Source organism: Brachionichthys hirsutus, chromosome 2 (genome assembly GCF_040956055.1).
Source record: "Brachionichthys hirsutus isolate HB-005 chromosome 2, CSIRO-AGI_Bhir_v1, whole genome shotgun sequence".
Classification (NCBI taxonomy): Eukaryota; Metazoa; Chordata; class Actinopteri; order Lophiiformes; family Brachionichthyidae; genus Brachionichthys; species Brachionichthys hirsutus.
The window spans coordinates 26,408-98,264 of NC_090898.1; the positions used below are offsets into that span (position 1 = coordinate 26,408).

General features: G+C 45.4%; 4 protein-coding genes and 1 pseudogene across 4 annotated transcripts in view; 2 read left to right on the plus strand and 3 right to left on the minus strand.

The window, feature by feature from the left end:
- Positions 1–9,689: 9,689 nt before the first annotated feature.
- On the plus strand, positions 9,690–11,439 carry LOC137904398 (craniofacial development protein 2-like; annotated as a pseudogene).
- Positions 11,440–12,649: 1,210 nt separating this feature from the next.
- Positions 12,650–41,925, minus strand: LOC137902220 (DENN domain-containing protein 2D-like). Its single transcript, XM_068746296.1, has 13 exons — positions 41,790–41,925; positions 27,845–27,937; positions 24,278–24,450; positions 24,095–24,207; positions 23,928–23,997; positions 22,547–22,624; positions 18,444–18,584; positions 16,296–16,444; positions 14,872–15,043; positions 14,735–14,785; positions 14,555–14,636; positions 14,235–14,480; positions 12,650–12,893 (listed from the first exon to the last, which is right to left on the minus strand). Exons 1-13 carry the CDS (start codon positions 41,851–41,853, stop codon positions 12,832–12,834), a joined length of 1,494 nt encoding a protein of 497 aa, XP_068602397.1. The 5' UTR covers positions 41,854–41,925; the 3' UTR covers positions 12,650–12,831.
- A 10,737-nt stretch (positions 41,926–52,662) lies between these two features.
- On the plus strand, positions 52,663–57,351 carry igf3 (insulin-like growth factor 3). The gene is made up of 4 exons (XM_068748625.1): positions 52,663–52,704; positions 53,872–54,016; positions 56,804–56,985; positions 57,136–57,351. The coding sequence occupies exons 1-4, from the start codon at positions 52,663–52,665 to the stop codon at positions 57,349–57,351; spliced, it is 585 nt and encodes a 194-aa protein (XP_068604726.1).
- An 8,157-nt stretch (positions 57,352–65,508) lies between these two features.
- si:dkeyp-110g5.4 (uncharacterized protein LOC561637 homolog) lies at positions 65,509–67,910 on the minus strand. The gene is made up of 3 exons (XM_068750748.1): positions 67,864–67,910; positions 66,386–66,896; positions 65,509–66,225 (listed from the first exon to the last, which is right to left on the minus strand). Exons 2-3 carry the CDS (start codon positions 66,878–66,880, stop codon positions 65,953–65,955), a joined length of 768 nt encoding a protein of 255 aa, XP_068606849.1. The 5' UTR covers positions 66,881–66,896; positions 67,864–67,910; the 3' UTR covers positions 65,509–65,952.
- Positions 67,911–70,839: 2,929 nt separating this feature from the next.
- The window catches only part of lrif1 (ligand dependent nuclear receptor interacting factor 1), a 15,066-nt gene continuing 14,048 nt past the window's right edge, over positions 70,840–71,857 (minus strand). The window contains exon 5 of the mRNA XM_068748709.1: positions 70,840–71,857. This exon is cut by the window's right edge and continues 341 nt beyond it. Coding sequence (XP_068604810.1) covers positions 71,326–71,857 — 532 coding nt within the window. The 3' untranslated portion in view covers positions 70,840–71,325.

The window sequence follows — 71,857 nt, forward strand, 5'->3', positions numbered from 1 at the left end:
AGCCACTCTTGCTTTTCCCATGACAAGGGAACAACTGACTTGTCCTGTTTTGCTTATTGCTCGGAGATATGAACATGCACCATATCCCTTGAGACTTGCATCTGAGAAATTGTGAAGCTCATATCGTATGACCTCACCGAAACTTAATGGGATGTAGCTTCTTGGAATCGTGAGGGCTGCTAGGTGGGGCAAGTCACTAAGCCAAGACTCCCATCTTGGCCGAATGTGCTCAGGGAGCTCTTCATCCCATTCTATCTTGTCTCTACATAGTGTCTGAAGAATCTGTTTGCCGACTAGTATAAAGGGGGCTACAAACCCCAATGGATGTTGCAACAGTTGAGAGAACTCCTCTCTGAGTCAATGGATTTTTCTTAACTATGACCCTGAATTGGAATTTGTCTGCTTCGATGCACCATTGAACTCCAAGTGCTCGTTCAATGTGAATTTCTCAGAGTGCCATATCCAGATCCTTAGTTTGGGCTCTTTCTTGAGGTGGTATTACAGCGCACACATCTTTATCATTGGATACAAACTTGTGCAGCCGGAGGTTTCCTTTCTTACATAGTGCTCTTGACTCTTCTACCAAGTGTATGGCTTCGGCAGGTGACTTTACACTTGTCAAACCATCGTCGACGTAGAAACTTCTTTGGATGAACTTGATTGACTCTTCGCTGAACTTTCCGTGGCCCTGCGATGCTAGGTACTTAAGTCCAAAGTTGGAGCATCCAGGGGATGAAGCTGCCCCAAACAAGTGCACCCTCATCCTGTAGACTGAGGGTTTGGAGTTCAGATCTCCTTTGTCCCACCAGAGAAACCGTAAGTAATCTTGGTGTTCTTATTAACACATGAAACTGGTGGAACATTCGTTTAATGTCACACATGATGGCAATTGGACCCTTTCTGAATCGACATAGTACCCCAACTAATGTGTTAGTCAAGTCTGGCCCAGTCAAAAGATGATCATTCAGAGAAGTTTCTTGGAAACGAGCTGAACAATCAAAAACCACACAGATCTTCCCAGGTTTGTGGGGGTGGTAGACTCCGTGGTGAGGAATATACCATGCTGGTTGGTTATCAAGTTCAGACTCTGGCACCTTCTCAGCATCTCCTTGGATGATTATGTAATTCATGAAGTGCACATAAAGAAACTGCACTTTGTTTGTTATTAGGGAGGCAAGGCTTGTCTGTCTTCAAAGGAAGTGGGAGTTCATAGTGACCATTTTTCTTCTGTCTTATGCCCCTTTTTACTTTAGATAAGAACAGGAGGTCTTCTTGGGAAACTGGATTATAATCCGCAGCGTGATCTGCAAAATCAGATTCCAGAGCCTTGATTATGTCTGCAGGATTGATCTCCTTGACTTGAGTTCTGCTCACAAAGTGCACTGCTTTCTTCAGCTCAGCTGGTGGCTGCATGGCAGGTATTACTTCTTGTACTATGATTCTATGGCTGATTCCACTTGCATCGTTATGATCACTCACTAGGTTTGAACAACCAACGATGCTCCAGCCAAGATCTGTTCTTTGTGCATATGGATGATTTTCCTCACCGGATATGATCTCCTTAGGAAGAAGGGCTTGTTGACTGTTATAGCCGATCAGAAGACCACAGATTCCAGCGGCGGTGGAATCTTGTCTGCCATTCTTTCTAGATGGGGCCATTTTTGAGCCGTCTCAGAAGTTGGAATGTGCGATCTATCGGCTGGAATGAACTCTCTCATGTATAATGGTGGCAGTGAGATCCTTTTCTCTGACTCGTAGCCTCTCACTTGTAGATTTGACAGCTTCTGACAATGTATTACAGTTGATTTCGTAGACATTGTGGATAACCGCAAATTGACATTTTCTTTCTTTGTGTTAAGGTCTTGAGCCACCACATCTAGGATAAAGGTTGCATCGCTCTGCGTGTCTAAGAGTGCATCGACTAAAACTTCTTTATCCGGTTGGTTTGTGGATGAGACCCAAACAGGTACGATTGAGGATGTTTGTGCGACCAAGTCCTCTTGTATGACTCTGTTGGCAGTAGCTGTTGCAGTTGCAGTCTCTTGGATGTCTGTTCTGTCCCTTGAATCCTCCTCACCCCTGGAGGTGTCGACCCTTGTTGTGTCTTGAACCGATCGTCATGCAAACATGTTGGGTGTCTCCTCTGACACATTCTACGCATGCTCCTGTTGTTGCACATTCTTGAGAGATGACCAGTATCCATAGGTAGGTAGGTATTTATTTTATTTCAGGCAATGACAAAAAGCACACAAAACAAAACTACCCGTGCCACATCGCACGAGCCACATTTAAACAATAAGTAATAAGTAATATGCCAATTCAGCCTGAAAGGGAGTGGGAAGAAGAAAACTTATTTAATCCCACCCCTATTTCTCATAACATATAAACATAGTAAGCTCCTCTATTTCAAGCTCCAAATCATATTAACAACTATATACACTGTATGATTTCAAAAAATACAACAAAATATCGGATGAAACTAGCGAAATTACAAAATAATATATATATATATATATATTTCCATTATGGTGTTACCACAGGTAACATGACAGTTTAAACAGTCATGCCAACATTAATAATAAACAATACCAGCAATGGTAACAAACATATACCAACAATGGTAATGGAAACAATAAGTACCTTCAAGACCCTCTGTTTGAATATTGCGAGTAAACCAGCTGTCTATATACTAGCTTAAATTGATGAATACCTTGACATTGCTTGTGGTGTGTATCCAGACAGTTCCAAAGTTTAACCCCACGTACAGACAAACAAAAACCTTTGAGCGTGGTTCGAACTTGAGGAAGTTTAAAAACTCAAAATCCTCTCAAATCATGTGCAGCTCTTCGAACAGTAAAAAAACGTTGCAGGTTAATTGGTAATGATTTGTTAAATGCCTTGAACAGAACTACCAGAGTGTTGTATTTCACAAGATCCATAAATTTAAGCAACTTTGACCGAAAAAATAAGTTATGAGTATGATCCCAAAATCCGACCTTATGAATGATCCGTACTGCTCGTTTCTGTAATATGCATAATGGATTTGTTGTGTTCTGATAAGTATTCCCCCACACTTCAATGCAGTCTGTAAAGTATGGAAGTACCAGCGTGCAATACAAGGTACGGAGAGCATTCACGTCTAGGTATGGTTTTACTTTGTTCATTATTGAGAGACTTTTGGAGATCTTAGTTTTTATATGTCCGACGTGAGGTTTCCATGACAATTTATTATCAATAATAACACCCAAAAATGTGATCTTATTTACCCTTTCAATTGGGATACCTTCAATAGTTATTTGCAGTTGTGAATCCATTTTTAGACGACTAAACATCATTACCTTAGTTTTATTAATATTTAAAGATAATTTATTTGTGTCCATCCACTTCTTTATAGCATTTAGTTCCTTGTTCACCGTATTTACAAGCTCTTTATAACTGTCACTACTATAGAATATATTTGTGTCATCCGCATCCCTCTTATCCCATATTTATCCAGCTTACTGAGTAATAATGGGTGATTAATGGTGTCAAATGCTTTTCTTAGATCTATAAAGATACCAGTCGCATACTTTTCAGCTCCATTGCAGTAGTGATTTCTTCAAGGGCCTCAACTATCGCCATAGAAGTCGATCTATTTGTTCGAAATCCATATTGACCTTCATTTATAATGTGATGTTTCTCAAGGAAGTTATCAAGCCGAGAGTTGAAGAGTTTCTCCAGAATTTTCGAGAATTGAGGCAACAAGGAAATCGGTCTATAATTATTAAAACAATGTTTGTTATCATTTTTGAATAGAGGGATTACTTTTGCAGTCTTCATTCCTTTCGGAAAACAACCGGACTGGAATGATAAATTACAGATGTGAGTGAAAGGCTTTACAATATTCAGAATAATGTTTTTGACCAACGTCATGCTGATATCATGACAGTCAGTGGACAGCTTACTCCTACACTTGTGGACAATGTTGATCACTTCCTGCTCAGTTATAGCTGAGAGGAAAAGAGACGATGGATTATGCTTAATTTTCAAATCATATTTATGTTGGCCTTGGTCTGGGATTTGAGCAGCTAATTCAGGGCCGATGTTTACAAAGAAATTGTTGAACTTATTTACAATGCTGCTTATATTCTGACACTTTTCACCATTTTCATCAGTAAAGAAATCCGGATATGTCGGTCTTGAGTAGCCTTGTTTAATTAAACTATTTAATGTTTCCCACGTTCCTTTTATGTTCTTTATTTTCATATAATTTTCTTTTATAATACAGCTGCTTACTGGTTCTTATAATGTCGGTTAATTTATTCCTGTACTTCTTATATCTTTGTTCCATTTCAATTGTATTTACTTTAATAAATAATTTATAAAGAGTATTCTTCTTTTTGCAGGCATTTAATATTCCTTTTGTGAGCCAAGGGCTTTTGATATGTTTCTTCTTTGTACAGTATTCCATAACCGGACAGTATTTATCATACAACTTGGTGAATATATCTGAAAATGTACTATAGGCACCGTCCACATCAGACTTAGTATAAACTGCACCCCAGTCCTGGTGGGCCAAACCGTCGTTTAGTGCACTAATTGTTTCTTCAGTTATAATTTGTTTAAACTGTGTTTTCATAATAACTTTTGGTTTTGCAAAATCACAGTCGTAGAGAATAAAAACAGGTAAATGATCAGTGATGTCACAAATAATTAAACCGCTGGTGCCCTCATTTTCCATAATATTGGTAAAGATGTTGTCAATGATTGTTGCACTATGTGAAGTTATTCTGCTAGGTTTCGTTATCGCTGGATAGTAGTAGTTCATTAATACATTGTATTAATGAAATCATCAATCGTATTCAGTTTAGATGGCCATCCAGAGCAAAGCTTCTCATCTTGCACAAACTTAATACGATCTTGAAGTGTCCTTTCACCAAAGCTTCTGCATTTGGCAAGGTCATGTCCTGTTTCTTTGCAGAAAATGCATGATGGGATATTACTTGGTGCTGTGTTTGTGGACAACGTCTTTGCCTGAATGGTTTGGCTTCGTATGTGCTTTGCATTTTCACTCTCCACGTTCTTAAGTGCGAGAACTAGATGAGTGCAGCTATTGCCTCATCTAAACCGTGCACTTGTCTCCTAGACCCGGTCCCAACTAAGCTACTTAAAGAAGTCTTCCCCTCAATTAGTATTGCTTTGCTAAATATAATTAATCTATCCTTACTCACAGGCTATGTACCAAGTCTTTTGAAACAGCAGTCATTAAACCGCTTCTCAATAAACCAACATTAGATGCTGATGTCTCGGCTAACTATCGGCCAATTTCAAACCTTCCATTCCTGTCAAAGCTTCTAGAGAAAGCAGTTTCCAGTCAGCTGTGTGAATTCTTACAAGACAATCAGTTATTTGAGGTTTTTCAGTCGTGTTTCAGAGCTCATCATAGCACAGAGACAGCATTAGTTAAAGTCACCAATGACCTTTAATAGCGTCTGATAATGGACTTGTCTCTGCTTATTTTATTAGATCTCAGTGCAGCCTTTGACACAATAGATCATCAGATTCTGTTACAGAGGCTGGAACAATCTGTTGGTGTTAGAGGATCTGCATTGAACTGGTTTAGATCATATTTATCTGATAGATTTCAGTTTGTACGTGTTCATGATAAATCTTCTACGTACACTGAAGTTAAATATGGAGTTCCACAGGGTTCAGTGCTTGGACCTATTCTGTTCACGCTGTATACGCTTCCCTTAGGTAACATTATTCAGAAACATAGCATAAATTTCCACTGCTATGCAGACGATACTCAATTGTACCTGTCCGTTCAGCCAGACAAAGTCGATCAGTTGGTTAGACTTCAGACGTGCCTTAAGGACATTAACTCCTGGATGACCGAGAACTTCCTGTTATTAAATCTAAATAAGACTGAGGTTCTGGTTCTTGGGCCAAAGCATCTCAGAAATGTTTGTTCTAGTGTTGTAGTTGAACTAGACGGCGTCTCAGTGTCCACCAGCACCACGTCCAAGAATCTGGGGGTAATCTTTGATCAGGACCTGTCATTTCAGTCGCAGATAAAGCATATTTCAAGGACTGCGTTCTTTCACCTTCGGAATATTTCAAAGGTCAGGCACCTACTAACCCGAAAAGATGCAGAACAAATAGTCCATGCTTTTGTGACTTCCAGACTGGACTACTGCAACTCCTTACTGTCCGGCTGCCCAAAAAGGTCTATTAAACATCTCCAGCTAATCCAGAATGCAGCAGCTCGTGTTCTGACGGGAACCAGACTGAGAGAACACATTTCCCCTGTTCTGGCGTCTCTGCATTGGCTTCCTGTTAGGGAACGGATTGAATATAAAATCCTTCTACTCACTTTTAAAGCCCCCACTGGCCAGGCCCCTCCTTACCTTACAGAGATGATTATCCCGTATTGCCCCACTAGAACCCTGCGGTCCCAAAATGCTGGCCTGCTCGTGGTTCCAGACATTTCCAAGAACAGACAGGGGGGCGGAGCTTTCAGTTATCAAGCTCCTTTATTGTGGAATCAGCTCCCTGATTGGTTCTTGAGACAGACACCATCTCTATGTTCAAGAGTAGATTAAAGACTTTCCTTTTTAACAAAGCTTATAACTAATCGATGCAGTAATCAGTATAATCAATATGCTGTCATTAGGCAGCACTGGTGGCTTAACATCATGACACACTGAGCTCCTCCCCCTTTATCGGGTTATTCATGTTATAAATATATGTGAGTACCGTAATTGCTGAACTATTATGCGCACCTGTGAAAACCGCACCCACTGAATTAAAAAATATATATATTTTGTACTAAAATAAGCCGCACATATTCGTAAGCCACAAGTGCAATCAGATCCGTAACTTCGGGATAAGGATTGGCTCTAGGGGCTGGGTCGGTCGGGCTGGGGTGCGAAGCGGGGCTGGGCTCGAGCCGCGGCTGGGGGAGCAGTCGCCCCGTCGCCCTCCCCTCTCCGCCCGTCGGAGGCTGCGCGGCGCGCGCGCCCGCCTGGCGGGGTGTCCCCGTCCCCCTTGCCCCCGTGCCCCTCATCCTCCGTCCGCGGGAGCGCGGTGCGGCAGGGGTGGGGACGCCCGGGAGGTCGAGGGGGTGGGTTCCTTCCCCGCTACGCGGCGCGTCCGACGCCGCGTAGCGGATGGCGGACAGGCGGCGGGGACCGGGTACGGCGGTCCGGCGGCGGCGACTCTGGACGAGCGCCGGGCGCTTCTCGCGGATCTCCCCAGCTACACGCAAGCGGGGCTTTCCCTCCGGGCGGGCGGGCGTTAATTTTGTAACGAAAATAAATAGGCTTTAACGAAACACGGCTCGTAACGAAAGTGGGAAAATATACGTAAATTTGCCGCGTCGTTGCATAAACCGCAAGGTTCAAAATATTGGAAAAAAGTAGCGGCTTGTACACCGGGAATTACGGTAATCTCTCTCTCTTCCTGTAGTCTTGTTCTCTCTCTCCCTCTGTTTGTCCCTCTCTCTCTTTCAGGTCCTTCTGTCCGTGGTGCTGCAGAACCTGGACCTGTGTCCCTCAACACTGATGTCCACGTCACTAGCATTAGCATTTATAGCTTTATATCGCTAGCATTAGCATTTATAGCTTTATATCGCTAGCATTAGCATTAGCATTTTGTTTTTGTCTGCTCCTGCTCTGTCTCACTATCACTTCTCTATCCATCTCCTTGACTCGTCCGACCTGCCATTCTCTCTCTCTCTCTCTCTCTCTCTCTCTCAACCCAGCCGGTCAGACAGATGGCCGTCCACCATGAGCCTAGGTTCTGTCCAAGGTTTCTGCCCGTTAAAGGGAAGTTTTTCCTTGCCTCTGTTGCTCTTGTGGGTCTAGTTGGGTTCTGTGTTTCCCTGCTAATCCTGTAAAGTCCCTTGAGACGACTTCCTGTTGTGATCTGGCGCTATAGAAATAAAACTGAATTGAATTGAATTGAACTGAAGATATGGGATGGCAAGCAAGATCTGCTTCCTTTGTCAGGAAATCTACAAACTCTTTGAATGCGGGGTACTCAAACCTTTCTTCTGTGTGCTTCATTACTTTGCAGTTCCATTTGGATACCAACCAATCTGGCAATTTCAGCAGAACGTTTTGATTCTCATTACAGTCGTTGAGAACTTCTAATGTCTTAATGTGAGGTTTTGCTGCCTCGCAACTCTTCAGGAAGTCTGTAAAGTCTCTCAATTCCACCCCATCTTTGGAGCTGATTTTTGGCCAGTTTGTCTCTGAATGACTTTCCAATGATAAATGGATCTCCAAAAGCTTTTCCAGCAACTGCCAGGCTGAAATATATGCTACTTCAGTGCCTAGCAGAAAGAATCCTTCAACAGCTTTCTTTGCATTGCCACCTAGGTACTTTCTTAGGTAATATAGTTTCTCATTCTGTGGAATGTTTTTCTTGTCTATCAAAGTTTCAAAGGATAGTTGCCAGTCCTTGAACTTTAAGGGATCTCCAGTAAACACGGAAGGCTCTGGGAGACGATTAGCATTCATAGCTTCTGCCAGCATGTTAACTAGGTCAGCGCTATTCTGCATTGACATTGAAGTTGGCAGAGCTTGACTTGTGGCTGTTATAGATTGAGGAATGAATGGGGGGCTTGAGGGGTTGAGGTTATGAACTCCAAATTCTCTTGCTGGTTTGACATCATGCTGCAAGTTGATCGATTCTGACTTTATTTCCTCTTGATCATAGAACTTTACTTACTTACTTTACTACTTATGTCAGACATATTTGAGGGTGATTGAATGACTAGAATATGTGTAATTATTAATTTTGAATTGTGTTCTTCTCAGGCTATGTGAGGTTTGACTTCAAAACATATAGGTTACTGTTATTTGGCCTAACAGCAAACAAATAAGGAGTACCCTGCTAAGGAAATATTTTCAAACTAAAGACATAGCCCTTTAACCTTGTGACACATGAAATCACCAACACATTTTATTTGTTCCCAGATATACAGGCTAAACACTTATGATATCAGGTCTGTGTAACACATCTTTGTTCTGGACTTGAGAATTGCTCTATAACACAGTCTGTTGTTATTGCATTTAGTCTCTTTGTCTGGCTTTGTGTTGGTCTTCTTGGATCACCGTTGATCGTTATTCGTTACTCACGGTGCTCCCGTCGTCTCTCCTACCGGTGCTGAGCAGGCGAGTTTTCACTGTAGCTCTTTCCATGACAACACAGACACAGGTTGGTTCTCTGAAACGGGCGTTTATTGCTCTTCTCTCTCTCTCCTTCCGTCACACGCCATACGCCGTGAAAACGACATTAAATGTACACACAAAGGAAATATTAATACGGTACATTGCGCAATACATAACAAACAATAATGAGTGCCCAACGTTAGCTGGCACTAGCTAAACAAGGCTACAATTTGAACAAATACCTCGTTGGCCGCTTGTCCTGAAAAGAGTAAAAAATCCAATTCTCTGGGAGTTCGGTGGTCTACTTAGACTCCAGACGATGAATCAAAAATATAAACAAAAAAGGATGTCTTCAATAAAGTAATATCTCCGTGCCGACGTCAAACAGCCACAGCTCCCGCCGTTTAGTGTTGCGCTTCACCTAACTCTGTCATAGCAACACATGCGGCAACAAACATTAGGATGATACTGTGAATCACAACGGCACCGAAGGCGGATGAAGGCTGCAACAGAGGGTGGTCTCCAGTCGTCATGGTTTCCATGCCACTGGATCTAGGCCACTTTCTGCCAAGGACCGTGTGGTGGCTGCAGTCGCATCAGTCTCCCCACGCTAAAGACGTCACGCGCAGGCGTCCTCCCAAAGGGAACCCATCCATTTGACATCCTGGACAAAACAAAGTCCTGTGGCGATCAGGAAGTGGTAACGGGGACAGGACAGTGAAGTCTGGGAGTTCCTAGTCACAACCTGGCACACAGGCGGTGGGTGTTAGATTCAGTCGCTAAGTTTTTGGACTGAGGCAGGAAGAGCTTCTCGGCAGCTGCACCCATGACTGAGCAGCCCTAATCAGGATCCACTCCGCTCAGCCCAGTAGGGGAGGGGGTTAGAAAAGGTACCCCAAACATAGCCTGCCTCACGAAGTCCTGTCTGGAATACCGCATCCAGAGGGATCACCACCACGCGGTCGAAAACAAGAAAAGAAATTACATATTGGAACCTGGCATGTTCGGACCCTCATGGACAACCAGTGATCGACCTGAAAGGCGAACTGCCATCATCTCCAGAGAGCTAAGGAAGTTCCAGATCGACATCGCAGCACTCTCCGAGACCCGACTGGCTGATGAAGGGCAGCTGAAGGAGGAGAAAGGCGGATATACTTTCTTTTGGAAAGGAAAGCCTGCTAATGAGCCATGAATCCATGGTGTGGGTTTAGCTATCAAGAACTGCCTCATCAACCACCTCCATGAACTCCCTGTGGGCATCAGCGAGCGCCTGATGACCGGACGTCTGACCACTGTTATTAGTGCCTACGCCCCAACGCTTGATGCACAGGACGAAGTAAAGGAGGCCTTCTGCGCTGACCTGGACAAAATCCTATCAGAAGTGCCCAAGGAGGACAAGTTAATCCTGCTTGGAGATTTTAACGCCAGAGTGGGTTAAACCACCATCTATGGAGGGGTACGCTGGGGAGAGAAGGGGTTAGAAACACCAACTCCAACGGCTTACGACTGCTAACCAAGTGCTCAGAGCACAACCTGGCCATCACCAACACACGTTTCCATCAGAAACAAAGTTCAAAACATCATGGATGCATCCTCGCTCCAAACTGTGGCATCTGATCGACTCCGTCATTGTCCGCTCCAAAGACCGCCGTGATGTCATCAACACCAGAGCAATGACCGGTGCAGACGACTGCTGGACTGACCACCGCCTCATTCGCTCCATCATGTCTATCCGCTTAATGCGGAAAAGGAGGGTGCAGAAAAGGCAGAGCTTAACCTCGAGCGGCCGGATGACACCGCCTACCGACAACGGCTGCAGGACACTCTCGGCGCTGCCTTGCCCAAACAGTATCCAGAGGATACTGAAACACACTGGTGCACGCTTTCCACTGCCATCATGGACTCCTGTAAAAACATCCTCAGTCACAAAAAGCGGAGACATCAAGACTGGTATGATGAGAACGACACACAAATTCAACAGCTCATTGACATCAAGCGGCAAACGTTCATAACCTGGCAGAATAACATCCACTGCAAGGTTAAAAGAGCAGCCCATGCTAAAGCGAAGGCATCTGCCCAAAAGCTAGTCAGGAAACTGAAGAACCAGTGGTGGACAACGAAGGCTCTGGAGATTCAGCAACTTGCTGACTCTGGAGATACGAGAGGTTTCTTCAACGCCACGCGAGCGGTATATGGCCCCAGCTACCGCTGCCTGACCCCCCTTCGCTCCAAAGATGGGCTTATGCTGCTGGGCCAGACGGCATCCCAGCAGAAGTCCTGAAGAAAGGTGGGCCCGATCTTCTTAAAAACGTCCATGCCCTGCTTCTCAACATATGGCAAGAAGAGAAAATCCCTGCCCAGCTCAGGGATGCCTTAATTGTCTCCATATTCAAGAAGGGAGACCAGGCAGACTGCGGGAATTACCGTGGCATTTCTCTCCTGTCCACCATAGGGAAAGCCCTTGCTCGGGTCTTGGCCGACAGACTCACCCCCCCTGTCAGAAAGCATCCTGAGTGGATTTCGCCCAAGCAGAGGAACCACAGACATGATTTTCATTGCTCGACAACTGCAAGAAAAATGCTGGGAACAAAACCCACCACCACTACATTCCCCTGTCCACACTGCACCAGAATAGGCCTATACGCCCACCTGAAGAGCCACAAGGACCAAGAAGGAGGACAGTCATGCTCGACTACAAGAGACCGCTGTAGTAGTAGTAGTAGTTGTAGTCGTAGTAGTAGTCCTTAAATCTCCACGGGTGAACTTGATGTTACGATCCACCGTATTGATCTGGTCTGTAAAGGCCTCCACTTCTTGGGTCCACATATCTGAACCAATGGATGGGTGTCATCCCTGTAAAAGAAGGCCTTGCTTTCCACCTCTACAAATGAGCTACTACCAGAGATACCGGTGAACCCATGGCACAACCATGTTTCTGCCTGTAGTAGTTTTGGTTCGCAGCTGGCTGTTGTCACCAATTCTGTTAATACATTATATGGACAGACTACCTAGCCGTTTATGTTGTTTCTCTCTGTGTTAGTTATGTCCCTTACACCAATGCATTAACAGAAATAAGAAATGTTAGTTTTTAACTGAGACATACAAATATTTTCCCTCTTTAGCATTTGAAGTGACACAGTCGTGCACCTTCTGGCTGTGAACTGAATGATACAATCTTGAGCCAGTCTCCACAGAGTAGCAGCAGAGTCCCAATGGTGTTCTGTTGAGGTCTGAATCCACATCAGGGTTAGAGTTAAGATGAATTCAGGCAGCAAGTCCAAGTTATTCACCACGGCTGACCCTGGTGTTATTGGACATTCCAAGGGGACCACGGTCCCAAGCAGACTTCAACATCAGCCAAGGGTTGGTTTCAGGAGCCCGTCATTCTAGAGTGGTGCTCACAGCTGTCCGATTTGAATTCCAAAGCAAAACATCTAGAGGCCTGGTTGCCTTAAAAATCACTGCAGAGATGTAAAAATCAAAACGTTTTTATTTGGAATGATTTTCCATTCTCCCTCATCACTCTGCCAGTGTTTCAGAAATTAGAGCAGCTCTATTCATACAATAATTCACACATCACAATTGAAAAGCAAATTGATACGAGATAATCTATGCTACGTTCACATTTACAACCTGTCCTATGTACCCCTTGCTACGAGACCAAGACTTGGAGCTAGCGTTTCTTCGCCATTTTCTTCTTCTGTTGGTATTCAATGATCTTTCTGTGAAATATTCCTGCAAGACACCAAACAGGACAATTTTTCAGTGTCTGTAATAGACATTTTTCAACAAGCAAGATAATTATTATTTTACTTGTTTCTTGTTACTTGAAAATAGAATCACATGAATTCTAGAGAAACACAAAACGTGGAAATGTTGCTCAACCAAATTAGATGAGTCTCTATTACTCTGGCGGCCCCTCGCCCTGCTAAAGTACGGAGAACTGCCACAATTAAAAATAAATATAAATGGGGGGAAAAACGAAATTAATATATATACATAAATAAATAAAAAACAGATAATATAAATACAAAAATATAAAACAAGACTCAAAAATGTCAAATATATATGGAAATAAATACGAAAATAAATATATGAAGATAATTAAATATCAATAAATAAATAAACACTCTACTCTTATTTCTTTTTTCATGCTACAGACTAAAAATGCAGCACAATGAAATGAGGGGGCGGGTCTTAAGTGTGTATTGGGTTGATCGACATGTGGGTGCAGAAATCGACGAGGTAGTCCAGGTAACAGCCACAAGAGGAAATCGCCACGCGACTCTCAAGCAGTAACTATACACCCTCGAGGGGTCTCCACTCGTTATGGGATACTGCTGATAGTTTGCTGAGTCTCTGAGTTTACAGGGACTTGTGTGAAGTTGTTGAGCAACTAAATATTCAAGTCACAAGTTCTGGTGACGGTGGGCAAGTTGTTCGTCCATCGCTGGAGCCCTGCGTGCAAGCCGTGTTGATCAACCAATAGGAGAACAGTTAAACTCAGAGACACACTTAATTTGAATAACTCTCTCCCACCCTGTTATTTTAGTTTCCCCCGCCCCCATTTATTTTTAATTGTGGCAGTTGTGTTCCTCCATTCTGAAGCAGCCTACTAAGCATTAATCAGTAGGAACAGACCCAGGTTTCTATTCAACACTGTAGCAGGCTAACGCAGAGCCAAACCTCGGTTCAACCATATATTCCCATAAACCGAGCTAGTAATGATTTCACGAGCTTTTTAATGACATTTCACTTATTACAAATTGTGTCAGAAGAGGGAATTCTTTGTGTACCCATTGTTGCATCTCCGTGTGACCTCTGACAGCTTCGACCATCAGATCCGTCAAGCATCACATGTTATCGATTCAAACATCAAAGTTCACTCCCGGGTTTCTTCCAGAGAAGAAACCCGGGAGTGAACTTCGATCAGGATCTGTCCTTTCTCACCCACAAAAAGCAAATCTCTAGAGCAACCTTTTCTAATTTACGTAGAATTACAAAAATCAGAGACTTTGTGTCGAGAAGTGTTGCAGATGCTGTTGTCACTTCCGCATAGACCTTGCGTGTCTTCACCTTGCTGTGGTCCAGACTGATGCTGCTCCACTCCCTGGATGAACAGGTCAAACATCTGCGTCTGGATGAATTTCTTGACAAAGTGTCGAGTGGACTTTGACTCAATGGCCTTGTAAAAACGTCTGTTTTCAAACACTCCCTGCTCTCCGGCATCTCCATGTTTCACATAATGGGAATAATGGCCAACAGTTTTGACAAAGAAATGCAGGAATGCCTCGGACACGACCCTGTTCAGCTCCTCCGCCGCTGAAAGAAAGCACAGAACACTGGGGATTGTGGAAGTGGGCTTCTGAACCTGTTGCGGATTGAGGCTTACTTACATGGAGCTTGATGTCTGTGGCTTAGTGCTTCTAATATTTCTGTCTGAAGCTTATGAGGCAAGACAGATCGCTCGTCTCCAAACTAGAAATGGCAGATTTTATACTTTTAATGGACACAAATGTTTTAGTATTGAATAATGGAAAGATTATACATTCAAACCTTTTTTTGGACATACTTACTGACACAAGGAACGTCCCTTTTTTATCCTCAGAAAGGTCAACCAGCAGCAGCTTTGATGGAAAGAAAGAGGAAAAGGCCATGGTAAGAGTCCCACCTTGGGGTTCGTCTTTCCTTGCGGTCGCCGGTTTAAACTCACGTCACTGTGGTCGGTGACGAGGCCCAGTAGTCGTTTCTCTACCCCCAGCAGGTAAGGTGTCGGTGCCATCACCACATCCATCAAGATCTCGGGAACAATGGGGATAAGTGTGTGCTGCCATGTGAAGGGGTACAGGAGAGCTGCTACTGCATGAACGATCTGAGATAATGTGCTGCAGGGACATCAGAACACAAGCTGTCTTATGAAGTCCGATAATAGGAGTAACTTTATGACATTAGGTGTAACTTCCTGAATATTTTCTACAACTAATGATGTACGTACAAGGTGAAAATCAAGATGTCCTAGATGTCCTAGAGAGGACACTGATCATTTGCTTTTACCCTCGCCGGAGGGGAGGCAAGGGTATTGCAATTGGGTCTGTCTGTTTGTCTGTCCGAGCGCATAACTCAAAAACTAGTAACCCAATCGACTTGAAATTTTTACACAAGCAAGGTTCTGTCCGTAGCTCGGTCCTCCCCGAGAATGGCGTTGATCCGGATCTGGATCCAGATTCTAGAAGTTTTTAAAGGATTCTTTAACATTGCAAAATAGGGCACGTTTTGACATTTTTCTTAATTTCTTCAAAACATATGGCGGTATGGATCTGAAAAGAATCACACATAAGTACTCCTTAAAGGGCTATGACCAGGACTAATTTCGGCCGGATCCGGATCACAATCCGGATCTGAGAGCTAATTTTTTTCTAAAATCGGCAGGAGTCCATCCTGACCTCAATTTTGGAGCTAGAGACTTCAAATTTGGTGTGAACACTCATAGTTCATTCTAGTTTCATATATGTTACAGTTGTCGTATCTATCCCTGTTCCGGAGCAGCAAGCTAGAGCAGGTTTGGCCCCTCTGATCCGGAAGCCCTGTTTACTGTCTCACAAGATCCAATAGTCTTTTGGAGGCGGGGTCTGCAGTCTCTGATTGTCTTTCTGGTTCTTACAAGGGTCTGAGAACTGCGTTAACTCCAGAATATGTGAGCTTTAAACTGCTCCATCTACACTCTCTGTCGTCCACCTGCGTACTCTTGTAGGTCACCCTATGTTCTAGTCTCTTCTGGAAATAAGTGTCAACTACTGCCATGTCCCTCCTTTTGGTAAAGTCCACCGGCATCTGTCCTTCTAACCTAACCCTAACCCTAACTCACCTCCTACCTGTGGAGCGTAAGAACTTCTCCTTCTCCTCTAGAACACTCTGCACCAACTCCTCCTTCAAGATAACTCCTCCATTCCTCTTTCCTCTCCTCCGTTATAAACAACTTCAATCCTGCTCCTCAGCTTCTAGCCTTGCTTCCTTTCCTCCTGGTCTTCCGGACACACAACACATCAACCTTCCTCCTCATCATCATGTCCACCAGCTCTCTAGCCTTTCCCTTCATCGTAATATGCAGATACTTTTGTACAGGTGAGTGTGTAATACCCAAGTTCATCTGCAATGAAAACGATTCGTCTCTCAAGTACAGCGGCAGCAAACACCTGTAGCACCTCCTCGACTGTCAGGCATTTGAAGAGCACGGTGAAGTTGACATGTTCCAGCCAGGAGTCCAACGGCCGGGTGAGACGAATGATCTGGTGGAGAGTCAACAATGTCATCAGTCAACTTTCCATCAGCAACTTCAAGCTCTCCCCAGAGCTTTCTCTGATTGTGAGCCTTGTTCGCTTTACAAAGAGGGATGCGTGTGAGTCGGAGAATTTTTGATGACCTGCTTTTTCCAAGTTTAGAAAGTATGACTGGATTTCTAAAAGTCGTGGCCATACGGTATTTCAATCCTAAAACCTTTTCACTGCACCGTGTTTCACTGGCGTGGCTGTTTCTGTAACACACACAGTGCACGTTCTTCTTCTGACAACACAATAAATAAACATAAATGAGGTGCGGATGGCAACATGGAAAATAAAGGAAAACACGGAGTTACGCAAATCACATGCACAAGACGCTGCCTGAATCAATGTAATGAGGTTTGTGCTTTTGTTTTATCTTTATTCATATTATTGTGCTTTTTTTGCACTTAAATACACTTTTTTTGATCTTGTCTAGAGAAGCAGTTACAAGTGCAATGTCAAAAATGCACTTCAAAAAAGGTGATGTTCACTTCAGTGAATTTTGTTCTTTTTATCTTATCTTCTTTTTTATGTTTTACTACTGTGCACATTTCTTATTGGATTACTGGCATGACTGTCAAAATAAAGCAATCAATTAATGCAGCCCTGTTTAGAGACATCATTAACAACATCTTTAAACAGGCCTAAATCCACATGTGCCCTTTGACACAGAAGGCAGGTCGCAGTGAATGCAGCAGAAACGGTGGCCGGCACGAGTGACAGCGCGCTGTCAAAACACGATGAGAGAATTTGCTGAAGTTGAGCCAAAGTGTGGGCAGGTTCAGACACACGGCACCAGCCAGGCGTGTGTGATCAGGCAAGAATGGGATCCGCCACATCGAAAGCTAATCCTTCTGCGAGCCTAACAGTGTGCAGAATCACCAGACAGCACGGTGGCGCAGCGTGCAACGCTGTAGCACCACTGCAAGAAGGTTCTGTGTTCAATTCATTTCCTTGTGGAGTTTCTATGTTCTTGTGTTAAATGACAAAGAAACATCTCCAGGTCATCGTCGTGAATGAGAATCGATTCTCGATCGGCTTTGCCTGGATAAATAAAGGTTGAATGGAAGTGAAAACATGGATGAATATAACCAGTGTATGTAATGAAGTTTTATATATTTTTACTTGATGCTGCATGTAATTATAATGCCAAGTACTCTTTTGAATTGTTATAATACATGCATATTTACATATTATGCAATATTATTGTGAAATAAGACCATGAAAGGGGTAATTGGGCATTTTTTGTAGGGTATATGGGTGTTAGGGGTGATTTTTAAGGGTGCATCACTTTCACATTCGCAGGACGTTGTAGAACCAATCCCTCGTGGATATGAGGGTGGGTGGTGTGGAAGTTACTGTACTAAGTTTTTACATACCAAATTTCATACCCGTGTACATTATAAGGGATTCCCAAATAATCCAGGTCTCTCTATATTGGATTGCTTCATGATTGTTACCCTCGCCGAAGGGGAGGCGAGGGTATTGCAATTGGGTCTGTTTGTTTGTTTGTTTGTTTGTTTGTCTGTTTGTCTGTCCGAGCGCATAACTCAAACTAGTAACCCAATCACCTTGAAATTTTTACACAAGCAAGGTTCTGTCCGTGGCTCGGTCCTCCCCGAGAATGGCGTTGATCCGGATTCTAGAATTATTTTTACATCTGGAATTGTGCCTGTGCTGTAACATGGGAGTGTCACTTTAAGAGGGAGGGACACGAATGGCATGATGGGAAAAAGAGTCCAGAAGGTGTCTTGTAGTATGCAGGAGACAAAAATATTACTTGACGTTACTGAACCGAGGACTGTAATTAAAAGGTTGATCCGGATCTGGATCCAGATTCTAGAACTTTTTAAAGGATTCTTTAACATTGCGAGATAGGCCACTTGGAGGCGAGGGTCTGCAATCTCTGATTGATCAGCTTGTTTTCATTCGTATTTTTATGATGACTGCAGAGATCTGCTCTGACCTCAGTGCCTGACTCAGGAATGAAGCTCTTAATCTCCACGGTGTTTCCTGGAGAAGGGAAGGGAGCCTCCCTCAGCTTCTGCATGAATGGGTAGATCATGGCCATCGAGATCTCCCGCCGCTTCTCCACCTCGTCGAAGATCTGCACACGATCACCAAGGAAGAGCGACCAGTCACAAAAGCTCCAAAAAAAAGGTTAGAAAATGCACTAAAAGATGCAATGTTCTCAAGCAGTGGGTGTGTGAGGTGACGCTCTTAAGAAAATGTAAATGTGGTTGATGTATTCGAATAAAGCAGGTGTGACGACCATCGCCATTATGCAAATGTATGATCCACAGCATTAAGTCTTATTATTTCTTATTCTCATGAATGGCCATCAAGATCTCCCGCCGCTTGTGTGTGTGTGTGTGTGTGTGTGTGACAGTCCTGTGTCCTGCCAGGGCAGAACACAGGACTGTCACACACACACACACGCACACGCAGACATTCCACATATGGAATAAAAACGTTGCTGTGTTTCTGACTGTTTTTAAGAAAAGCTTCCTGCTTTACATGGGTGACATCAAGCTGTGTGCCAGGAATGAGCAGCAAATCGCCTCGCTGATCCTCGCCACCAGCATCCGCACCAATGATGTCATTCAGAAAATGCAGGTATACTAAAAAGATAGTCGCGATATACCCTTGGACTTTAGATTGTTAATTCTGAATTCTGGACTGTGACCCTGACGCGCACTAATCCTCGACCTGGTGTACGACCTGAGGGTGAAACCCTCCGTGCATGGTCACGAACGCAGCATGGCGTTGGATGCCTGCTAGCGCATTTGTGATGTCTAGGACCCCGTTCTGACCGTTCAGCTGATTTCTCAGAACTGCTTTACTCTCTTGCGGTATTTGGCAACAAATACTGGTACTATCTGAGTTACGACCGAGTTCGGTTCCGGCTACCCAAGTTGGATTGGACCTAAGTCGGACAAGTCCAAAATGGCCGACACAAGGGATATACTTTACTGTACATCAGTTGTTCCCAACCTTTTTCCCGCCATGGACCAGTTTCATGCGGGGCAATTTTTCTGCAGAGTCGGGGTAATTAAATACAATTCTCATTTTAATCGTGGTCATTATGTGTCAAATCAGTCTAGATCTAGAAGGCTTCGCTGCCTCGTTTTCTAGCTTGCAGGGCGGACGTGGTGCGTGAGCCACCTGTTGATGAACCGATATTTGAAGTTCAACTGTTACAAGAAACTTTCTTTTCATGGAGGTCGTCGGCTTGTTGTCTTCCTCCTCCATTAGTAAAGAAGCTTTTTACTCATTTTCGCTCATTTACAGGCTTATTTTTATGAGCAACGTATCACACTGTCAAAGATTCACGGGCGATTGTTATGGTGAAGAAAATCCAGTCGTTTTTCAAATTAAAACACCTGTGAGTGAGACTAATAATCAATACAACGGGCATTATACAAATTATTGATTGTTTCTGTGCGGCCCGGTAACAAATGCGGGTGGTACGGGTGGTCGTAAATTGCGCAGGTTGCAACTCGGATAGCACCTGTATGTAATTTTCCTGTCACCGCCATATTCAATATATAAATGTCTTCAAGTCAGGATTCTTATCCAGAACGGACCGTGAATATAGGAGTTAAAAAATGTTTTCTCATTCATTACAACCCAGTGACATTTACTGCAGCACCCTGTCAGGTTCACCAACAGTTTTTCATCATTTAGAAAAGTAGTAACAATTAAAGCCGCAAGCGGCGTTGCAGGCCCTCGCCGGCCGACAGGCCGTTGAGCTGACCCGCCGACGCACGCCGCTTTTGTCCTGAGTGCTTCGCAAGTGTTTAGATTTGAGCTGCATGAGTAGCTCACAGTTTAGTCAAATCGTTATTTGGATTATATGGCATTCTGCCATCAGGGGTTTTTAAGTTTCAATCCAATATGGCCGCCTTCCTGTGTGTCTGGGGGCGTGGCCATAATATTTATTTTTTTTGCCCTGACATGACGCATGTCTGTACCGAATTTTGTGGCTGTCCGACAAAGTTGGCATCGGACCCCTCCCCATAGAAGGGGTTGCCATCGCCACGGCAACAGCGTAAAAACAACAACATGGTTACGATCGTGTTTTTTGATCGGGACCACATGAGGGAATTTTCTGGAAAATTTCAATCATTTCTGGCAAAGTATTTTTTTACTTCCCATCCAATTTTTGTTCTTGTTCTGTAGGGGGCGCTGTAAGGCCGATTGTCAAAGTTTCCCTTTTAAAGTGTCCAGGTAGGAAGGGTCAATAAGTGTTTAAAATCTGGTTTTGATTGGAGTGTGTGTGTGCAAACGCTGTCTGGGGGCGTGTCCATAATATTTTTATTTTTTTGCCCTGACTTGACGCATGTGTGTACCAAATTTCGTGGCTGTCCGACAAAGTTGGCGTCGGACCCCCCATAGGCACAATGCATTGTGATTTTTGTAGGTGGCGCTGACGCGCCACTTTTTCATGCCCAATTTTGAAACACATAAAAGAATTAATTTTTCGCCGGTTCTGAGCTTGGTTCAAAGTTTGGTGACTTTTCGAGCATGTTCAGGGGGTCAAATTGCCGTTTAAACAGCAGAACAAAGAATAAAGAAGAAAATAAAGAATTTTTGCAAAAACAATATAACTTTTTTTCTGAGTGTGCGATTTCTACACAAAATACATTTTCGGAATGGTCTCGATGAGGGCTACGCGTCTGTGGGGGCACACAAACACGAGTTGACGAGCTTCGCTCGTCAACTCGTGTTTGTGTGTGTGTGTCTGTGTCTGTGTGTCTGTGTTGTTTAGTGTCGGGGTGTGTGTGTGTGCTGTTGAGTGTCGGTGTGTGTGTGCGTGAGTGTGTTGGTCGTCCTCAACAGCATGGCAAAGTTGGATGCCGAGGGTTGACGAGCTGCGCTCGTCAACTTGTCTTCTGCGTTGCAAAAGCAATAGCCCCTTACGCCTAGGATAGGCGCTCGGGCCTAATTACGCCTAGGATAGGCGCTCGGGCCTAATTACGCCTGGGATAGGCGCTCGGGCCTAATTACGCCTAGGATAGGCGCTCGGGCCTAATTACGCCTAGGATAGGCGCTCGGGCCTAATTACGCCTAGGATAGGTGCTCGGGCCTAATTACGCCTGGGATAGGCGCTCGGGCCTAATTACGCCTAGGATAGGCGCTCGGGCCTAATTACGCCTGGGATAGGCGCTCGGGCCTAATTACGCCTAGGTAGGCGCTCGGGCCTAATTACGCCTAGGATAAGCGCTCGGGCCTAATTACGCCTAGGATAGGCGCTCGGGCCTAATTACGCCTAGGATAGGCGCTCGGGCCTAATTACGCCTAGGATAGGCGCTCGGGCCTAATTACGCCTAGGATAGGCGCTCGGGCCTAATTACGCCTAGGATAGGCGCTCGGGCCTAATTACGCCTAGGATAGGCGCTCGGGCCTAATTACGCCTAGGATAGGCGCTCGGGCCTAATTACGCCTAGGATAAGCGCTCGGGCCTAATTACGCCTAGGATAAGCGCTCGGGCCTAATTACGCCTAGGATAAGCGCTCGGGCCTAATTACGCCTAGGATAAGCGCTCGGGCCTAATTACGCCTAGGTAGGCGCCCGGGCCTAATGATGGGAGAACATGAAATGATCATTTTAATATTAACTCATTGAGTGCCAGCGCATTTTCAACTCACTGATTGCCGCAATTTGTGTGCATTTTCCTCTGATTTTCCAAGCCCCACAGAATATTATTTACTATGACTACGAAAGATTAAAATCCTGTCTCACCAGAAAAAAAAAAGTGCGTTCCTACCATTTTTCATTCTGGAGTTATTGGCCGTTGAAGAGAAGCAGATTTCAACTTCATGGTTGTCAGTGAATGTTTGGGTTTCAAAAAACGTCTTTAGATGTTAATGGCACTCAAAGAGTTAAAGTAGTTTTTCAAGTAGTATATGTCAAACAGAACAAAGGAATTATCGCTTGCCGTGCATTTCTATTGCTAGGCAACACTTCTGTAAACAGACAGCAGAAGAGAATGCGTTGGCGATGCAAGGCTACATGGATACACCACTGAATATTTGGAAGGCGGATTTGACAGAATCCTCAGCTCACCTTCGAGAAGAGGCCGAAGCAAGCCAGTGTGCTGATGATGCAGTAAGCCTCAGGCAGCCGAGGGCCTTTTCCCCGAGGCTGCAGATGAACAGCAGTCAGCATTCGATGGATAACGCACAACGTGACACAGGTATACAATAAGACTGTTCTGCCACATGGTCATCAAGGCTTTATCATCATGTGCACAACAATGACAATGAGCAGTTCTGGTTCTGCTGGCAATGAAGTTCTTGAGTCATCGCCCCCCCCCCCCCCCACCTCAGACAACGCTTAAAAAGATGAAGATGAAAACCACACAGACATAAAATAGCTACACAGTTGCTGCAGATCTTTTTTGGGTTGTACATTCATGATGCAAAATCCAGTCGCTTGCTTTGTGAGTTGGAGAATATCAATTCAATTCAGTTTCATTTATATAGCGCCAGATCACAACAAAAAGAGAGATTTATAACATGAATAATCAGAGTGAGGGGGAGGAGCTCAGTGTGTCATGATGTTGAGCCACCAGTGCTGGACTATGACAGCATATTGATTACATATTGGTGGTAGGGGGGGCTAGGTGAGTCCAGTAAACTCATTGTCACGTTCAGTTTAAATGAAACGACGAATAAACTGGACTGATTCACGTTTGACTGAAGACTTTTTCTACTCCATCTACTCTGATGTTTATGGAATTTGACACAATCATGTTGGGTGGGGGCCTCAATATCACCACCGATTTTATTTGGATTGGATCCAGAATGTCGGTGGTGGTCAGGAGGGCCGATGGTGCAAATTGGCAGCCTCGCTTCTGTCAGTCTGCCCCAGGGCAGCTGTGGCTACGATAGAAGCTTCACCCCCACCAGGTAAGGAGTGGATGAATAATGCACAAAGTAAAGCATCTTTGAGTGTCCAGAAAAGCGCTCTACAAAACCAATGCATTATTATTATTATTACTAATGAGCTGCTCGGCGGAGGTCTGCGCTCTGTGAGTGCTTCTCTAGTTCAGAAAGAAATCAGGTGATTTTCTCCCTCGTTTAATCGAGCTTCAGTCAGACAGTACATCAAAGTAACTGACACAAGAGATCTACAATAACCACCTTCTACACATGAGCCAAACCAAGGAAGTGATTGTTGGTTCTAAGAAGAGATATGAAGAACAACAGATTACCCGATACACCAACCAGAAGAAACTCAGCAGCGTCAGATTCCTCATGGTTCTTCAGTGTCTATAGTATATTAATTAGTCTTATGTCTTTATCTTTGAATCGTTTTACACACTGTCTGAGGGAGCCTGTCACACAAGAATTCCTTGCCAATAACTCTATAATAAAGCCTTGATCGCCTGAAGGACATTAGAAAAGACGACACACAGAAGGCATCTTCAAATCGGCAAAATTACCAGCAACCTCCTGCAGTATCCATTTCTCCTACTACCATCAATCTCAGTCAGAACAAAGGAGAAAGTTTCACTGGAAAAGAATAAAAAGAAATAATCTCAACAATAGGGATGCACACTGACAAGGAAGTCCATCATAACTACAAGTCACCTGCCAGAAGCAGTCCTACCTGGGGTACTGTGTCAAAGGCGTCCAGTTTATGGCCTCAGGGAAACAAAACAGCGTGATTGCCTTGAGCGTTTTCTCCTCTTTTTCTTTTTGAAATCTCACCATCCCATCTCTCTGAAACACACACGTTTTTGTCAGCATAGTTTTAATACAATATCCATTTGCAGTTCATCATTTCACCGACCTTGGGAAACTGGTAGGTGATCTCAGGCTCATAACTGCTGCTTGCCTTGGCTTCCTTCAGGCTTACCACCACCAGATACTCAAAGAAGTACTGACCACTGACGTAGCGCGGCTGCCGGGACGTCTTGTCTGGCACCAGACCACCAGTTTCTATTGGCTCAGAGCCTTTGACTCCTGTGCAGAAAAGGAGAAATATGTTGCAATTGAACATGAATGTTTATGACTGGTAGTTAAGGCTAGACTAAGAAGAGAAGTAAGTGTTTGTGAGGAGCAATGTTTGCGTTGTTGCATGTTAGTGAGACTTCAGACGTGCCTTCAGGACATTAACTCCTGAATGACCAAGAACTTCCTGTTATTAAATCTAAATAAATCTGAGGTTCTGGTTCTTGGCCCAAAAAATGTAACCTGTTCTGGCATCTCTGCATTCGCTTCCTTCCTAACGAGCATGAATTAAAAATAAAATCATTTTGCTCATTTTTAAAGCCCTCACCAGCCAGGCCCCTCCTTACCTTGCGGCGCTGATTGTTCCATATTGCCCCACTACAACCCTGCGGTCCCAAAATGCTGGCCTGCTATTGGAGCTCCTCCCTCTCTATCTGATTATTCATGTTATAAATATATGTCAGTAATCTCTCTCTCTCTCACTGATGCTCATATCGCTAGCATTAGCATTTGTAGTTTTATCTCAGCTCTTTCGCCAGTACCTTGTTCAGCAGCTTCTATGTTACATTTTGTTTTTGTCTACTCCGTCTCCCCCCGTGTTCACTTTCCTTTCCTTGTGTTTCAGTGTCCATGCATGGTGAGCCAGTAATTCTGCACTCTTTTCCAGCACAGTATTTCAGTGGCAAGCCCCTCCCCTCTCTCTCTCTCTAATGTCATGAGGCCAATCATTCGTGTTTGCTCTAACATGCTTCTCTCTTTCTCATCCCATATGTTCTTGTAATATGTTCTCACTCTCATACTGCATGCTTTTCCTTGGTCTCATGCATTACATGCTCTCAAAACTGGGATTTGTTTTAATCCCAAATTGCCTCCTGCAGCACGGACATCAAATTGGATATCCTTATTGCTAGCATTAGCATTTAAAATTGTATATAGCCGCTCTTTAGTCAGTGGTTCGCTCAGCAGCTTGTATGTTAAGAATCTCTGGATGTAGTGAAAATTCATTTTGTTTTAGCCTGCCCTCTGTCTCGCTGTCTCTCACTCTCTATCACCCTCTTTGTTCTTGTCGCTCCCTCTCTGTCATTTCATCTCTGTCTTTCTACCTGTTTCTCTCTCTTTCTCAACCCAGCCGGTCCAGACAGATGGTTGCCCACTATGAGTCTTGGGTTCCCAATAAAAATGAATTTAATTAAATAATGAATTAATTAATCAAACAGGAATTTAGAAAATTGACATGAGGGTTTGATAAAAACAAATTGTCACTGGACAAATACAAAACAAATATTGTGTTATTTGGAAATTTAATTCAAATTATAATGTACATGTAAGCATTAATGGTGTAGTCATATGCAGGCTTTTTTAAAAACCAATACTAAAATTTAAAGATCAGGTGGACCTGCAGACATTACTGATTGTAAAAAAAGCCAGAAATCATTTACTTCCTGGAGACAAGCAATGTTTTTTGACAGGGATGGGGGTTAAAACCTGAGAGGAACTCTCAATCTAAAAGTGCGGCGGGTAGGAACTACAATGAAAACTAGAAAACGACAATCAGAGACTGCAGACTCCGCCTCCAAAAGACTATTGGATCTTGTGAGACAGTAAACAGGGCTTCCGGATCAGAGGGGCCAAACCTGCTCTAGCTTGCTGCTCCGGAACGTACTACAAGACTCCTTCTGGACTCTTTTTCCCATCATGCCATTCGTCTCCCTCCCTCTTAAAGTGGCAGTTTACAGCACAGGCACAATTCCAGATGTAAAAATAATTCTAGAATCTGGATCCAGATCCGGATCAACGCCATTCTCGGGGAGGACCAAGCCCCAGACAGAACCTTGCTTGTGTAAAAGTTTCAAGTCGATTGGGTTACTAGTTTTTGAGTTATGCGCTCGGACAGACAAACAAACAAGCAAACAAACAAACAGACAGACAGACAGACAAACAAACGCACCCAATTGCAATACCCTCGCCTCCTCTTCGGCGAGGGTAAAAATAATTCTAGAATCTGGATCCAAATCCGGATCAACGCCATTCTCGGGGAGGACCGAGCCACGGACAGAACCTTGCTTGTGTAAAAATTCCAAGTCGATTGGGTTACTAGTTTTTGAGTTATGCGCTCGGACAGACAAACAAACAGACAAACAGACAAACGCACCCAATTGCAATACCCTCGCCTCCGTTTCGGCGAGGGTAATTAATAATACTGTACTGGCCCGAATATAACACGGTGTTTTTTGCATTGAAATTAGGCTGAAAAAGTCGGGTCGTGTAATATTCGGGGTCTAGACATTATACCCATTCTGAACGCTAGATGGCGCCAGAGATCGTTCCAGCAAATGAACTGTACTCCCCAGGCCTAAGCGAATGCCTGTCATTATTTTATTGTAATGTTTTCCTTATTCATATGTTGTGAGATGCGTCTGTGTGGATGTGTGTGTGCGCGCGTCCAGCTGGGGGCGTGCGCCCCTCCCCCCGGGAGCGAGTGAGTGAGAAAGAGAGAGAGAGAGAGAGAGAAGGAGGAGACAGAGATATGCGAGCGAAAGGAGGAAAATGAGTTTTGTTTCACAGTGCAAGTAAAATACAGCTTCAGTGATTCAGCACGTCTGGCCGGCGTCCATCTTGTGTTGCTGCGCTTCAGCCTCCCTCCCCAGCATGAAGTCTGGAAGTTAACCCCGGAGGCGCTGAAGAACAACGATCTCCCCGGTGTCTCCCAACCAATTTGTTTCAAGACCACAGTTACAGTTAGACTTCACTTTGATGGTTCATGCAGTTATTGCAATTTTGTTGTTTTATCACATTAGATTGGTTTATTTACATTTTAAAAACCAGAAGCCATTCATTTACAAATGTGATTGCACACATATTTAAATGTTCAGATATTAAGATGTGAGAGTTTTTGCATGATTTGAATGAGGCAAAATAACATCCTTTTTCTCTCGAATATATTGTTATAATAATTTGTTTCAGATGTACTGCAATCATTTTCTGTATAAAATTTGAATTTGGTGTTCAAAAAGTATTTTTTCAAACTTGAGACGTGAAAAAGAGGGGGTCGTATTATATCCGGGGTCGTATTATATTCGCGCCAATACGGTAGGTCTAAATGATTTCGATACTTCTACGAGTTTGGTCTTTATCCTCTCTAAAGAGATTCTGAACCTTAGACAAAAGTAGCTGCTAACGCCTGCTGGCCACAAGGTCACACCTGTAAAGGTTAGTATGTCACACCTGTCAAGAAACTCAGATGAAATTTAACCCTTAAAACGTGACTAAACAGCCACAGCACAAGGGTCTTCACGAGGAGGCAGAGAAGACCATCACCCAGACTGACCACAATGTGGTCTGACTGGGAAATAACAGCAGTGAATAAAAAGCATAATTTTACTTCATGTGGTCTCGTAATACTCACTATCTCTTTTGCCTCTGCGGAAGGACGACCACATGGCACTCAACCTCTGGAGGGCACCTTGTCTTCCGCATTCATCTTCAGGCGACGGGATGGCTGCAAACAAAACAGAACCAGCAGCTGCTCAACACTGGACCCTTCACACAGTGCTACCTTCTGCTGCTAGTGTAAAGGCCATTGTTACACCCACTCCCTCGCTGTGCTGCGCTTACTTCAGGAGTCTGCAGGTGGAGAGGGAGAGTCTTTATTACCTCCGCCAAGGAGGTTATGTATTTGCCGCCAAAATTTTCAGGAAATGTCGGGAATGTCATTAGGAACAGATGATTAAATTTGGGTAATTATCCAGATGGGGTCCTAGATTCTGGATCACTTTGAAATATTTGCTAACATTGCAGTCAATGGAGCTTCAAACATTTTATCTCAATATCTCGGTTGAATATTGACCGATGTTTATGGAATTTGACACAATCATTTAGGGTGGAGATCTCTATCTTACCACCAAAGCGCAGCTCGTCAACCCTCGGCATTCAACTTTGCCATGCTGTTGACGACGACCAACACATTCACGCCCACACACCCCGACACAAAACAACACACACACAGACGCGTAGCCCTAAATGTCGAGACCATTCCGAAAATGTATTTTGTGTAGTAATAATACTAAAAAAAAGCTATATTGTTTATTCTTTATTCTGCTGTTTAAACGGCAATTTGACCCCTTTCCCATAATCGAAAACTCACCAAATTTTGAACCAAGCTCAGAACTGGCAAAAAATTTATTATTTTATGCGTTTCAAAATTGGGCATGAAAAAGTGGCACGCCAGCGCCACCTACAAAAATCAAAATGCATTGCGCCTATGAGGAGGGGTCCAACGGCAACTTTATCAGCCAGCCACAAAATTCGGTACAGACATGCGTCATGTCAGGGCAAAAAAAAATTACAAATTATGGCCACGCCCCCAGACACACAGGAAGGTGGCCATATTGGATTGAAACTTAAAAACTGCTGAGTCAGGTTATTGTTGACGGTGCATTTGAACGAACTCCTCCTCGGGCGTTTCACCAAATTTAAAAGATAGTTTGCCAGAAATGATTGAAATTTACCAGAACATTTCCTCATGTGGTCCCGATCAATGGCCGGCATTCCCCATGTTAATCAAATGAGTGCGACACAAAACAATCACCAATCTTATGAAAATGGCATATTAGCATGGAAACGTCCCAAATTTGCCACATACATTCTCACACACATGCCGGTTGAAAAGGCAATGACACCCAGGCTGCATTTTTTTACACTGTTGCCATGGCGATGGCAACCCCTTCTATGGGGAGGGGTCCGACGCCAACTTTGTCGGACAGCAACGAAATTCGGTACAGACATGCGTCAAGTCAGGGCAAAAACATGTTTTTATTATGGCCACGCCCCCAGACACACAGGAAGGCGGCCATATTGGATTGAAACTTAAAAACTCCTGATGGCAGATGGCCATATAATCCAAATAATAATTTGACTGAACTGTGAGCTACTAATGCAGCTCAAATCTAAACACTTGTGAAGCACTCAGGACAAAAGCGGCGTGCGTCGGCGGGTCAGCTCAACGGCCTGTCGGCCGGCGAGGGCCTACAACGCCGCTTGCGGCTTTAATTAGGCCCGAGCGCCTATTCTAGGCGTAAGGGGCTTTTGCTTTTGCAACGCACAAGACGACAAGTTGACCCTTGACATTCAACTTTGCAATGCTGTTGACGATGACCAACACACTCAGGCCCACACACACCGACACTCAACAGCACACACACAGACACTAAACAACACAGACACCCACAAACACGAGTTGACAAGCCCAGCGAGTCAAACCGAGTGAGTGTGCGACCAACACACTCACGCCCACACACACAGATACTAAATAACACACACACACACAGACGCGTAGCCCTCGTCAATACCATTCCGAAAATGTATTTTGTGTAATAATCGCGCACTCAGATAAAAAGTTATATTGTTTTTGCAAAAATTCTTTATTAGGCCCGAGCGCCTATTCTAGGCGTAAGGGGCTATTGCTTGTGCAACGCAGAAGACGACAAGTTGACGAGCGCAGCGAGTCAACCCTCGACAAAGAAAGATTTATTATTTTATGTGTTTCAAAATTGGGCAGCTGAAATTTGCCTGAAAATTCCCTCATGTGGTTCCGATCAAAAAACCCAATCGTAACCATGTCATTGTTTTTACGGTGTTGCTGTGGCAATGGCCAAAGTTCCCCATGTTAATCGAATGCAGCAACACAAAGAAATTATAATAATAATGCATTGATTTTATATAGTTCTTTTCTTTGTTTCATTCTATAATACTGAAACAATCTATTTAGATTAATGCCTGACTGTTAAACGTGTATAAAGTGTGTGGTGAGGGGTTTTACAGCCCTAAAACATTTATGTACATGTATAATAACTAAAAAAAAATAAAGATCACTACATTGCGGATTTCACTTATTGCGGGTTGTTTTTGGAACGTAACCCCCGCGGAAAATGAGGGACTACTGTATATAATTGTTAGAAAATACAGTTTTCTACAAGCGTAGTCTTATAGCTGAGTCAATTCCGCATTAGGGCTGTCACAATATCAGATTTTCTCTTCACGATTATCGAGGGCAAAAAAATATCATGGTCACGATATTATCACGATATCAACAAACATTTAAAGATCCCATATTATAATCTTTTTCCAAAAGTTAACACAGTTCTCAGGCACATATATGAAATACCTGAGCCAGTCTTTGGTCAAAATAGCAAACAGACGCTGCAGGACAGCGTCCCTCATTTCTGTCTCACACAGATGCTGCAGGACAGCGTCCCTCATTTCTGTCTCAAACAGATGCTGCAGGACAGCGTCCCTCATTTCTGTCTCAAACAGATGCTGCAGGACAGCGTCCCTCATTTCTGTCTCACACAGATGCTGCAGGACAGCGTCCCTCATTCCTGTCTCAAACAGATGCTGCAGGACAGCGTCCCTCATTTCTGTCTCTAACAGATGCTGCAGGACAGCGTCCCTCATTCCTGTCTCACACAGATGCTGCAGGACAGCGTCCCTCATTCCTGTCTCACACAGATGCTGCAGGACAGCGTCCCTCATGTCTGTCTCAAACAGATGCTGCAGGACGTCTGTCTCAAACAGCTCTGTCAGAAAGGGTAGCAAAAGGGGGAAACTCAGTTCACACACACACACAGTACAGGACATAATAAATTGAGCTGGATCGTGTTTATTGATTGATTCATTCAGCACGCTTACAGGGCCGCCCCCCTCCCCCACCTGGCTGGATCAGACCATCTCTGCCTGCGCCTCACCCCCGCATACACCCCCCCTCTGGCAGAGAACAAAGCCACAAATAAAGACAATAACAACGTGGCCTGAGGACGCTCTCCCTCAGCTACAGGACTGTTTCTCCACTACTCACTGGGACGTTTTTGACAGCGACAACCCGCAGGAATATACAGACACTGTACTGACCGGGGTCTTCACCACCATCTTCAACCGCTCCCTGTCACAGTCCATCGCCCCCCCCTGCCTGAAGTCATCATCCCGGTCCCCAAGAAGTCGGCCATCGACAGCCTGAATGATCACAGGCCTGTTGCTCTCACGCCTGTGATCATGAAGTGCTTTGAGAGGCTGATGGTAAACCACATCAAAGACACCCCCCCCCCCCAACCAATTCACCTACAGAACAAACCGCTCTACTGATGATGCCATCGCCACAGCGCTTCACACTGCACCGAGTCACCTGGACCACCGGGGGCACTACGTGAGGATGCTTTTTGTGGATTGCAGTTCGGCGTTCAGGACATTCAGGACATTTTAACGGTTAAACTCTCCACCTCCATCTGCACCTGGATTAAGGACTTCCTGTCTGACCGCACCCAGAGGGTCAGACTCGGCTCCCACCTCTCCCCCACCGTCACTCCCCACAAGGATGTGTACTGAGTCCGCTCCTGTACTCTCTGTACACCTACGACTGCACGGATCCCTCCAACGCCATCATCAGGTTCTCTGATGACACCACCGTGGTCGGGCTCATCTCGGGGGAGACGAGTCGGCGTACAGAGATGAGGTTGGTAAACTGGTGGCACCAGTGACACCACGAAAACTAAGGAACTCATCATGGACTTCTGGAAGCGCAGCCCAGACCCGGCTCCACTGACCATCATGGGGGGCTGGTGGCGTGGAGGGGGTCCCCTCATTCGGGTTCCTGGGCGTCCACATCACCGACGACCTGTCCCGGTGGACCTGTCCACCGGCTGCTCTCTGCCCCCCCTGGACTGTATCACCGGCTGCTCTCTGCCCCCCCTGGACTGTATCACCGGCTGCTCTCTGCCCCCCCCCCGGACTGTATCACCGGCTGCTCTCTGCCCCCCCCGGACTGTATCACCGGCTGCTCTCTGCCCCCCCTGGACTGTATCACCGGCTGCTCTCTGCCCCCCCCGGACTGTATCACCGGCTGCTCTCTGCCCCCCCCCCCCTGGACTGTATCACCGGCTGCTCTCTGCCCCCCCCCCCCTGGACTGTATCACCGGCTGCTCTCTGCCCCCCCCCCCCCCCGGACTGTATCACCGGCTGCTCTCTGCCCCCCCCCCTGGACTGTATCACCGGCTGCTCTCTGCCCCCCCCCCTGGACTGTATCACCGGCTGCTCTCTGCCCCCCCCCTGGACTGTATCTCCGGCTCTCGCTACCTCAGCAGAGCTACAAACATCGTCAGAGACTCCTCCCACCCTGGACACACCTTGTTCAACCTGTTGCCCTCCGGATGGCGCTACAGGTTGAACAAGAGCAGGACCAACAGACTCAGGGACAGTTTTATACCGAGACCAGGACTAAACAGGACAACTACTCACTATGTGTACTAAACAATAGAACTACTCACTATGTGTACTAAACAATAGAACTACTCACCATGTGTACTAAACAATAGAACTACTCACCATGTGTACTAAACAATAGAACTACTCACCATGTGTACTAAACAGGACAACTACTCACTATGTGTACTAAACAATAGAACTACTCACCATGTGTACTAAACAATAGAACTACTCACTATGTGTACTAAACAATATAACTACTCACTATGTGTACTAAACAATAGAACTACTCACAATGTGTACTAAACAATAGAACTACTCACAATGTGTACTAAACAATAGAACTACTCACCATGTGTACTAAACAATATAACTACTCACTATGTGTACTAAACAATAGAACTACTCACTATGTGTACTAAACTATATAACTACTCACCATGTGTACTAAACAGGACAACTACTCACTATGTGTACTAAACAATAGAACTACTCACCATGTGTACTAAACAGGACAACTACTCACTATGTGTACTAAACAATAGAACTACTCACTATGTGTACTAAACAGGACAACTACTCACTATGTGTACTAAACAATAGAACTACTCACTATGTGTACTAAACAGGACAACTACTCACTATGTGTACTAAACAATAGAACTACTCACCATGTGTACTAAACAATAGAACTACTCACCATGTGTACTAAACAGGACAACTACTCACCATGTGCACTAAACAGGACAACTACTTACTATGTGTACTAAACAATAGAACTACTCACCATGTGTACTAAATAGGACAACTACTCACTATGTGTACTAAACAGGACAACAACTCACCATGTACAATAACGAATGTATACTACTACTATATGCAAAGTACTGGACAATCTCTCTGCCTGCACTGTTTGATCACTTTAAATTCGTGTCGTTTTAGTCTGCGTTTTCATTATTTGAATTTTCTGTTATTACTGAACTTTATGTTGTTATTAAGCACCGGACGGAGCAGCGTTCCTAATCTCACCGTGTAGCCACTATACAAGGACAATAAAGGCTTTCGATTCTATCCTATTCTATTCTAATAAACGCTCCCAGGCCAGCCAAGGGTCATAGTCTCTCCAGCGTGTCCCCGTGGTTTCCTCCTCGTGGGACGTACCCTCAGCTACGCTAGCTAGGTGACGTGTAGGCATAGGCGAGCTAGGCGGTCGCCTAGTGCGCCAACAGCTGGAGGGGGCGCCACTCCAAGCCTCGAAAATATATATATATATATTTAAAAAAAAAAAAAAAAAAAAAAGTTTAATAATAAACTAATAAACGTATGTTAGAAAGCCCATACTATTAGTTTGGCGTTGCATGGCTCAGACGCGTTTTCAGCCGATAATTGTTCGTTCTGACGTGAGCTGTCACATGTCCCATGTTCGTGAACACACCATGGTTCTCCGACGCCTTTGAATGCGTCATCTCCGTGTGCAGCGTCGAAGCTGGAACAGTTTCCCTCTCCATACGACGGTAGAATGCCATTATACCGTGGCTGATCTGTCTTTACAGATATTCTCTACTTCTTTCTGTTCAGTGATGTGCGTACATGCCAGAAGAACACAGCATAATAAATCGAGCTTTATTTGTGCCATGCAGTGCACGCACAGTAAATCTGGTGGGAGCTGATGGGCATAAAGCTCTGCAGATGCCAGTGGTTACTTTGGCTACCTGCAGAAGCTTTTCACACTATTTTCTGCCTCCACTCAGAGATGGTCCATCTTAAGAACACATGTCCACACGACACTGAAATCCTGGTCAGATACTCGGTGGGAAAGTCGGATCAACAGTGTACAGGCTGTGAGATACCAGGCTGCAAAATCCGGTGATAAAAATTGAGGCACAGTCTTTAGCTGTGAGGTTGCATCATACCGTTTCTCTGTCTGTACTGTGATACGGGATGACATCCTGACAGAAATTCAGCATGTCAACAAGTTATTGCAGTCTGAGACGATGCAGACGGATGTTGCAGTTGATCTCCTGGAGAAAACTGAAGCCTCTCTTACCAGCTACAGAGACACTGGATTTGCTTCTGCACAAGCATCTGCCAAAGAAATGTGTGAGGAGATGAATGTTGAAGCTGTTCTTAAGCAGAACCCTGGACACACCTTGTTCAACCCGTTGCCCTCCGGACGGCGCTACAGGTTGCACAAGAGCAGGACCAACAGACTCAGGGACAGTTTTTTCCCCGAGAGCCATCAGCGCTCTGAACACCAATCAGGATTAAACACACACCGACTCACTATGTGCAATAACAAACGTGCAATAACAAACGTATACTATTAATATATGCTAAATACTGGTCAATCTCTCTGCATGCACTGTTCACTTTAAACTTTAAATTATCCTGCAAATACTTGAATGTTCCGTTATCCTTTGTATTTTAAGTTGTTATTAGACACCAGACGGAGCTGCACTCCTCATCTCATTGTGTAGCTACTATGCCATGACAATAATGGCTTTCCATTTCTATTCTTTTCAGAAGAGACTGTGCAAAACTGAGACAGTTCTCCTATGAGGCTCCTGAGGGGGAACTGACTGATGCACTGAGGAAAATGGAGATTTCCTTTTTCAATATGGTGGTATGTCTGCATTGTGTCACTAAGGGAAAGATCACAGACAATGGGTGAAGTCGATAAAAGGTTCAGTGTGCTTGTCAACTTCCCTCAGCTGCCCAAGGAAGAACTGGAAAAGCCGTGTGAGAGCCTGAGCAGTGCCCTGAGCTGGAATGGGCAGTCCGACCTGGATGAACAGGAACTGGCACTGGAGTTGCAATCATTCCCAGATTTGCCAAAACCCAAAATGACCACCTTGGAACTTCTCAGTTTCATACAGGAGAAGAAACTGAAGGAGATTTATCCTAACATGGGTGGCCGTGAGAATTGCTCTCACTACTCCAGTGACAGTTGCTGCTGCAGAGAGGAGCTTCTCCAAACTAAAGCTTATAAAAACTTACCTGAGATCCACGATGTCACAAGAGCGGCTCAATGGACTTGCTTTAGTAAGCATAAATCATGAGCTTTCAAGACAGGTATCATTTGATGATACCATCGATGCCTTTGCTGCAAGGAAGTCCAGACGTGTAACATTTTAAATGTAAGCTATCATGGCTAAAGTATTTGCTCTGTATCTGTTTTGCATTGTTTGTGTGGAAGCTGTCAGGACTTTTAATTTTCTCTTAATCTGAACAGTAACTCTGTTTTATTTCTGTTTATTTTATTTCATTTTCATTTCCTCACCGCTTATTCCGCTATCGGGTCACGGGCCAAGCTGGAGCCAATCCCAGCAGTCAATGGGCGAGAGGCAGGGGACACCCTGGACAAGCCGCCAGTTCATCGCAGGGCAACACAGAGACAGACAACCAGCCACACACACACACACCTACGGACAATTTAGGGTCACCAATCAGCCTAGGCTGCATGTCTTTGGAGGTGGGAGGAAGCCGGAGAACCCGGAGGGAACCCACGCAGGCACGGGGAGAACATGCAAACTCCTCACAGAATGGCCACAAGCCGGAGACGAACCTGCGACCATCTCGCTGTGAGGCAACAGTGCTTACCACTGCGCCACCGAGCCGCCCTTATTTTATTTTATTATTATTTAATTATTATTTGTATTGTATAGCGTGTGCTAGTCGTTTTGAAGAATAATTAAACTTTTAAGGTCCGTCATATGGCTGTTGTTATTAATGTTTTATATATATTATGTTTGCCATTATGGGGGGGGCAAAATCATGATCTCGCCTAGGGCACCAAAATGGCTCTGTCTGGGAGCCACGCTAGCTAGGTGACGTGTCATAACGCTCGTTACATGGGAGCGACGCTAGCTAGGTGATGTGTTGTAACGCTCGTTACATGGGAGCGGCGCTAGCTAGGTGACGTGTCGTAACGCCCGGCTTCCGTTGCGTTAGGGGGCGCTCTGGAGCCCCAGAAACACGCCGAGAGCAATCGCTCTACGAGCAGGTCGAGTTGGCCGATGTCCGTCTCCCGACCGATTTTCAAGAGTTTTCGCGTATGTTGAGGGGGTCAAAGCTATGCTACAAGGGAAAAAAATTCAAGGGGGCGCCAAAGAGCCAATACAAGACGTAACGTTAAAATTACACAATCAAATCCTCGTAACTACCGTTGCGAACCCGCGCGTAAAGTTTCGTGGGTTTTCGTCGATCCTAAAGTCCTCAAAAATGCGTTCGTACATTTCAAATTTTCGCACGCCGTCCAAGATGGCTGACTTCCTGTTTGCGTATAAAATCTCAAAAATATTTACTAGTCCCGGGACCCCCAGAGGTACGACGTACTCGGATTTCACGACGATCCGAGTGCCTTTTCGGAGAAAAGCCGACTTCAGGTGGCGCTATGGAGCCCCCAAGCCATATCCAATTCCAATCAGATTCCAGATTTAGAAACTAGACACCAGATGTGACACTCCTATATGGTTTTGACACTTCTAAGTGCCCGGGAAGTGCCTCAAAAAGCCATTTAAAAAGAATAATAAAAATAATTTCTCAAAAAACAATAGGTTCCTTGAACCTCCGTTCTCGGAACCTAATAATACATTTTATTTAAAAGGCGCCTTTCTCTGCACTCAAGGACACCGTACAACACATATCAAGAATAACATATCTAAAATTAAAGCCGCAAGCGGCGTTGTAGGCCCTCGCCGGCCGACAGGCCGTTGAGCTGACCCGCCGACGCACGCCGCTTTTGTCCTGAGTGCTTCGCAAGTGTTTAGATTTGAGCTGCATGAGTAACTCACAGTTTAGTCAAATCGTTATTTGGATTATATGGCCATCTGCCATCAGGAGTTTCAATCCAATATGGCCGCCTTCCTGTGTGTCTGGGGGCGTGGCCATAAGACTTTTTTTTTTTGCCCTGACATGACGCATGTCTGTCCCGAATTTCGTGGCTGTCCGACAAAGTTGACGTCGGACCCTCCCCATAGGAGGGGTTGCCATCGCCAATGCTAACGAGCTAACAAGTTAGCTCGTTAGCATTGTCAACAGCAAGCTAACAGAATAACAAACAATGAACAGGCCAGGTATTAGGCGAGACCTCAGGCGTTACATGGGAGGTTCTTGTGCAATGGAAGCGATATTCATTACACCAGGAAATGGAACCCTCCTCATCTCTAGAGCCAGGCAGCACCATCCTGTCTCACCCCACTCATCTCTAGAGCCAGGCAGCACCATCCCGTCTCACCCTCCTCATCTCTAGAGCCAGGCAGCACCATCCTGTCTCACCCCACTCATCTCTAGAGCCAGGCAGCACCATCCTGTCTCACCCCACTCATCTCTAGAGCCAGGCAGCACCATCCTGTCTCACCCTCCTCATCTCTAGAGCCAGGCAGCACCATCCCGTCTCACCCTCCTCATCGCTAGAGCCAGGCAGCACCATCCCGTCTCACCCTCCTCATCTCTAGAGCCAGGCAGCACCATCCTGTCTCACCCCACTCATCTCTAGAGCCAGGCAGCACCATCCCGTCTCACCCTCCTCATCTCTAGAGCCAGGCAGCACCATCCTGTCTCACCCTCCTCATCTCTAGAGCCAGGCAGCACCATCCTGTCTCACCCTCCTCATCTCTAGAGCCAGGCAGCACCATCCCGTCTCACCCTCCTCATCTCTAGAGCCAGGCAGCACCATCCCGTCTCACCCTCCTCATCTCTAGAGCCAGGCAGCACCATCCTGTCTCACCCTCCTCATCTCTAGAGCCAGGCAGCACCATCCTGTCTCACCCCCCTCATCTCTAGAGCCAGGCAGCACCATCCTGTCTCACCCCACTCATCTCTAGAGCCAGGCAGCACCATCCCGTCTCACCCTCCTCATCTCTAGAGCCAGGCAGCACCATCCCGTCTCACCCTCCTCATCTCTAGAGCCAGGCAGCACCATCCCGTCTCACCCTCCTCATCTCTAGAGCCAGGCAGCACCATCCCGTCTCACCCTCCTCATCGCTAGAGCCAGGCAGCACCATCCCGTCTCACCCTCCTCATCGCTAGAGCCAGGCAGCACCATCCCGTCTCACCCTCCTCATCTCTAGAGCCAGGCAGCACCATCCCGTCTCACCCTCCTCATCTCTAGAGCCAGGCAGCACCATCCCGTCTCACCCTCTTCATCTCTAGAGCCAGGCAGCACCATCCCGTCTCACCCTCCTCATCTCTAGAGCCAGGCGGCACCATCCCGTCTCACCCTCCTCATCTCTAGAGCCAGGCAGCACCATCCCGTCTCACCCTCCTCATCTCTAGAGCCAGGCAGCACCATCCCGTCTCACCCTCCTCATCTCTAGAGCCAGGCAGCACCATCCCGTCTCACCCTCCTCATCTCTAGAGCCAGGCAGCACCATCCCGTCTCACCCTCCTCATCTCTAGAGCCAGGCAGCACCATCCCGTCTCACCCTCCTCATCTCTAGAGCCAGGCAGCACCATCCCGTCTCACCCTCCTCATCTCTAGAGCCAGGCGGCACCATCCCGTCTCACCCTCCTCATCTCTAGAGCCAGGCAGCACCATCCCGTCTCACCCTCCTCATCTCTAGAGCCAGGCAGCACCATCCCGTCTCACCCTCCTCATCTCTAGAGCCAGGCAGCACCATCCCGTCTCACCCTCCTCATCGCTAGAGCCAGGCAGCACCATCCCGTCTCACCCTCCTCATCGCTAGAGCCAGGCAGCACCATCCCGTCTCACCCTCCTCATCTCTAGAGCCAGGCAGCACCATCCCGTCTCACCCTCCTCATCTCTAGAGCCAGGCAGCACCATCCCGTCTCACCCTCTTCATCTCTAGAGCCAGGCAGCACCATCCCGTCTCACCCTCCTCATCTCTAGAGCCAGGCGGCACCATCCCGTCTCACCCTCCTCATCTCTAGAGCCAGGCAGCACCATCCCGTCTCACCCTCCTCATCTCTAGAGCCAGGCAGCACCATCCCGTCTCACCCTCCTCATCTCTAGAGCCAGGCAGCACCATCCCGTCTCACCCTCCTCATCTCTAGAGCCAGGCGGCACCATCCTGTCTCACCCTCTTCATCTCTAGAGCCAGGCAGCACCATCCCGTCTCACCCTCCTCATCTCTAGAGCCAGGCAGCACCATCCTGTCTCACCCTCTTCATCTCTAGAGCCAGGCAGCACCATCCCGTCTCACCCTCCTCATCTCTAGAGCCAGGCAGCACCATCCTGTCTCACCCTCTTCATCTCTAGAGCCAGGCAGCACCATCCCGTCTCACCCTCCTCATCTCTAGAGCCAGGCAGCACCATCCCGTCTCACCCTCCTCATCTCTAGAGCCAGGCGGCACCATCCCGTCTCACCCTCCTCATCTCTAGAGCCAGGCGGCACCATCCCGTCTCACCCTCCTCATCTCTAGAGCCAGGCAGCACCATCCCGTCTCACCCTCCTCATCTCTAGAGCCAGGCAGCACCATCCCGTCTCACCCTCCTCATCTCTAGAGCCAGGCAGCACCATCCTGTCTCACCGTAACTCTGGCCCAGAAATGGGACCTTCTGAGGTGTTACACGACCAACCCTTTGTGATTTTTACTCTTGAGTGAATTTGTGTTGAGCTCAGATATTTTAGGGTGTTTTTTTAAATACCTTTTGCTCATGATTGGCATGGCATAATTTCCAGGCCAATTATTCCTAGATAATGTATGCTGCAATTTTATGAAGGAAACAGATGACAGTGGCCATTAGAGCTGCAGGATTAATGGTTACAAATTTGTGATCTCAAGTCACATCTGCACACAATCTTCTGCATTTTATTTCATGAGCGGCGTCGGCAACAGTGTGACTCATCCACCGACTCCAAACGCAACTAAATGCAACGCGGACATTGCTTTTTTTTGCCTCGGCCGATGATGACTTTCAAATGTAACGGAAGCATTTAATGCCCAACAAGACTCGGAAGTGCAAGAGCGAGAGCAAGAGAAGCCCTCAACAGCCAACAAGCTGAGGGCACGGACAGAACACGAGATAATAAAGGAGTGAGAGAAGTACTGTGGAGGATTTCCCTGAAAAGCACACTATGAGTAGCGCACAAAGTAATGCATGCTCTAAAACATGGGTTGTGTAACAGACGGCAAGAGGACATGCGAGGAAATGGCGTGGGTGCAGCACGGCGAAGAGAACTCCCCGGTCCAACTCCAGTCCTTCAGCAGCGTCCCTCCTCGATTGTCCTGTATATTCATACTTTCAAAGCTCTTCAGAGTCGAGCTTTGGTTTGTCTGAGATAATCATTTATGCGTTGTTGATCTTACTGTGTGTCCAGTCAGGCGTCCATTTGTCCCTTGATATTATACCTAATAAATAAAAATGATCAACTGTGGCCAAAGACCGGGCTTTTCTTCTGACTCCCAATAATTCAACAAATGAGTGCATTTTGCTCATATTTTACATATATTTTAAATATTACAATGCAGTTCTTGTACATCTTGGCCAGTGCACAGTAGATGCAGTATATCTATCAATAAATGCATGTATCTAACACAGAGAACTACAAAGAGCTGGAACGAATGCATCCTCCTGCTGGCTTGTCCCATTGGACATTGTCCCCCTGGCACACCCGGTCCCAGATAACAAGTCACCCCACATGTCCTCCGCTCGTACCTGGAGCAGGACAGACTGCTCCAATGGCCACAGAGACACTGGAAAGTGTCCTGCAGGGACGAGTCGGAAACGCACACACCCTGTTCGACAGCCCTTTTGCCCTGCGGCTTCTGAACACGTCACGTCGCGCGCGCGCACGCACACGCACGATGTTGCCTATCAGGATGAAATTATCCAGCCGGAACAGTCACGATGAAACCTGCCCAGTTCTCCATTAGTCAAACGTGGCGCTTCTGTCCGCGCATTCATCAGCACAACAACACACGCAGTCCCGCTGGTGACGCGCGCCTCCATGACACCCGGATATGCAACCTGCTCCAGGCAGACAGACAGGTACTTCGGTGTCGAACCGAAGAACCGTCAAAGTGCTGATTGGACTTTCTAAAATCATGGCGGATCACGCTTCGTTCACGGGCTTTGAGTTGAACGATGAAACAAACATCAAACAAACATCAAACAAACTGAGTCCGACACTCACTCCATCTGCTCTGCTGCTTCTTCTGCCCGGCCTGTTTCCTTCTCCTGCTGACTGTTTCATTCATGGCTGCTTAACTCCAAAAAGCCGCCGCGGGGATCTCAAATGTTTTCTCGGTAAAACCATTTCCGCACACACACACACACACACACACACACACACCGAGCCGTCAGCTCCAGAGGCCGGTCGATCACAGAGAGGGCCCAGGGCCAGGTGGTCCCCCAGCGTGCTGCGTTCAGGGAACGGACAAAAAAACAAAAAAGCATGAAGATCATTTTGGGTGCGCTTACTTTTTTGAGCAGATTCTGATTAATTATCGTTGCACAGTACAATGGATAGAAGTTTGGGACCTAAACAGAGTGTAAATAAAAAGCCATGCACCTCCTAATTAAAATCGTTACCATTTATTTTGGTAACAATAAAGCTCCCTTTTAACAGTGTGGATTTTGAAGACTCTGTTGCACCTGCGTAATGAAATGCCCGTTGAAGCAAATGTGAATACACTGGTCCCTCGACATAACGCGGTTCATCTTTCGCGTCTTCGCTGTTTCGCGGATTTTTTTATGCAATTTTGCATGTTTTTTCTACAGTGCTTGAAAAACGCATTGTGTTCTGCTGTAGCACAGCCACGTCAAACCGGAGAGAATGGACCTTTCAACAGTAAAGATTAACAGTTAACACAACTTATTGATACACACAAAACAGAACAGGCTGAATAAATAGCACAGCCACGTGTCTTTAGATATTTGGGGCTATTCTCATGTTTTAACGCTGTTCCCTAACTCACCGAATGTAACCGGATGATTGGAGGTGTGTGGGAGGGAGCACCTGTAACTCATTTGCCACTGATGAGGGTTAATTCATTTTAAAGTGTATTATATAGTGTTTTAAATGGAAGCTTGTGTTTAGAGTATGGAATAAAGATTGTAAATGACTAATTACTGGTCTTCAGTGTGAGCGGACCCGTGCGTAAGTGTGTTCGGGAAAGCCGCTAGAACGAGCTGAGGGAGGAATGAACTACAAAATGAGATATCTTTACGTTGAAAGTCCTAAAGTGGCGTTGCTGGCAACAAAGCGATCTTTCTAGATCAGCCGCTCGTTGCCCAACGCCACACAAACGTCTGCCCTCACACAAACTTTGTGACGGAAGGAAATGACGCGTCGGGTTGAGGGTTTTGACTGACAGCTCACGTGTCCAATAGCATTCAAGAAAGGGACCAGAAACGTTCGAAGCGATTATGAGATGGCCAATTAGAGGGCACAGGGGTGGAGCCCTTTTGGCTTTAACGTGTACAATATAACGTGTGTGGTAAAAGGTTTACAGCCTTAAAACATATATAATAACTGTAAAAAAAATTAAGCGGTAACCCCCCGCGATAAATGGGGGACCACTGTACATCCAAAAAAATAGAAAGATTCACAGAAAACATTCTCAGTATTTTCTAAAGTTGACAGTTTTCTTCTTTTATATCTAAAGGGTGATGTCAGACTATTGCATCATAATCTGTAAAGTCAAAGTCGTGCTTTCATTGTATTCCTGCGGTCCACAGATAGAAACGTATCACACTCGCTGTCTGTTAGCCGATTAGCTTCACAAATTGGAGTAGGTCACATGAGCCATGCTATCTGTTGCCCTGTACTCTGTTACATAACTCTCATATCAGCTTGCTCTCTACTATTTATTTTTCTAGCTCAAGGATGCACACAGACCTTGATGATGATGATGACGAATATATTTATTAGATAGAATGTTAGGGAAGTACAAGTACAGTCAAACAGTAGTATGTATTACAGTACAAGTACAGTCAAACATCCTGTCTAAGGAGCATTTCTAAAAAGCCCTTGCGGTCTTGTTTCCGTTGAAAGTCCTTCGTACATAAATCATCGACATTTAACAATACAAATAAAACTAAAAATAAAATACTAACTTGATACGACATAACAATAACTTAAAAAGACACATAATATGTGCAACGTAGGTGGACAAAAAAAAAGGGGGGGGGGGGGGGGTGGTTGATCCGGAGAGAGTCGTGATGACTATCTCCGTTTCTGTCCCCTAAAAGGTGTATTTTTAGGGCCTTTTTGAAGGAGGCCAAAGAGGTGCATGTTTTGAGGGCAGGAGTCAAACAGTTCCACCCTTGGGGGGCAGTATTGTAAAAAGATGATTTATCCATGTTAGTCCTGTAGGAGGGGGTAATCAGGTTGTTGTTTGAGCTCCCTCTAGTGTTGTGGCTGTGGGTGTCACTAAATCTGTGGAGGTGTTCCGTCAGGTATGCAGGGATTGAGGGGACTGAGGGCAGAGCTGCATTGACTATTTTAAATGCCAATCCCATTTTGAGTTGATTAACCCTGTCTTCTACCCTGAGCCATTTTAGGCTAGCAAAATGTCCAGGAAGAAGGTGGGTCATGGGCCCCAGATTGAGGAGTAGCCCAATCAGTTTGTTTTGGGAGGTTTGGAGCCTGGTTTTCAGGGACACTTTGATGTTTGAATACCAGGAGGTGCTAGCATAGTCAAAGAGGGGCTGAACGAGGGCTCCAGCAAGCGTCCGGAGAGCACTTTTGTTGACAAAAGCAGACATTCTGCCCAAAAATCTTGTTCTCTGATTGACTTTTTTGATCACCTTAGTTGCCATACTATCGCCAGACAGGTATTTGACAGATTACTGTATTATCGACTGTGACCTTGAAATCATTAACATTTATCTCACGTAGAGAGTGTTTAGACCCAAAAAGAATAGATTCTGTTTTACCAAGATGTAGTGACAGTTTGTTATCGGTAAGCCAAGTACGGATTCTGGTGACCTCAGAGCTGAGAGCTTCCTCAACCTGCACTTTGTCCTCTCCTGAAATCAGGAGTGCTGAGTCATCAGCAAACAGGAACAATTTGCAGTTACAGGCAGCATTCATGTCGTTAATGTATAGGAGGAACAGTAACGGTCCTAGAATGCTGCCTTGAGGAACCCCACAGCTCACCGGGAGGGACGAGGACAAGGTTCCGTTTATGTCCACCATTTGTTCTCGTCCCTCAAGGTACGATTTCATCCAGTTTACTGATGTGCTATCAGAACCAATCATCCCTAGTTTATTCAATAGGATTGAATGGTTAACGGTGTCAAAGGCCTTCTGGAGGTCCAGCATGACCATGCCGCAGTATTTGCCCGAGTCTACTTCACGCTTAATGTAGTCGGTCAGATATATGAGGCACGTGTCAGTGGAGTGGGATGTTCTGAAGCCCGATTGGAACTCAAAGAGCAGGCTATGCTCGGCGAGGTAGCGGTTGATTTGCTCCTGGATTATTCTCTCCATAACCTTTGAGATGGAACAAAGGATGGAAACAGGGCGGTAGTTGCCAGGTTCTAATTTGTTTCCTTTTTTATACAGAGGGATAACCCGCGCCGTCTTGAATTCCTGTGGGACGTGGCACTGATTGATGGATACATTTATCAGATGGGTTACCACGGCGATAGAGACAGCTGCGTCTCTGAGGAACCGGGTGGGTATGTTGTCAAGGCCTGTGGCCTTGTTAGGTTGAAGGGCAATTAGTTTTTTTAGCACATCAACGGTATTTACAGGTGTGAAAGAGAAAGTGTCCTTTTTAGCACCTAGCTTCTCATAGTGAGTCTGGATGTGGTCAGAACTGTACAGACCTGAAATGGGGGGAGTTTGCTGACCAACAGGGGGCAATAGTGGTGAAAAAGCTGTTAAAACAATTAGCTAGCACCAACCTGTCGGTCTGGAGCGAACCACTTGAGTTAATGCAGATATTACTGGTTTTTGTTTGGAGTCTGTTGCTGCAGCCTAATTGTTTTAGGGCCTCCCACAGTTTTTGTGGGTTGCTTTTGTTTGCCTCAATGTTATCATTTAAGAAATTCTTTTTGGCATTTTTTATCATTTTGTTAACCTCATTGCGTAGTTTTCTGCTTTTTTCAAGTAGTTCCTCGTTGTTGGTTTTTCTGTACTCAGAGTAACATTTGTTTCTGAGCTTGATGGCATTCAATATTTCCCCCTTCATCCAAGGTTCTGTACGGGCTCTGACCCGAACAGCAGTTATGGGTGCTATCTTATTGATTAGACAGAAATGCAGATTTAAAGGAAGACCAGGTCCCCTCGACAGAGGCGGAGTTTAAAGTTTCAGACCAATCAGTTTCCTCCAGCGCTGTTGTTGGAGCTTCTGGGGAGTAATGCTTCATGGTTCTGCAGTTTATTGTGGTGTGACAATGGGCTGCAGGTCTATGAATTTTTCGAGTGCAGAAGATCATGTTGTGATCACTTAGACTGCACTCGATGACACCACTGTTTTTGATTCTAGATTTGTCCGATGTCAGGATTAGGTCTATGATGGTTCTAGAAGTGGTGCTTACCCTTGTAAATTGCTGAATCAGCTGGTTAAGTTATGCAGATTACAGAAGCTGCTGAAGGATTTGAAAGTGGGAGTATCTTTCCGAAGGACATTGGTGTTACAATCTCCTATCAGAATGACCTCCGAGCTTCCCAAGCCGATCACATGCTTCTCCAATAAATCATAGAATGAATTTTGGTCTGGGGGTCTGTATACTGCGCCAATGACCAGAGGTTTAGCTCTGGGATAAATGATCTTTACCCAGACAGACTCTGTGTCTGTTCCTAGTTCTGGTAGAACGGTGAAGTTGAGGTCTGATCTGACATAGATGCACGCCCCGCCCCCATGACGGTCCCTGTTGTAGGGAATTTCCATATTAGATGGGATTCCACAACGTAATTACATGCCGACACCACTAGGAACGCATAACATTTGATTTGGTGTTGCTATGACTGATTTCCAGTGAACGTCTCACAACAGTGACGTCACACAACACAGATTAACATCAAGAATCAAGAAAGTTTTATTGTCACTCCCACACTCGCATGAAAGGAACGAAAAATAGTACTCAGGTCCCAGATCGACGCGTGTAACAAAGTCATTCAGTGCTAACTTAATGAACAACATGCCAAGTGTTGTTGATTAATAGACAAGATTTAAGGATTTTTGAGGCACATCCGGATTGCAAGATTTACGTACACAAAAGTTAAATATGTTCCACAGGGCTCTGTGCTTGGACCTATTTTATTCACGCTGTATATGCTTCCCTTAGGCATCATTATTAGGAAACACCACAAATTTATGCAGATGTCACACAATTATACTTGTAAGTTCAGTTCCCCTGTTCTGGCGTCTCTGCATTGGCTTCCTGTTAGGGAACGGATTGAATATAAAATCCTTCTACTCACTTTTAAAGCCCTCACTGGCCAGGCCCCTCCTTACCTTACAGAGATGATTATCCCGTATTGCCCCACTAGAACCCTGCGGTCCCAAAATGCTGGCCTGCTCGTGGTTCCAAAAATGTCCAAGAGCAGACAGGGGGCGGAGCTTCCAGTTATCAAGCTCCTTTATTGTGGAATCAGCTCCCTGATTGGTTCGTGAGACAGACACCATCTCTATGTTCAAGAGTAGATTAAAGACTTTCCTTTTTAACAAAGCTTATAACTAATCGATGCAGTAATCAGTATAATCAATATGCTGTCATTAGGCAGCACTGGTGGCTTAACATCATGACACACTGAGCTCCTCCCCCTCACTCTGATTATTCATGTTATAAATATATATGGGATTGGCTACAGTTTGGCCCGCGACCCGATAACGGATTAAGCAGTTGGGACAATGAATAAATATATATCAATAATCTCTCTCTTCCTGTAGTCTTGTTCTCTCTCTTCCTCTGTTTGTCCCTCTTTATGTCTCTGTCTGCAGGTCCTTCTGTCCGTGGTGTTGCAGAACCTGGACCTGTGTCCCTCAACACTGATGTCCATATCGCTAGCATTAGCATTTATAGCTTTCAGCTCTTTAGTCAGTCTCTTGTTCAGCATCCTAGATGTTACGTAATGTTTTTGTCTGCTCCGTCTATCTCTCTCGCTCCCTGTTTTTAACTCCCCTTCTACCAGTCCTTGTATCTGTCTCTCCTGCTCTGTCAATGTCTCTCTGTCTTTCAACCACTGTCTCTCTCTTTCTCTCTCTCCTGCTCAACCCAGCCGGTCAGACAGATGGCTGTCCACCATGAGCCTAGGTTCTGTCCAAGGTTTCTGCCTGTTAAAGGAAAGTTTTTCCTTGCCTCTGTCACCGAAGTGCTTGCTCTTGTGGGTCACGGTTCTGTCTTTCCCTGCTGATCCTAACTTTCTGTTATGATCTAACAATGGAGAAGTACTGGGAAGGTCAGAAGGCGCTGCATTGGGTCTCTGTAGATCAGCAACCTAAGACACTTGTGCCATGGCTGGCACACAGGGGCATTTTTGTTGGCAAGCAGAGATATTAACAGGCAAAAAACAAGAAGAATCAATTGTGCCTTTAGATGACTTTATATTATGATCTGGCGCTACAGAAATAAAAATTAATTGAATTGAACATTCAGGGCTGTGCAAAATAGTTTATCTTTGTTGATCTACAGCAAATTAGAAAGACAAATAACATAACAGTCCCGTGGATCTTCTACTAACTGTTAATTAGAATCTTTCCAAAACAAAATATACTGTTGGATCTCTCAGGCTGGTGTTTTCTTGCCCGCCACTCACCTTGCATTGTCATATCTCATAAAAGGCTGGATCAGAACAACATTCAAACACACAGTCTGGACATGTTTGATAGGAACTAATCACAAAGTCCTTGTCCCACATGTTAATATTTTGTTGTGTCTCTTGCAAAAACAAGATAAATCACAGAATGCTTGTTCTAATACCAGATTGTATCCAATCATATCAGATAGTTGAGCTACAGCTACATCACTGGAGATACATATGCCACATAAGCTATGGTCTGCTGAACTGTTTCTTCTGTCCCAACCTAATGGTCAATCAACCACATTCCCTCTCATCACACATGCCAATTCTTCAGGAATAGCGCACCAGGAAATGTGAGGTGATGGCACGGATATAATGTGGTTCTAACAGTGCAAATAAGAGTGTGAGCTCAGGTGGCCCGAGTGGTGGCGCTGACATTAATTAGCCTGAGGTAGAAAGTAGAGATGAGAGCATCAAGCAAGTCACGACTGTCTCCAGAAACCTGCAGACAAAACGCCGTCTATGCAGTCGGGGTCTGAAATTACTGGCTTTTATCAATATCAGTAGTGTTTAGGCCAGGCATGGGCAAACCAAGGCCCGGGGGGCCATATACGGCCCGTTGGGCTATTTCATCCGGCCTGCAGAACTTGTCCAAATTATATCATTAAATTACATTTTATTATAATTAAACCTGATTCATTTGACCGTTATATTAGTTCACAAAAACAATTTTAGAACCCATTGTGGCCCGCGAGTCAAAAAGTTTGCCCACCCCTGGTTTAGGCTACCGGTAATTAAAAAGTTAAACATGACATGATGGCTTACTGTTTTTAATTTTTCAGGTTTTAATTTTATTTATTTATTTATAAATGATGAAGAAAAATAATTCTAAAATAATAAGTGTTGGACAGTAATTCTCAACCTGCTGTCGTTACTGCCTATCAAAAGAAATACGAGGAAATCTCATTTCATCATTCAGTATTGATTAATTGGGAAAAGTTAAGTGACCATGAGATACAAATGCATATATATGGGTCGATAATGGAGACATTTAAATATATATATGGGAAATTACAAATATATAAATGGAAAAAATACAGACTTATATTTTGCTTCATCATTCATGTCTAATTGTTGTAATATTAATTAGATTTTTTTTAATTGAAACTTCATTTTGGATCAAAATGCATGCATGCAGTGGGTAAAACAATTATAGTCACTGGACAGTTAGCTGGAAAGTTGGCTTAGAAGGAAAGAGGTTAAAAAAAAAGGTAAAAAATTTTTTTTTTACCTTTTTAATTGGATCAATTAGTTTCAAACCCATGAGTAAAAGAATGAAACCGGCCAGGTTTTTTTATGACCTTGTTGTCATGTGGGGGCCATATCTCACCCACCAAAACATTACTTGTACTGCTCCACTCCGAAGACCCCGTCACTAAATTAGTTCTTCGCTAGCTGAAACCCCCGGTGACCAACAACTTGGCTGACTTTCTCTAAGTATGCAGATATAGAAATGTGTATATTTGCATGCGTGTTGGCTAGTTATACTTTACGTATGTACGAACTCGCTCACAACTCCACAGCCAGCAGAGCCTTCCGCTCGCCATAAGAGCAATTCCTCGTGGCTAAACGCAAACTTTTACATTCGTCGTAACTCGGAGTTGCCCTCAAACGAGTATGTCATTGTACTGGACAAAGTAAAAGAACACAAATATTATTATTATTATTAGCATTAGCATTAGTATCATCATCATCATTATTATTATTAGCATTATTATCATCATCATTATTATTATCATTATTATTAACATCATTATTATTATTATTATTATTATCATCAGATCAACACCAACAAGGCTGCGGGACCAGATGGCGTGTCAGGCCGGACACTGAAGACGTGTGCTGACCAACTGGCCGGGGTTCTCCTGGACATCTTCAACCTGTCCCTGCAGCTGTCCACCGTCCCTGCCTGCCTTAAGTCCTCCATCATTGTGCCGGTACCCAATAAATCATCCGTCTCCTGCCTCAACGATTACCGCCCTGTTGCTCTGACTCCGGTGGAGATGAAGTGCTTCGAGAGGATCCTCCTTAAACACACCAAGGACGCCGTCCCTGCTGGCTTGGACAGTCTGCAGTTCACCTACAGGGGGAACCGCTCCACGGAGGACGCCGTCTCGCTGACACTGCACTCGGCCCTGACTCACCTGGAGCAGCCTAACACCTACGTCAGGATGCTGTTTGTGGACTTCAGTTCAGCTTTTAACACCGTCCCACCGGACATGCTGGCTCTGAAGCTCCACAGCCTGGGACTGTCTCCACCGCTCTGCTCCTGGGTCAGGGACTTCCTCAGCAACCGGCCCCAGGTGGTGAGATAGGAGACACCACATCCTCCCCTCTGATCCTGAACACTGGGACCCCCCAGGGTTGCGTTCTCAGCCCTGCTCTGCATCCACTCCACAAACATGGTTGTGAAGTTTGCTGACGACACCACCGTGGTGGGTCACATCTCCAACAACGATGAGACCCACTACAGAGAGGAGGTCCAGAACCTGATGCTGTGGTGCTCGAAGAACAGCCTTGTTCTGAACACCAGCAAGACCAAGGAGGTCATAGTGGACTACAGGAGGTCCAGGAAGACTGAACCCGCCCCCCTGTGCATACGAGGGGAAGCAGTGGAGCGTGTGGAGAACATTAAATTCCTGGGCATCCACATCTCCTCTGACCTCTCCTGGACACTCAACACCAGACACCTGGTGAAGAAGGCCCAGCAACGGCTCTTCTTCCTCAGGAAGCTGAAGCGGGCTGGACTCTCCTCTGTGCTGCTTGAAGACTTCTACCGGGCCACGATAGAGAGCATCCTGTGTCTCAGTGCGACCGTGTGGGACGGCAGCTGCACGGCGCAGGACAGGAAGGACCTATCCCGGGTGGTGAGAACAGCTCAGGGGATTGTGGGTCACCGTCTGCCTGATTTGGACTCTGTTTACACCTCCAGAGTCCAGAGGAGGGCCAGACGCATCGCCACAGACCCCACCCACCCGGGCCACAGACTGTTTGTCCCGCCCACAGACCCCACCCACCCGGGCCACAGACTGTTTGTCCCGCCCACAGACCCCACCCACCCGGGCCACAGACTGTTTGTCCCGCCCACAGACCCCACCCACCCGGGCCACAGACTGTTTGTCCCGCCCACAGACCCCACCCACCCGGGCCACAGACTGTTTGTCCCGCCCCCAGACCCCACCCACCCGGGCCACAGACTGTTTGTCCCGCCCCCATCAGGGAGGCGGTTCAGGACAATAAGAAGCAGCACAGCGAGGCTCAGGAACAGCTTCTTCCCCCGAGCTGTGAAAGCAGTCGTTCCCTTGTAGTGATCTGGGACGCTTTATGCCGGTCCTGTTGCTGCTGCTGCTATTCTGCACTACTGCCTGTGATTCTCACACTCTCTGTGTGTATATATATTCTCTCTCTGTGTATATATACTGTTTCTTTAAGAGAGAATTTAGTTTGTTATGATGTGTGCCTTAAGCCGTGGGCCTTCTCACGTTTTTATTATGCTCGCATAATGACAATAAAGTATCTTGAATCTTGCATCTTGAATCATCATCATCATGATTTTTATCATTATCATTATCATTATCATTATTATCATCATCATCATCATTATCATCATCATTATTATCATTATCAGTATCAACATTATCATTATTATTATTATTATTATCATCATTATTATTATTATCAGTATTATTATTACTAGTAGTATTATTATTATCAGTATTATTATTATCATTATTATCTTTATTAACATTAACATTATTATTATCATCATCATTATTATTATTATTATCATCATCATTATTATCATTATCATTATTATTACCATTATTATTATTATTATTATTCCTATTTATATATCACCTGTACCTTAGCTCTTTGCCATCCCCTCTTCCCTCTCTTCTACCATTTATGGCATCTTTTTAACACACATTGTTCCTGGTTTTTTTTTATATAATGCAAATGAGAAACATGAGTGTCATTGACATTTGTTTAAATTAAACATGTTCTGTTTTTGTTTGCTATTATGATTATTATTGTTATTATTATCATCTATGATAACCGTCCTGTTCCAGCCTGGGTACGGCGGCATCAGAACAGTTTCAGTGACAGTACGTTCAATCATGTGACTCGACTTCTGGAGAATCCTTCAGGAAATAAGAGGTTGGCACTGTGGTCACGGCCCGCCGCCACCACCCACTCCTGCTGGCTGCCTGTAAGACTGCAGTCGTCCTGCAGCGTCCACACAGACAGGATGCGCCCCTCATGCTGTCCTTCGGCCACACCTTCACTGAAGGTAAGACTTCGCTCGGTTCGCTTCTGCTTGTTGGAGCCTCTCAGGCGAGCTGGAATGACTTGTTGCTAGTTATTATCAAGCAGGTGGTCTCTGACAAAGACGCTCTGAAACTCAAATGTTTTATTTTGTCCTAACAGCATTTTAACGTAAATATCCAGGATCCTAAAAGAACTCAACTCTGAATGTACATTGTTGGTAGAGATCATGATTATCATTCTTTTTTAGTGTTGCTTGGTTCTAATAAATGAGAATGTGGAGAGAAGAATTATTTCGATATAGACACATAAATAAATTACTGACCAGCTGATCCTGCAAAAATGTAAATGTCCTCCAGAAAAATATCATTCAACATATAGAGAGATTAAGATTATTCTGTTCCAATGAACCAAAATAAATCCCAGGGGAGAACCGTACTCTGACAAGCTGAGAGCAAATTGTAGAAACAACTTGCATAAAATACATTTATTTTCCAAAACGGTTTCCTGCCCTGATTTCATTGCTGCATTTTATTTATTCGATCAAGTCACTTCCTGCTCTTAAATCCGATTACAGCACTGATCGGATTAATAGACTGACATGGATATGACACACACACACTATGGGCTGGTCCAGAAGTCCAATCTGCAATATTAACACCTCATTTATTGATTTCTTTTTTCTTGCCACAATTGCTTTTTGTTCCTACATAATATCATTTTCCTTCATGATTGTCTCATCCCGACCAAGGAGGCTTATTTCTCACCAGGGTGACTTTGTTTGTTGGCTTGTCAGCGGGATTTACAAAATCACCGAAACCTTTCGCCAGTAAATTTGGTGCAGTTTTGGCCTTTGACTGCATCCAGTTTAACATTGAGGCAATAGTTTTTGAAAAATGCTCTTAAATTCTCAGCAATTGAATTCCTTTTGATAAAAAGAAATACAAATCAAGCATATGCAGAGGTTTGATATCTCTGTTCCATTTGATTAGGGCTCTAAAAACAAACCAGCTCATTATAAGGTTCACCCAGACACGTTCAAACCTGCTTCCGGGGCATTGACTCCGACTCCGAGTAAGACTTGATTCTTGTTGAAAGTTGCTGATGTTGCTCTCCAGCTGTTTGAGCCAGTTTACCATGTTGCAGGCAAGTCGTTGAAGCTGTGCACTGAGCTGGTGTCACCCCTTCTTAGGCGCTGCACCCCCCGCTGGGCATGCTCTGCTCTGTGCTGTGTCTCGCAGGCTGGCCGCTCGCCTCAGAGGCAGCCAGGCTCCGCTGCGGCTCCGAGCTCCTCAGTGATCTCATATTTGTCTGTGGAGATCGCGGGATTTATTTAGGTAAGTCAACTTCTTTTTTTTTTTTGCATAAAAATGTGTCACTGAAAATCAATGGCAGCAACAACAAATGACCAACATTACTGAGATTCCTAAACGAGAGGCGAATGCAGGCTCATTATTCGCATATGAAAAGATGATGTGCACTGAAAGGCAGTCGGGACAGTGGCTTTACATAGGATCCAGTGTGTGTCTGTGAGACAAACTGAAGGGACATGTCTCCATCTGCTGTGTTTGATCTGGACCCACTCCCACTGTGTGCCCAATCGTGTTTTATTTCAACGATCCCGTAAATCAGCTTCTCAACACGTTCACCGCCGATACAGAGTCAGCCCATTGAAACAGAAAGCGCTGATGGGGCTGAACGCTGCTGAGGTTACCCTACCCTGTCTTCAGACCGCTAACCTGAGCTCCGCTAGCAGAGACTCACAACACTGATATATTCATGGCCATCGTGCCCACGCAAAAATAAAAAACTGCAGTAGCTCTGTGCAAGTTATCAGCTCCAAATCCACAAAGCACGTAGACCAGCCACAACAACCCTCTTCTGTTCTGGAGGCCTCAGGTGGACTTGTCTATTAATGCAGATATAATATTCTAATGGATCTTTTCTCTGGCTAAATTTAATTCAGCAAAGCATTTCATTTAAGACATTTATTGTTCTGGGAATGCCGTCTCTTCCAGGGAAGTAGAAAATGCCCTCCGGCCCTCTCACTTGATTACCTTTCCCCCGCTTTGGCCAAGGACAACTTCTCCGCCTGCTATCAGAGCGGTGGCACGCCACCTCAATGGCAGCACACTCACCAAAGCAGCTGCTTTGTGCAATAAAACACTTCTTATCAGAGCCTTCGTACGAAACAGAAAAGTGCATAAAGTAAGTCGAATCCACGCGAACCACAAACACACTTCTCATGACGATGATCGAGGGTTTCGACCCCTTTCATAGAGACCTCGTACATGATGGCTTTTTTAGCATTTAACAATGAAAACTCACACTGCATTGCTAATATGTGAATATTGTTTTCGATAATGAAAGTATTGGACACATTTATGTTTTGACCTGATGTAGCTGCAAGAGGAAAAGACATAGGATTTTTAAATTGACGACATCTACAAACTAACCCCTCGATTAATGAAAGAAAACCCCCACAATGCTCACAGAGGTTATTTGAATCTGACAAACGTAATAATAGATTAACCAATGAAAATCGGACACTGCTTTTGAACTGCGTATTTAAAGACAAAACACTCATGAAACGGGCTACGACAAAAATGATGCCACTGCTAGAAAAGACTGAAAGACCATGGGGACATGTCCAATCAAGGTGTGTCGAATTAGCATCACAGGTGTCTACAAACTTGTAATCAGTCAATCGGCCTATTACGAGTAGACACTGTGCTGTTTGGTGACATGGTGTGGACCAGAGGAAGACAAGGAGAGAGTTGTCTCAGGAGGATAGAAAGAAAATGACAGGCAAGCAGGTGAAAGGTAAAAGCTAGAAGACCGTCTCCAAGCAGCTTGATGTTCCTCTGACTCCAGTAGACTGCAGCCAGCCTCCCTGGACAATAAGAACGGTAACCAAAGAGCCCATGAACAACCTCTAGACATTAAAGGTGAACTCCAAGGTCCAGGTACATCAGTATCAGATCGCACCAGCCGTTGTTGTTTGAGCCAACGTGGACTTCATGGGGGACGACCATGGAGGGCGCCATTGTTGAAAGCAAATCATCAAAAAGCCAGACTGGAATTTACCAAACTGCATGTTGACAAGCTACACAGCTTCTGGGAGAATGTTCTTTGGACAGACGAGACAAAACTGGAACTGTTTGGCAAGCTCTATGTTTAGGAAGCATGCCAAGGAAAGAACTCTGCCCCCACTGTGAACCATGGAGGAGGCTCTCTTGTGTTCTGGGGCTGCTTTGCTGCATCTGGAACAAGGTGTCTTGAGTCTGTGCAGAGTGCAATGGAACCTCAGGACTATCAAGGTGTTGTCAGTCACAGGTCAGGATAATGACAGAAAATACGTAGAACGCTAATCACAATCCCGTTGAACATCTGAGGGAGGAGCTGAAACCTGCTGTCTGAAGAAGGCAGCCTTCAAACCTGAGGCGACTGGAGCAGTCTGCTCATGAGGCGTGGGACAAAGTACCTGCCAAATAGCAGTTACAGGAATCGCTTGATTGCAGCGATTGCCTCAAAGGGTTGTGCAACAAAATGTTCAGTTAAGTGTCCCATCGTCTGGGCTTCCCTGCTTAGGCTGCTGCCCCCGCGACCCGGCCCCGGACAAGCGGAAGAAGATGGATGGATGGATGGATGGGTCCCATCGTTTTTGTCCAGGCCTGTTTCATGACTTCCTATTTTAAGATCATCCTGTTGAACCACAGTTCAAAAGCTTTTTTTTCTTCATTGGTTAATCTATTATTACGTTTGTCAGATTCAAATAATTTCTGTGACCATTGTGGGGTTTTCGTTTATTGACCGAGGGGATGCCAAACATTTTGCTCACGTGTGTCTAAGATTAGGAGCAATTGTTTTTCTTGAAATTTAGTTTTGAGAACTTAATTCTTATAATTGCTACTTAAATAATTCACTCCTGCTTTAACGCGGGTATTCCACCAACACTCGGGCGACTTGAAGCGAAATCAGTTGGTTGATTGGTTGGACTCGTGACACAAGGTAGAACCATCAAACAGCATCGTTAGGTCCACAAAGGCCTTTATCACTGCATCTCTAACGACGAAGGATGTTCAAGCTCGAGTGTCTGATGTTTGAGTTGATGTTCTCTCCAGGAAAGGGCACTTGGTCTGGATACGGCGCCCGGCCCAGAGGGAAGGGGATCGTGGACCAATGCTGCCGGCCGGCTGGCTGTGAGCTTCAGCATCTGGAGATGTACTGTGCAAAGCCGAAGAGTGAGCGGCACACCACGGCTGACCCTGCCACCGCCTCACCGACCACTGCGCCGCCACACATGGTACGACACCGGCGGCCTCGTTAGAGTTCGCGCTCAACATTTGGACTAGTTACACGAGGACGTTGCCTCGAGATGTTTATATCCGTGTTATAAGCCCCCTCGGCCAGCCTTCATCAGTTCATTCCTTTCTGGTCTTTTCTGGCACAACAGCTTGATGCAGTTTTCCAGAAGAGACTCATAGAGCGCCTCGGCGTCCCCGCCAACCCGAGGCGGGATGCTTCCAGGAAGAAGACGCAGCCTTTGTTTCGCCGGAAAAATAAAGCTTCGTCGTCATGGAGGAAGACGAGCCGAACGCAGAACACGGCCAGCAGGTCGATGACGGCTGTTAGCAGCCCCCATCAGAGAACGATGAGCGCTGAACATTAACGGACTACTGCGCTGTCTGCAGTACTATCATGAAGCACAGTGTTTAAGTACAAACATGACGGGGAACATGTTCTCATGTTCCCCGTCACACACACAAATTTCTTATTTGTGTGTGTGTGTTTTTCTTATTTGCGCGATTCCTTCTTTATTGTGTGCGCTACGATTTGTTGTTGTGTTTTGCACTTCAGGGCCACCGTATTATTGACCTAAATTAATTATAAATATACTGTAAATAAGTCATTCTTTGAATTTGAACAACTTTGCTGTTCTTCATGTTATTTTTCTCCTCTTCTAAATATGTCCCCCTTTTCCACCGCAGGAACTTAACTCTTTTACTCGGGATTTTGACAAATCTTTGCGAAATAAATTTCCCTCAATCCTAAACTTTTACTGAAAAAAGTATCTTATAAGGGGGCAAGCCGTTTTAGGTTGCTGGAAATTCTTGAGGGCGGGAGGGTCTCTTCCATGCAGCTGACATTGGTTTTATTTGCAATGAGTTTAAAATAAATTTTGCGGATGAGGGTTAAAGTGCGGTGGAAATGCAAAGCACACAGAATACCGTGCATTTGTGTACCCAGGTAAATACATTTTCCCAGGAATGAAAGTTCATGAAAGCATGAGTTGGTACCTGCAGCCCAGTCAGGTGGCAGGTAGGCCAGCCCCTTGTGATGTCACTGGAAGGTTTGCTGTGTCTGCCAGCGTGGAGTGGATACCAGGTGGAGAGCTGGGCGGGGCATCGCATCTCATGAGCAGGCATCACCACGGTAGCCTTCGCCGCCGCTTCCCGAGGGGGTCGGTGCAGACAGGAATAGTTTTATATAAGTAAAGCATGTTAGCCATGAGTGGAGAGAACATTTTAAATTAAAGAAACACTTGTGTTTATTTTTGACTTTAAAGTCATCAAATAACTTGTTCGACCCCGCCTCCTGCCCAGTGTCAGCTGGGATACGCTCCGGCACAGGTGGGTTAGGAAATGGAGACAGGCGCTAGGCTTTCAAGCAGAGAGGTCAAGCTTCCTTGGGAACAAGGGCAATGGTGGTTCCCTGGAAGCAGACTGGAACTCGCTTTGTGTGTATATATATTCTCTCTGTGTATATATATTGTTTCTTTAAGAGAGAGAATTCAGTTTTTGATTTGACTATGTTATGATGTGTGCCTTAAGGGCCTTCTCACGATTTTATTATGTTCACATAATGACAATAAAGTATCTTGAATCTTGAATCTTGAATCCTGAAACTTGCTGAGCTCAGTCTTCCAGCTGATCAGCACAGATCTTGAGGGCTTGGCCAGGTTGCCATCAGGTCCAGAGGCTATGCTAAATCAAATCAACGCAGCCTCCTTCCTGCTGGACCGGAGCCTGGTCTCCAGATCCAACGGCGTTGTGCTGTCTGGCCCGGGTTCGGTGCCAGAGGGCATCGTGTGGCGAAGCCTCGTCGTTTACGTGCTTATTGTTAAATAATTGTAACCTTTCAGATTCCATGATAATAATGTCCATCATGATGACGTGTTGGTAAATAAGTCCCTTATATCTGCAGCTTATCCGGTTCAAAGCTGGTAGATCCAGACACATTCTTCCTCAGACAAGAAGGTGTTTCTGGACTTTTGACTCCACAACATCTGCTCCTCGTTAGCTCGATAAGGCCGGAGGGGAGAACCTGCTCTTTGTGGCTGCCTGCGTCACGGCGAGATAGCGCGACGCACTCCCATCTCTTCCCATGCAGAGCCAATCTAATCCCGCACCCCCTCGCATTCGACTCTCATGGCCATAAGTAAACTATTGTTGTCGACCCGAAAGAGCAAATTCTAGACTGGTAACATTTTTGCGCATTTTATATTTATGAATGCGGACAACAAATTGTCTGCGGTTTTATCCGTGTGAAACGTTTCGTATTTTTGAATCAAATGTTTGGACAAACTAATTTCGTTCCTCAACGACTGCGTTCGGTGCTTTAGCTCAAATGCAGCGGTTTGGCTCATGTAAAGGCATGAGGCAATGAGAACGGACGCTAGCGTCTTAGCGGGGACGGTGCACGGCATGCACAGGCGGCTGGAGGCTGGTGCACGTGCAGCGCCTATCAAGTGCAACATCTCCCAAGCGTTGCTCATATTTGTTCCAGAATCATAAACCCGGTGATTCCACACCTTCGCACGAGGATGGCTATTTTGACGGCGTGTGCGCAACAAGCTTCTTGTGTGTTTGAACAGACCGGAGGTCAACCTGCCTGTGGCTGCAGGAGCAGCTGTAAACACATGATGGCGTTGTGCAGCCGGGACGCCTCGCTGCGAGTGCGTTAGGGTTACGGTTCATCAGCAGCGGCCCACATCTGTCATGGCGCAACAATTGATTGTAAAAATGAACTACTAGAATGATATTTTCTGACCTCTGATCTCCGACAGGGCAGCGCGGTGGTGCAGTGGATAGCGCTGTTGCCTCACAGTAAGAAGGCTGCATGTTGGTGCCTTTCTGTGTGGCGTTTGCGTGTATTCCCGGCGTCTGCGTAGGTTCTGTCCGGGTTCTCCGGTTTCCTCCCACCACGAAAAACATGCAATGCCAAAATCGCTACGATAAACTGTCCAAAAGTGTGTGTGTGTGGCGCTGCAAATAACCCCCGTGTACCCCGTCTCTCACCCTCAGACCTGATGTGGACAATAAGACACGTAAACAACTCATATCCAAATGTATAATCTTTTTTCTTTTTTCTTTGTCATACGGTTCAATAAGTTTATAGTCATGATTTACAGAAACTTAAACTTAAACGGCCTCCTCTGTGAGTGACAGTCCATTTATTCGTCGGTCGATGGCAGTGAGGACAAACCGCGTGTGTAACGCACACAAATCCCACAATGCACCACGTTCTCATCGGTGATGCACGTTTACGCCCGTTTCCATCGATAACTTGAAAGATGACCACGAAACGACAGCCAGTCGTTTGACTTCCTCTAAACGCCGGTTTGTTCTCGTTTTCAGAGGAGAGAATATTCGGCGGGTTCAGACGCTACACAGCGAGTGAACCCTGACCCTGACCCTAACCCAAGTCACGCATCGGCACCATTGATACATTCCCCGAGTCGATCTGCGGCGACTCTGAGCAGCGATAGCAGTCAAACAGTCAGGCTGATCTTATTTCTCATTTTGTTCTTCAGTGTCCTCGATCGTCAGCGAGCACCTCGGCACGCTTCCAGTGTGCGACCCGCTGCCTCTGTGGAGGCAATCAATCAATCAATCAATCAATCAATCAATCAATTCCTTATTACAGACACAATGGTCCAATAAGAAACGACACACAACGTTTACACAGTAAACACAGTAATCCTACAATAACGTCCTGAGTGGAACTTGACAGCACTCTGGCTGGGCGGAGTCAGTGTTCTGATGATGTCATCCCTGAGTCATTCAGACGACATAAAAACCTGTGAGACGAGTCTCAGCCGAGCATTAAGGGCGTTAACCCCGTCATCGTACGCCACCCTCAACTTCTGCATGCTGGCCTGTTTGTACTTGATCCACAAGGGGGCAGTATAGAGCGGCGTACAAAAGGCCCTGAAGAGGGTGACTTTGACCGCTTCAGAGCAAAAACTAAATCTCTTCTTTAGCATGTTAGCCTGCGCATACAGCATCCGCCGCTGGTCATTGATCACGTGATCATCATCTCCCAGCTGGTCATTGATCATGTGATCATCATCTCCCAGCTGGTCATTGATCATGTGATCATCATCTTCCAGCTGGTCATTGATCACGTGATCATCATCTCCCAGCTGGTCATTGATCATGTGATCATCATCTTCCAGCTGGTCATTGATCATGTGATCATCATCTCCCAGCTGTTCATTGATCATGTGATCATCATCTTCCAGCTGGTCATTGATCATGTGATCATCATCTCCCAGCTGTTCATTGATCATGTGATCATCATCTTCCAGCTGGTCATTGATCATGTGATCATCATCTTCCAGCTGGTCATTGATCATGTGATCATCATCTCCCAGCTGTTCATTGATCATGTGATCATCATCTTCCAGCTGGTCATTGATCATGTGATCATCATCTCCCAGCTGGTCATTGATCATGTGATCATCATCTCCCAGCTGGTCATTGATCATGTGATCATCATCTCCCAGCTGGTCATTGATCATGTGATCATCATCTCCCAGCTGGTCATTGATCATGTGATCATCATCTCCCAGCTGGTCATTGATCATGTGACCCAGATATTTAGTCCTGCTGCAGACAGACAGCACTCGCCCTGACAGATAGAAGGGTGGACTGCTGAGAACTGCAGTATTTCAACAGTAATAGCAATAATATTCAGTATTTCCACGCACAAAGTTGGAGGCGCAGACTCAGGTCATAGGCGTACATAAACTCTTCATCGGAGTACATAAACTATTCATTGGAGTACATAAACTCTTCATCGGAGTACATAAACTCTTCATTGGAGTACATAAACTCTTCGTTGGAGTACATAAACTATTCATTGGAGTACATAAACTCTTCATCGGAGTACATAAACTCTTCATTGGAGTACATAAACTCTTCGTTGGAGTACATAAACTCTTCATCGGAGTACATAAACTCTTCATTGGAGTACATAAACTCTTCGTTGGAGTACATAAACTATTCATTGGAGTACATAAACTATTCATTGGAGTACATAAACTCTTCATCGGAGTACATAAACTCTTCATTGGAGTACATAAACTATTCATTGGAGTACATAAACTATTCATCGGAGTACATAAACTCTTCATTGGAGTACATAAACTCTTCATTGGAGTACATAAACTATTCATTGGAGTACATAAACTATTCATTGGAGTACATAAACTATTCATTGGAGTACATAAACTCTTCATTGGAGTACATAAACTATTCATTGGAGTACATAAACTCTTCGTTGGAGTACATAAACTCTTCATTGGAGTACATAAACTCTTCATTGGAGTACATAAACTATTCATCGGAGTACATAAACTATTCGTTGGAGTACATAAACTCTTCATTGGAGTACATAAACTCTTCATTGGAGTACATAAACTATTCATTGGAGTACATAAACTATTCGTTGGAGTACATAAACTCTTCATTGGAGTACATAAACACTTCATTGGAGTACATAAACTCTTCATTGGAGTACATAAACTCTTCATTGGAGTACATAAACTCTTCATTGGAGTACATAAACTCTTCATTGGAGTACATAAACTATTCATTGGAGTACATAAACTATTCATTGGAGTACATAAACTCTTCATTGGAGTACATAAACTATTGGAGTACATAAACTATTCATTGGAGTACATAAACTATTCATTGGAGTACATAAACACTTCATTGGAGTACATAAACTCTTCATTGGAGTACATAAACTCTTCATTGGAGTACATAAACTCTTCATTGGAGTACATAAACTCTTCATTGGAGTACATAAACTCTTCATTGGAGTACATAAACTCTTCATTGGAGTACATAAACTCTTCGTTGGAGTACATAAACGCCTCATTGTAGTACATAAACTATTCATTGTAGTACATAAACTCTTCATTGGAGTACATAAACTCTTCATTGGAGTACATAAACTCTTCATTGGAGTACATAAACTATTCATTGGAGTACATAAACTCTTCATTGGAGTACATAAACTATTCATTGGAGTACATAAACTATTCATTGGAGTACATAAACTATTCATTGGAGTACATAAACTATTCATTGGAGTACATAAACTCTTCATTGGAGTACATAAACTATTCATTGGAGTACATAAACTCTTCATCGGAGTAAATAAACTCTTCATCGGAGTACATGAACTCTTCATTGGAGTACATAAACTATTCATTGGAGTACATAAACTATTCATTGGAGTACATAAACTCTTCATTGGAGTACATAAACTATTCATTGGAGTACATAAACTATTCATTGGAGTACATAAACTCTTCATCGGAGTACATAAACTCTTCATTGGAGTACATAAACTCTTCGTTGGAGTACATAAACTCTTCATTGGAGTACATAAACTCTTCATTGGAGTACATAAACTATTCATTGGAGTACATAAACTATTCGTTGGAGTACATAAACTCTTCATTGGAGTACATAAACTCTTCATTGGAGTACATAAACTATTCATTGGAGTACATAAACTATTCGTTGGAGTACATAAACTCTTCATTGGAGTACATAAACTATTCATTGGAGTACATAAACTATTCATTGGAGTACATAAACTATTCATTGGAGTACATAAACTCTTCATTGGAGTACATAAACTACTCATTGGAGTACATAAACTATTCATTGGAGTACATAAACTCTTCATTGGAGTACATAAACTATTCATTGGAGTACATAAACTATTCATTGGAGTACATAAACTATTCATTGGAGTACATAAACTATTCATTGGAGTACATAAACTCTTCATTGGAGTACATAAACTATTCATTGGAGTACATAAACTATTCATTGGAGTACATAAACTATTCATTGGAGTACATAAACTATTGGAGTACATAAACTATTCATTGGAGTACATAAACTATTCATTGGAGTACATACACTATTCATTGGAGTACATAAACACTTCATTGGAGTACATAAACTCTTCATTGGAGTACATAAACTCTTCATTGGAGTACATAAACTCTTCATTGGAGTACATAAACTCTTCATTGGAGTACATAAACTCTTCATTGGAGTACATAAACTATTCATTGGAGTACATAAACTATTCATTGGAGTACATAAACTATTCATTGGAGTACATAAACACTTCATTGGAGTACATAAACTCTTCATTGGAGTACATAAACTCTTCATTGTAGTACATAAACTCTTCATTGGAGTACATAAACTCTTCATTGGAGTACATAAACTCTTCATTGGAGTACATCAACTCTTCGTTGGAGTACATAAACGCTTCATTGTAGTACATAAACTATTCATTGTAGTACATAAACTCTTCATTGGAGTACATAAACTCTTCATTGGAGTACATAAACTATTCATTGGAGTACATAAACTCTTCATTGGAGTACATAAACTATTCATTGGAGTACATAAACTATTCATTGGAGTACATAAACTCTTCATCGGAGTACATAAACTCTTCATCGGAGTACATGAACTCTTCATCGGAGTACATAAACTATTCATTGGAGTACATAAACTATTCATCGGAGTACATAAACTCTTCATCGGAGTACATAAACTCTTCATCGGAGTACATGAACTCTTCATCGGAGTACATAAACTATTCATTGGAGTACATAAACTATTCATTGGAGTACATAAACTCTTCATTGGAGTACATAAACTATTCATTGGAGTACATAAACTATTCATTGGAGTACATAAACTCTTCATCGGAGTACATAAACTCTTCATTGGAGTACATGAACTCTTCATTGGAGTACATAAACTATTCATTCCAAGCCTGTACTTTGGATTTTCTTTATTTCCCATTTCTATGCCAACAGTGGTTTGAACAACTCTTGATCTGCATCGGTCAGAGGTAGCCGCTCTCTACGGCCGCAAGGTGCTTCAAGGTCCCTCAAGGTGCTTCAAGGTGTCTCAAGGTGCCTCAGGGTGCCTCAAGGTGCCTCAAGGTGCTTCAAGGTGCTTCAAGGTGCCTCAGGGTGCCTCAAGGTGCCTCAAGGTGCTTCAAGGTGCCTCAAGGTGCCTCAAGGTGCTTCAGGGTGCCTCAAGGTGCTTTAAGGTGCCTCAAGGTGCTTCAAGGTGCTTCAAGGTGCCTCAAGGTGCCTCAAGGTGCCTCAGGGTGCCTCAAGGTGCCTCAAGGTGCCTCAAGGTGCTTCAGGGTGCCTCAAGGTGCTTTAAGGTGCCTCAAGGTGCTTTAAGGTGCTTTAAGGTGCCTCAGGGTGCCTCAGGGTGCCTCAAGGTGCTTCAAGGTGCTTCAAGGTGCCTCAAGGTGCCTCAAGGTGCCTCAAGGTGCCTCAAGGTGCCTCAAGGTGCTTCAAGGTGCTTCAAGGTGCTTCAAGGTCAAGGCTGTTCTAATGGTACAGCACGAAATTCCACATCTGAGACAACAGCTGGTTGGAGAACCAACGATGGCTCTTAGATGGTCGTTGTAATGTGAGACCAGCTCATCTGCTAACGATGGCTGGACCCCCCCCCCCCCCCACTTCAGTTTGGCCTCATTCCCAACACACCTGAGCACAGGCTTCCAAGAGGCTCAAGATCTCCTAACTAAAAACCCGGTGCCGATCATCTCTGTGAGGGTCGGAACATGCAAGTCCCGGAGTCGGTACCGAGAGCCACCAGCAGGTGGTGGTGTCCAATAAGGAAGAGGACTCGTGGCCCAGTTATGTCTGGCTGTGTGTTTATTGCAAGAACGAATCAATAACTGGAACGCTCAAAGCAGCAGGAAATACGAACAGATCGTAGACCCGCCCCCTGAAGATACAAGACACGCCTCTAAGGAGCGCTTTGACCCCGCTAGCTTTCAATCCAGGAAGCCATTTAAACTGGACCGGCTGAAGCACCGGACCGCCCAGCTCAGCGGCTGGAATGACCTGCATGCACGAAGCGCAGGAAGCTGCTACAGAGCGGGGGCGTGGCCTGCAGCATCACGGCCGTCAGCGCTACAGAGCGGGGGCGTGGCCTGCAGCATCACGGCTGCTCAGTGCGGCGTTACTCCGTTTCAGTTTGGCCTTCAGGCGAGCGATCGCCTCCTCCTGAGCCAGCTCCTGGTAGTCCGCCTCCTGCTGCAGCGCCGTGGACGCGGCGCCGTTCTCGTCTCGCTCGCGCCCGAGCTCCGTCTGAACCCGGGCGTGCCAGAGTCGCTCTGCAGACGGGGGGACGTCCCAGGACGAGGACGCACCGCGCTCATCCACGCGCTCGTCCTGCAGATGCTCCTGTGGGACAGACGAAGCGTCAGCGGACGCTCCAGGGGAGGCGTCGGATCGGTGTCACCATGGAAACAGTACTCGTGTGGCTTCGCTGCGCAGGTCGTTCCCGAGTCGTCGTTTAGCAGCGAGAAGCCGTACGCTAACGCACGGCCGGGCGTCGTATTACCTGTCGGCCTCCGGGGGGCGCGGCTACATTTGAAGTCTGGCGAAGCGGCTCACGTGGCCGTGGTCGGCGGGGCTTCCTGATGGACAGGTAAACACGGCCGCGGTAGACGACCACGGCGTCCTGCCGGGTCTGCGGCGCTGCAGCTACCGGCACCTCAGAGCTGTGGAAGGAGACGGCTTCCCCCGGCACCGCGCCCTTCAGTATTTTGTACGCCGCGTTGCAGGACGAGATGAACGCCATCGGACAGGGGGCCGGCGCGCTCTGAGACATGGCGCCCGGGAAGGGGAACAGATTTCCCGGGACATTCCCAGCGGGGCGTTTGTGTTTCTGGCCTCGCTGCCGCAGCACCACCGGAGAAATCCATATTCCCTCTGGAGACGCCTCGCAGCCGTCGGCGCCGGACGGCGGGAGGCCGAGTTTGGCCCGCACGGCGCCGGGTAAACGCCGCAGGAGGATTCTCTTCACTTCGGCCTCCGCTGGGATGTAAACCTCCATCCCGCCGTGCGTTTCCCTGTGAACACAATCAAGCATGAACCGCCGCTCATCTGAAACAGACGCTCGCCGCCATCGTTGCTTCGGTGACCCGATGCGGCCGAGGTCGATCTCGGACCGCCCGTCTTCGGGCGGGACAGGGGAGGAGCCACAGAAGCTGGGTCAGGTTCCAGGATGCACACGGATGGAGCTCTGGGGACTGCTTGTAGCTCCGCCTTCCAAGTGATGACTCTGCAAACCATATCTTCATTATATGGGACTGGTGAGCGGGACACACCCCCTGGGTGTCGCCATAGATTCCACCACGTGCTTAGCTTAATTTAACACTTTCAGTGCCAGCCATGTGGAGCTCAGATGCCGAGGGCTCCAGTTTTCCCTCATTTTCCCCAATTTTTCAAGCCCCAAGAAATATTTGGTACGCCCCGTTACACCGGGGGAAGCGCCTTCCGACCCGATCAAGCTCATCGGATCATGATTCTATCCCGATCAATAGGGGTGCTTTATACCGATCGATGACCCGATCAGGGCGCATGAGAACACTTATTCGGATGTTTCGGTGAATTGTTCGCTAACGTATCGGTTGTTGTTATTGTCTTACACGTAAGACCGGAACTAATGTTTGCTGTCGCATGTGTTGCTACGACGGAGTTAGGTGAAGCGCAACGCTAAACTGTTAGCCGCCAGTATAAAGATAAATACACGACTTAATTAGAGACACCCCTTTTTATTCTTATTATTGATCGATTGTCTGGGGTCTACGCAGACCGCAGAACATTAGAACCGTATTTTTCCTCTGTTCAGGGCAGGCGGCCAGCGAGCCATTCCTCCCGATCGTAGCCTTGTCTAGCTAGCGCTCTTAATTTGTTTTCGTTATGTATTGCGCAATGTATTAATATTTATTTGTGTACATTTAATGTAGTTTTCACGGCGTATTACGTAAGGAGAAAGATGTAAGAGAGAAGAAACGCCCGTTCCAGAGAACCAACCTGCGTCGATCACGGAAAAAGCTCCGTCCTCACCGCGCACGAAGGGGCGGAGCCACGGCTTCTTCTTCTACTATTTCCGGTATATTTGGTTTAAATTGCGCATTTCCAAATATTTTTTTCCGATCGAAAAGTGTGATGCTTGAACACGTAAGTCCTAATTGGATCAATATTTTTAGGGTCCAAGAACACAGTGCATCCGATCACAATTTTACTCCAAACTCTGATCGGATTAAATAAATGTCGTCCATGTAAACGCAGCCACTGACAGGGTTGGGTTTAGAACTTTAGATAGACGTCAATGGCACTGAAAGAGTTAACAATCCAACGGCGGTTTTCTTTCTATAAATAAACTGCATGAGCGCCGGAATTTCGGATCAAGTGTTCTCTGAAGAACGCGCCGCAGCGGAACGAACCGCCGACCTGCTCGTTTCTACCGGACAGAGTCGCTGCTGCACCGGCTTGGCCTTGAGTTCCGACGGAGCGCCCCCCGCCGGACTGCCGGACAGCCAGCAGGCAGAAGTCTTCTCCGTGTGCGTTCTTCTTCTTCTTTCATTTATAGAGCGTCACCGCCACCCTGTGGCGAACAAGAAGTAAGACACCTCAAAGAAGTTGCGTCGACGCGTGGACATGATGGCTGTGACTGGACCGCACCAGTTTAAACAGAATAACAGTCGGTCCATCAAAAGGAAGACTAATGAGGGCGGATTGATATGTAACAACATGCATCACATGAACTGTGTTTTAGCTTAATTATATGCACGAGAAGAAAAGAACAGCGCTTTATTTAGCGTTTCCTCAACCGATCCATAGTTCGGCTGCTGAAAATAGAACGATATCCAAACAGCTCAGAAAGAAACTCGAAACATTTCACCGAGTTCATTTGGTGTGGCCGCATAATCTGCAGATATCACATCATGCTGTTTGAAAATCCCTTTTCACAAAGATTATTTTCTCACCGCTTATTCCGCTATCGGGTCGCGGGCCAAGCTGGAGCCAATCCCAGCAGTCAATGGGCGAGAGGCGGGGCTACACCCTGGACAAGCCGCCAGTTCATCGCAGGGCAACACAGAGACAGACAACCAGCCACACACACACTCACACCTACGGGCAATTTAGTGTCACCAATCAGCCTAAGCTGCATGTCTTTGGTGGGAGGAAGCCGGAGAACCCGGAGAGAACCCACGCAGACACGGGGAGAACCCAGAGAGAACCCACGCAGACACGGGGAGAACCCAGAGAGAACCCACGCAGACACGGGGAGAACCCAGAGAAAACCCACGCAGACACGGGGAGAACCCAGAGAGAACCCACGCAGACACGGGGAGAACCCGGAGAGAACCCACGCAGACACGGGGAGAACCCAGAGAAAACCCACGCAGACACGGGGAGAACCCGGAGAGAACCCACGCAGACACGGGGAGAACCCGGAGAGAACCCACGCAGACACGGGGAGAACCCGGAGAGAACCCACGCAGACACGGGGAGAACCCGGAGAGAACCCACGCAGACACGGGGAGAACATGCAAACTCCTCACAGAATGGCCACAAGCTGGAGACGAACCTGCGACCATCTCGCTGTGAGGCAACAGCGCTTACCACTGCGCCACCGAGCCGCCCCCTTTTCACAAAGATGAAATAGAAATTCTACGCTAACAGGATGTTCAGAGAACGAAGCTCTGCCAGCATCTGGAAGGGATTTGTGAGACAGTTCTGTTGCATAGTTCTAAAAAAAATATTAGAACTTTATTTTGTTAACCTTCATTTAACCAGATTGACCAGTTGAGTTTACAAAGTCCTGACATTCATTCATACACCAGTGTGAGACACCGGAGTCGACATGGGCTGGGAGGAAGCGGGATTCAAACCACCAACCATCCGCTGATTTTACGACCCACTCCACCACCCAAGAGTGGGTCGTGCTGCCGTTTGTCCGTCTGTTAGCAGGATTATGGAAAAACTGCTGGATGGGTCTCCGTCTAACTTTGATCCATTTCATTTTGAGAGCGATCGGGATTCCTGTCGATAGAAAAAATCTGGATTTTTCCATTTACTTATGATGGGGGCTATTAAAACAAATCATATCTTGTAAAATATGAGTTTAATAAACTCACCAAAAAGCGGTCCGATATGAACCATCGTGAAAAATGTCTTCTGGTTCTGATCCAGAATGACGCCAGGAACAAATAAGAATCAACTTAAAACCCATTTATGGATTCAAGAATCAGTTACACACTCTGATTCACTTTTCATGTTGGTGTATGAAGATACCAGAACAATCTAGAACCTTCTGGTGCTGATCCAGATCACCGTGTGGACGGTGTAGATCCAGTTAGGGGGGGAACGAGCTGCTTGGGGGAGGTCTGTGCTCTCTGAGTGCTTTTCTCGTCGAGTTTGAGTTCCATAATGTTTCTAAATATCAAAATCAGTTCCTTTTCCCAAAGTACATTAGAAATATAAAAAAAGCTTTGTTACAGTAGTTGTCATATATTTAGTATTTTTATTCTAAAGTACTAACAAAAATGAGGGCGGCAGGGGGGCAGAAACAGAGATAGTCATCACGACTCTCCGGATCAACCCCCCCATCTTTTGTCCACCTACTGGTACATTGTATATATTAAGTGTCTTTTTAATGTATTGTTATTTTGCATCTGTGGAGTAATTTATTTTTATTTTATTGGTCGATGATTTATGTACGAAGGACTTTCAACGGAAACAAGACCGCAAGAAATGCTCCTCTTAGACAGGATGTTTGACTGTACTTGTACTGTAATACATGCTACTGTGTGACTGTACTTGTACTCTAACATTCTGTGTAATAAATATATGCATCATCAGGAAAGAAATTGATAACTTTAAGTTAATTCCTATTTACCTCCATAACGTAACGAAGTGGAGAAAGGCCAAAAATAGAAGAAAAAAAAACGTGAGTAAATAAGAAACTACATTCCGTCAGTCGAGCTTTGACTTTTTGCCCTTTATTTTAATTGAAAATGTGTATTAGTTCAACGCATTGCTTCAGTGTCCCCGATTAGTAAAGGACTCATAGTGGCCCCGAAAAAGCAAACACACAAACTCCATATGGATAAAGAATACACAAAATATTCACGCGTTTACCGCTGTGCATGAGCCAAGTAAACGAGTTTACATCCGTGACGGTTCGAACTCGCATGCACGGACTGTGTACATGATGAATATATTTATTAGATAGAATGTTAGAGTACAAGTACAGTCAAACATCCTGTCTAAGAGGAGCATTTCTAAAAAGCCCTGCGGTCTTGTTTCCGTTGAAAGTCCTTCGTACATGAAATGAAACCTACATGGGAGTAAAGGCTCTGCTGATACGAGTTATTCAAATCAATACTTCCGATTGGGAAACATGCCGTCGGCGGCTGGGGGCCAATCGGATGATCCTCGAGTCCTTGGCTCTCTGAAGCAGGCCGGCGTGGTAAAGGGATAGTTCGCTCAGCTCAGGCCGCGTCTCATCACTTCTGAAGCGGCTTCTTTCTCTCTGAGAAGGCTTTTGCGTTGCTTTAACTCTTCACTGTCCATGGATGACGTGGACATTCCGTCACTGTCCGGCCCTTCGTGGCGACATTCCTGCTCCCCCTTCGCTGCCAAAGAGGAAATCCCAGCAGGTGTTTTCCCTGTTTTCCTCACCGTCTTTATCCGACCACCTTTTTTACTCATCTTTGCCGTCGTCCACGTCCACTTCACGGGTTGCTCCGTCTTTGCGCCGGGCTTCGCCACGGGGCTACCTTGGCTACCAGAGGTGCAACATGGACACATTGTGCGCTTCCTTGTTCTTCCCATCCTTGTGTTTGCAATCAGACCAGTCTGGGTGTCTGTGTCCTGTGAGTTGGGGATGTCATTTTCGTCTGTGCTGAGGAAGTCCTCGTCTATGGGTTCCACATAGCATAACGCCGAATCAGCTCCCTCATGTGACGTTCCCGTCAGGGAAGTCTCCGACTGAGAGTCCGAGCTCTTCGTGAAGTGG

What these genes read in the sequence shown, in the direction of transcription:
- LOC137902220 (XM_068746296.1), bottom strand. Translation starts at nt 41,853, where the DNA reads ATGAATGAAACAGTCAGCAGGAGAAGGAAACAGGCCGGGCAGAAGAAG. An exon ending in CCTTTGACACAGTACCCCAG is followed by an intron (nt 23,998 to 24,094) that starts GTAGGACTGCTT and finishes ATTCTTTTCCAG; the next exon opens with TGAAACTTTCTCCTTTGTTC. An exon ending in GATACTGCAGGAGGTTGCTG is followed by an intron (nt 22,625 to 23,927) that starts GTAATTTTGCCG and finishes GTTCATCTGCAG; the next exon opens with CCTCGGGGAAAAGGCCCTCG.
- igf3 (XM_068748625.1), top strand. Translation starts at nt 52,663, where the DNA reads ATGCGCCCCTCATGCTGTCCTTCGGCCACACCTTCACTGAAG. An exon ending in CGGCCACACCTTCACTGAAG is followed by an intron (nt 52,705 to 53,871) that starts GTAAGACTTCGC and finishes ACCCCTTCTTAG; the next exon opens with GCGCTGCACCCCCCGCTGGG. An exon ending in CCACTGCGCCGCCACACATG is followed by an intron (nt 56,986 to 57,135) that starts GTACGACACCGG and finishes CTGGCACAACAG; the next exon opens with CTTGATGCAGTTTTCCAGAA.
- si:dkeyp-110g5.4 (XM_068750748.1), bottom strand. Translation starts at nt 66,880, where the DNA reads ATGGAGGTTTACATCCCAGCGGAGGCCGAAGTGAAGAGAATCCTCCTG. An exon ending in CGCCCCCCGGAGGCCGACAG is followed by an intron (nt 66,226 to 66,385) that starts GTAATACGACGC and finishes TCTGTCCCACAG; the next exon opens with GAGCATCTGCAGGACGAGCG.